Source organism: Rutidosis leptorrhynchoides, chromosome 3 (genome assembly GCF_046630445.1).
Source record: "Rutidosis leptorrhynchoides isolate AG116_Rl617_1_P2 chromosome 3, CSIRO_AGI_Rlap_v1, whole genome shotgun sequence".
Lineage (NCBI taxonomy): Eukaryota > Viridiplantae > Streptophyta > Magnoliopsida > Asterales > Asteraceae > Rutidosis > Rutidosis leptorrhynchoides.
Window position 1 is genome coordinate 536,581,241 of NC_092335.1, and position 72,089 is coordinate 536,653,329.

General features: G+C 33.5%; 3 protein-coding genes and 1 non-coding gene across 5 annotated transcripts; all 4 read right to left on the reverse strand.

Annotated features, from left to right (window-relative positions):
* Positions 1-18,523: 18,523 nt before the first annotated feature.
* LOC139903445 (small nucleolar RNA R71) lies at positions 18,524-18,630 on the reverse strand. Its single transcript, XR_011778263.1, has one exon. It is a non-coding gene; the product is annotated as a small nucleolar RNA R71 (small nucleolar RNA).
* Positions 18,631-28,843: 10,213 nt separating this feature from the next.
* Positions 28,844-30,809, reverse strand: LOC139898426 (1-aminocyclopropane-1-carboxylate oxidase 1-like). The gene is made up of 3 exons (XM_071881156.1): positions 30,522-30,809; positions 30,185-30,408; positions 28,844-29,557 (listed from the first exon to the last, which is right to left on the reverse strand). The coding sequence occupies exons 1-3, from the start codon at positions 30,621-30,623 to the stop codon at positions 28,972-28,974; spliced, it is 912 nt and encodes a 303-aa protein (XP_071737257.1). The 5' UTR covers positions 30,624-30,809; the 3' UTR covers positions 28,844-28,971.
* Positions 30,810-32,385: 1,576 nt separating this feature from the next.
* On the reverse strand, positions 32,386-33,910 carry LOC139898427 (glucosamine 6-phosphate N-acetyltransferase-like). The gene is made up of 2 exons (XM_071881158.1): positions 33,804-33,910; positions 32,386-33,065 (listed from the first exon to the last, which is right to left on the reverse strand). Exon 2 carries the CDS (start codon positions 33,031-33,033, stop codon positions 32,563-32,565), a length of 471 nt encoding a protein of 156 aa, XP_071737259.1. The 5' UTR covers positions 33,034-33,065; positions 33,804-33,910; the 3' UTR covers positions 32,386-32,562.
* Positions 33,911-35,965: 2,055 nt separating this feature from the next.
* Positions 35,966-41,791, reverse strand: LOC139898428 (pollen-specific protein SF21-like). 2 transcript variants are annotated; one of them, XM_071881160.1, is made up of 13 exons: positions 41,399-41,791; positions 40,042-40,302; positions 39,480-39,767; positions 38,715-38,814; positions 38,526-38,605; positions 38,311-38,399; positions 37,700-37,760; positions 37,520-37,606; positions 37,347-37,424; positions 37,202-37,258; positions 36,864-36,919; positions 36,438-36,573; positions 35,966-36,318 (listed from the first exon to the last, which is right to left on the reverse strand). In XM_071881160.1, the coding sequence occupies exons 3-13, from the start codon at positions 39,537-39,539 to the stop codon at positions 36,103-36,105; spliced, it is 1,020 nt and encodes a 339-aa protein (XP_071737261.1). In that variant the 5' UTR covers positions 39,540-39,767; positions 40,042-40,302; positions 41,399-41,791; the 3' UTR covers positions 35,966-36,102. The 2 variants fall into 2 exon arrangements, with proteins under 2 accessions (XP_071737261.1, XP_071737260.1); XM_071881159.1 differs by having other exon boundaries at positions 39,480-40,302.
* Between the last annotated feature and the right edge of the window lie 30,298 nt (positions 41,792-72,089).

Here is a 72,089-nt window from a genome sequence, read left to right on the forward strand (position 1 = left end):
GTTCGTTCCTCAACAATCTCTATTTGAATGATTGGTGGTTCCGGAGGAAAGTTTAGTGGTTCAGGATCTACGAACCGTTCCTGAATATTCTCTGGATTCTCAATTGTGATGTTGGGTTCAAAAAATGGATTATCGGAAATTTGAACTGAAGTACTTGGTCTACTGGATGACGATTCTAAAGAAAAATCAACGGCGGTTATATTTGTTAAACGATGTCTTGATCGAGTTACAGGTGGTGAACGTACAAAAGGTGATGAACGTCTTGCTCGGTGCATTCACTGAATATCCTATTAGTTTTTAAAAGAAAAAAAAAATTATAATAAGTTATCCAATCAATAGACTTTTCTGATTTTGCCCACGTTTCGAATAGCCAAAAGATGCAGCAGAGGGGCAGGATTCGTTTGGTCTCAATATAATTGAGGACTGTTTGGCTCCAATAACCCGGTCCACGTACAAATCCAACTATTACTACGAACCAGAAAATTTTGATGTCTATTAATTTAACCACTTAAAATAAGTTTTCGTAATTTTGAGAAATTTAGATAAGAAGTAGAAAAAATTCTAAGTCCTAAAACTAGAATGGCGAGAAATAAGAGAGAAAAAGAGTTCGTCGAAAAAGGTTGAAAAAGAAAAAATGATTGAAAAATAAAAGATGACGGAAAAATAAAAAAAAACTTATAAAAACTTAAAAATACTTAACTAACCTAACCTTATTACTACAACTAACTTAAAATTATAATCGCAAATTGAAATTACTAATTGGAATGATAATTGATACATAGTAAAAGGTCTAAAAATATTAAAGCTTACAAGGAAAAACTAAATCCCAAATGGAAATAACTTAAAAAGAAACTAAAACTTAAAAAGGCGTCGCAAAATTCTAAAGCACCTAAATCTTAGTCTAAAGAAAAAGCACTTAAGGAATTCTACGGCAAAGCCTAAAAATCTAGGAGTAAAAATAACTATAGCAAAAACTAAATTTAAAATTAAATATGAGCTAAAAAATACAAATTTTACGCTACAACGATTAAAAAGGTACAAAATATAAAAATATACAAAAAGTTGTAAAAAGTACAATTTTTATAAAAATTTTATTTTTATATTATTTATTTTTTAATAAAACTACTAATTTTACAATTTTATTAAACTAATTTATACTAAATACATTAAATTAAATAAAAAGTAAAATTAAAAATAAAACTAATAATAATAATAATAATAATTAGGTTTAAAATAATAATAATTAATAATTACCGTAATTAATGCTCGATTAGGGCTTCCTGTGCGCGTGTCAGAGTAGCTCCACGAGTCGCGGCAATTAAAGAAGAAAACCCCGCGAGTCGCGGGGATCAGAAATTCAGCTGACAGGGTTGAGTTTTTACGCGTTTTCTTTATTTTTTTTTTTTATTTTTTTTTATGTTTTCTGTTTTTTAAATAAATAAAAGATTTTAAAATAAAACTTATATTTTTATAAACTAAAATAGAAATAAAGAAACTTATAAAACTTAAATATTTAACAAAATCTTAAAAATACTTATATTTTTGTTTTTCTTTTTATATTTTTAAAACGTATTTTTACAAAAACGAATTTTAATAAAAGTAAACAAAAAATCTTTTTTTTTTTTTTTATATTAGCGTTGCGCTTCCGGCTTTTAAGATAGTTCCCCGGCAGCGGCGCCAAAAATACTTGATGTTATGCGAGGTGTATATAAAATAGTTATTAAATTTTAGCAGGAAAAACTATTAAATACGATACAATTTTACACAAGATATTTATTTATTTATAGAATGGATATACTTAAACCTTGCTACAACACTTATAGGCAGTGTACCTAATCGTACAGTAGTGTAGTTTTTAGTAAGTCCGGTTCGTTCCACAGGGAAATCTTTAAACAAAGCTCAACGCTATATTAGTTTACTTTTATAAAAATACAAATATATATATATATAAGTAATATTATTATTATAAAGGGGGGTTTTTACCGTTTAATGACCGGTTTGTCGATTTTAAAACTTTAGTCGCAGTTAAAACCTAATGTAAAATATAAAATAAATACAAGACTTAAATTAAAGCGTAAAGTAAATAACGATAATGAAATTGCGAATAATAAAAATGTGATAAAATAAAATTGCGATAATTAAAAAGTACGATAATTAAAAGTGCGATAAAATAAAATAAATAAAAGTGCGATAATTAGAAGTGCAATTAAATATAAAATAAAGGAAATTAAATATGAAATAAAAGAATTATGCTTATTTAAACTTCCGTAATCATGATGTTTGACATGTTGATTTTAGTTTTATGCCCATGGGTTAATTGTCCTTTGTCCTGGATTATTCAATATGTCCGTCTGGTTTTTGTCCATAACAGTCCATCAGTCATAAATATAAATTGCGAGTGTCCTCATCAAATTATTATTATACCCGAAGTTAAATATTCCAACTAATTGGGGATTCGAATTGTAACAAGGTTTTAATACTTTGTTTAATGAATACACCAGGTTATCGACTGCGTGTAAACCAAGGTTTTACTACTTTGTTAACAATTACACCAATTACCCTTGAATGTAATTTCACCCCTGTTTTAATTATTCTAGTGGCTATTAATCCATTCCCGTGTCCGGTTAAATGAACGATTATTCGTACATATAAATACCCCGCCCATCGTGTCCGATCGAGTGTATATGGTAATTTATAGGGACGCCCAATTGTAAATCTTTATATTAACATTAACAAACTTTCATTTAGTTAAACAAATATAAAGCCCATTAATAGCCCATAGTCTAATTTCCACAAGTGTCGTTCTTTTGTCCAAACCCCAATTATGGTACAAAGCCCAATTACCCAATTTTAGTAATTAGCCCAACATCATGATTACTTCGTTTTAAATAAGCATAATAATAACTTAGCTACGAGACATTAATGTAAAAAGGTTGAACATAACTTACAATGATTAAAAATAGCGTAGCGTTACACGGACAGAATTTCGACTTACACCCTTACAACATTCGCTAACATACCCTTATTATTAGGATTTAAAATTAAAATTAAAATTAAAATATAAATTATATATATATATTACGTATATATTGAGAGAGAGATGAAATAAGATATGAAATTTGATCAGAATTCGGTTTGCTTTATAGCCAGGGTTGAAAATTGGGGCTCCGCGACTCGCGGCAAAATCCCCTTCAAACTCCGCGAGTCGCGGAGGATGTATTTACAGCTCACACCCTTGGAGTTTCTTGCTGCCGACGGTTTTAATAATATATATATAATATATATATAATTAATATAATTAATTATATATTATATTATATTTATATACATAGTTAACTTGTAATTTTTAGTCCGTTGCGTCGAGCGTTAAGAGTTGACTCTGGTCCCGGTTCCGGATTTTCGAACGTCCTCGCGTACAATTTAATATCTTGTACTTTGCGTTTTGAATCTTGTACTCTTGTGATTTCGAGACGTTTCTTATCAATAATTGGAACCTTTTTGATTGTTTTTTGTACTTTTGAGCTTTTTGGTCGTTTGCGTCTTCAATTCGTCGAATCTGTCTTTTGTCTTCACCTTTTATTATTTAAACGAATATCTCTTGTAAATAGAACAATTGCAACTAAAAGCTTGTCTTTCTTGAGGAATAATGCTATGAAATATATGTTCGTTTTTAGCATTATCAACGATTACAATCTGTGTTCAAACCCTCCAAAATTCCTGAAGACACTTCAAATAATGAACAATCGAGATGATGATCCAACCACATGTTACCCACAGTTATGTAACTGAAAAACTTATAAAATCAAAGTCATAGTTTAACACGTATCCGTGTCAGACCCTTTGGCATTTATTAGCTAAAATGACTTTTCAATTCCTTTCCAAAGTAGTCAGTTTTGTCACAGCTCCAGCAAGTCAACTTCAACTTTTCAGTCGAAACAACCTTATTATAACCTTGATATATACGTTGCCCTTTCGCCATCGTTACCGGGGAACCTTTTACGTTCCATCACATTAGCAATAAATTTACCAACAACTTCACTGATTTTTGATTTTCCGAAAAATCATTATAATTATCAAAACCCCATCATTTACCTATCTGCATCTTGTAACGAGAATTGCCATATGAATCATTGGGAATTAGCAATCAGTATTTTAAAATCTCGCATCATGTCGACGCCAACAGTTATACATATAACATCTATCTCCTGGACTTACATACTGCGAATGTGAAGTTTCTGAAAAACACCCTAAACTGCGAACTAGTTCTCGAAATTTTGAAAAAAGCTGATGAAGAAGCAAGAACTGTAAATGACCTTAACAGTAAAAAGTTTGATGATAAAGAATAGTGGGTTGGCAAAGCTCAGAAAAAGAGAAGGTTTGGAACTGGAAAACGGATTAAGCAAAGTATGAAGGAGGCTGTGGACAAATCACAAGGATGAAATCTACCTTCAAAGAATCCAAATGATTCATTGTCTGCTGAAATCCTTAACAAATACCTAGCTCATTGCTCTAAAACCCTTGCGGACAATATTCTTCATCATCCTCTTATCTTAAATATTCTAAGATATCATCGTATCTTCCATTATAAATATCCTCCATATTTCTGAAGATATTTTCATAACCATTCTTATCTGAAATCATTTATCCCCTCGCGTTATCTGTATCACATCATAAAGGAAACTATTTTAGTTTCTAAATTCTAAAACCTTCGAGTATAAAGTATGAATGTTTTGAAGTAGTGTTGGGAGCTGAAGCATGAGTTAGTATAATTAATGACACTTGATCAACGTGATTATATTACAGTAAGTCATGCTGAGTTTCTAAATGGAACGTGATGATTCACAGATTATAACATCATCATGTGTCATGTGACACGACTCTTGTATTCTATTTAACCTCTAAAGTATCAAAAAAAAAAAATTCTTGATGATTCGGTCTTTTCTAGAGTATTCTGGTAATTTAACAAATCAAGACCGTGCCATTACCATTTCCTTCTTAGAACATTAACAATGTTCATTCCGAAATTTATATCTGCAAATTCTGGACCATTACAAGCGATGCTTAATTGCAAGAAGAAGAAACGAAAGGACAAAGCTCCAAAATAGAAATTGGAGTATAAATCGCAGCATATAGGAGGGAGTATTAACTGTGGATGACAATGATTATAGAAGATAGAAACAGGGACTTTGAAGTATAAGGGAAGATATAAAACCCAACAACAACCCAGAAATATCAAACCATATATATATCGATGCATATAGCAATATAAAGACACGGGAGAACTAAAAACACTATAAAACCAAGAGTATAGTAGAAGTAAATAGATTCTTCCGGCAGCAGATGAAAAAGAAGAATGACAGATATGAAAGTTAGGAGTATATCAAGAATCAGAACTGTACAGAGCATATTAGCGAATGCTATAAAGTATGAATTGAGGGAGAAAGAATAAAAGGTGTGAGTTGTGAAAATAAGGAAACGAAGGGGGTGGATATATAGTAAAATATCTGACAGAGCAATCAAAAGAGATTATCGCATTTAATCAAAGCGGATCCTAACTTCCTTATTTGCCGAAGAACCAAATCTTATTACGAAGATTTTCTCTAAATTCCTTGAATTCCGGAAATCAACCGTGACTATGTCATTGGTTAAAAAGAATGTGCATTTACTCATTTCATTCTTTTGTGATAACTTCACTCGTACTCTTCACAAAAATCAAATTGTTTTATCTATATTACTTGATGATAATAAAACTCTAATTTCCAACTCGTATACGTTATGAAAACATACTTATTATCAGCCATGACCATCCCATTCAAATTTCGGGACGAAATTTCTTTAACGGGTAGGTACTGTGACAACCCGGAAATTTCTAACCAAATTTAAACTTTATCTTTATATTATTCAGACACGATAAGCAAAGTTTGTTAAGTTAAATCTCACGAATTTTAAACGGTGTTCATACATTCATTATAACCTCGACCAAATTCCGACGATTCACGAACCGTTATATATAAATAGATATGTATATATATATATATATATATATATATATATATATATATATATATATATATATATATATATTATAACTTGAGAATATTAATAAAGTATTAAACGTATAATACTTTACACGAATGTATTTGTTTCAATATGTTTATTGATGGAATTAGAAGATAATATCAAATGATTGATTTATCAGATACATTGTGATATGATTACGGGCCCATATTATGAGGTCCACTGTGATTTAAGAAATCTATTCTTTTTGACAACATTCGGAAAATGGTAAATTGATTTATAAGTAAGAACGTGGAGTGTAAATAACTTAGATGTTGGATATCGACAAGTTAAGTAACTCGACATTTTTCATTAAGATGATTTCATACGTTTATTTAACCTTTGAACTTTATCCCATTCTTCACCAACAGACTGTAATTTAAAAACTTGAAACCTATTATGAATATATATGATTCTACTTTTCTAAAACGTTTTATGATATAACGATTTCCGTTATTTTAACCTTTAAACAAAATGATTCTTAAATATATATAGTTTTGGAAAACAAAATTATCATATTTATTTGATTTAGTTTCAAACGTACAAAAACGTTTTCAGTTTAAAAAGAACTTTCTTATTAAAACGTATATAACTTTTATAAATATCTAGAACCACTTTTGACAACTCATTACTTAACCAGTATGATAAAGATAACGATATTTATATTTTATTTTATTAAATATATATAACGATTTAAATTAATATTATATATATTTATACGCGTATATCTCATATTATTTTATATATTTATTTCTCAAAATTAAATCATATATTATATCAAATAATATTTCAAATTATTTCAATTATATATATGTATATTATAATATATATAAAATTTATAAATGTTAATTAATCAATAAAAGTTGTTATGTTATATGTAATTTTAGGAAAGTATAAATGTTATATTAATAATATGACTATTATTTTTTTGTATTATTATTAATAGTAACATTAATAATTGTATTATTAATAACATTATATCTAATATAAACTATATAGATATGACTTATATAAGTGACGATAATACTAATACTATTACTATTATTAATAATATTATATTATTATAACAAACAAGATCATTATTATCATCGATATTATTATTACTAATAATTAAAATTATTAAAGTTATCATTAATATTATTCTTAATACTATAAAAATTAAGATTTTTAATAACTTTCCTAAAGTTATGATTAGATATTATTATAATTTACAAATTTATCATTTTTATTAAATGTCAATAATATTGATATCACTTATAGTATTATTGCGATTAGTAATAATATAATTATTTGTATTATTATTACTATTAGAGTTTTTATTATTATTAACTATATTAGTATTATTTAATATTTATAAATATTAAGTTTATATAAATAAAAATCAGATATATAAAAATAAGTACTGATATATATAAGTGATATATATTTATTTAGTATATCAAACCGATTTTTATTTTTTTGTATTCATCCAGCGACCCTATTACACTTGTGATACATAGTTTTATACTTTTACTATACTTAAACTTTACCTTTATTTTATTTTACTTTACTTTAACTTTAATAATTCATACTTTAATAATTCACTTTAATAATTCATACTTTAATAATTCACTTTAATAATTCATACTTTAATAATTCACTTTAATAATTCAAAAATCTATTATAAATAGAATTCAATAGGTTTCATTATTTCATAGAAACTTGAAAATATTTTTCTCTAAACTCTCTCAATCGATATATATATATATATATATATATATATATATATATATATATATATATATATATATATATATATATATATATATATATATATATATATATATATATATTTACTCCGTATTATTTCAAGATATTATTAGTATACATAAAATATTACGACAGAGTGCTGTCCGAGTGATTTTGAAATTGTTTTTCGAGCGGGATAGGGCTAAGAAAATTATGGGTTATAGCTATGGAGGTTATGGGTATGGTTCGGGAGTATTGCTCATGAGTCAAACTAGTGTTTATCATCCCCGTTGCGTCTACGTACTTTTCCTGCAATATTGAATCTCAATATTGATACGTGAGCCCTCATAACTTAACTTTTATATATTATTAGTGTATCCCTGACTAGTGCTCGAGTATATAGGATTATGCATGCTTATACGTTCGTTATTGTCGTTCGATAGGTTATGTCGAATCTTGAATTAAATACATATGCTATTAAGATAAGGTATATGATAAGCATGTCATTGGAAAGCTAGCGAAAAATTGAGAACTTTTCATTTAGATATCGAATGGTTTTGATGAACGGTTTAGAAGTTATAGTCAATTGAATTTTTATAAAAAATGATTATTATTATCGTCGTTATAATCTTATTATTATTATTATTATTATTATTATTATTATTATTATTATTATTATTATTATTATTATTATTATTATCATTGTCGTTATTAATAAAAGATATTATTGTTATTTTTATTATTATTATCGTTATTATCGTTAAGGTTATAATTAGTAGTAGTATTATTATTATTATTATTATTATTATTATTATTATTATTATCATTCAAATAGTTATTAGTATTATCATTAATATTATTATTATTAGTATTATTATAATTAAAACTAATATTAGTAACATCTAATTATTATGATTACAATTATTATTATTAATATGAACGGATATAAAAGACGACTAAAAGCTATTAAATAAAGCGATTAGGAAATAATGAGTATGAGTATTATGATGAAATTAAGATATTGTAAGATATTGATTTAAAGGAAAAATATCGTTTTTATTATTTTACTATTATTATTATTAAAAGTATTATTAATATTAAAACTATCATTTTTACTAAAATTATTATTTTTAATAAAAATATCATTGTTAATATGAAACATCATTATTATTATTATCATTTTAGTACTATTATTAATAAAAATTATCATTTTATCATTTTTAGAAAATATAATTATTGTTATTTTTATTAGTAGAAGAATAATAATTATTACCAAATAATACAACTTTTACTTATTATTATTATTATCAATATTATTTTATCAAATAAATATGTGATACAAAGATATTTTACTACGTATAATATAATTACATTAATAATACCTATCATATTATTTTTATGATATTAAATGAACTTTATAAATTTTATTACTTACGATATATAAAAGTATATTTTTATTATATAAATTTTAATATAAAATTTTATTTATTAATAAAAGAACTATATTATTTACTTTAATAAAATCTGTTAAAAATATTTAAATATATAAAACGACTATATTTAAACTATATAATAATCATGTATAAATTTTGGAAGACATTTTGGTCAATATGACTTTTGTTGACTTTTGCATATTTAGTCTCGAGCATTAGGATTGTGATACACTACGACTTGACCTAAATTGTTAGACAGATATTGATGAAACATATAAATATATATAATTAATATAGGTTCGTGAATCCAAGGCCAACCTTGCACTTGTTCAATGATGTCATATGTATTTTTACTACAAAATACAGTATTGTGAGTTTCATTTGCTCCCTTTTTAAATGTTTTTGCAATATATATTTTTGGAACTGAGAATACATGCGCTGCTTTTATAAATGTTTTACGAAATAGACACAAGTAATCGAAATTACATTCTATGGTTGGATTACTATGCCGAATATTGCCCCTTCAAGTCTGGTAACCTAAGAATTAGGGAAATGGCCCTTAATTGACGCAAATCCTAAAGATAGATCTATGGGACTAACAAACCCCATTCTGGAATTTGGAATGCTTTAGTACTTCGATTAAATGGTGATTTCGATTGCCGATATATGGCATACTAGCGAGTATGCGGGGAATATTCTATATGCATTATGTTAATGTCGATTACCAGGTATTGTTGTTGTTGTTGTTGTGTGGTTACCAGGTGTTCATCATAGGAATGATTTTTATACACTTGCGAGTGTAAGATTGTTTATGAAAGATGAAATCTTGTGGTCTATTAAAATTATGGAATTGATGGATTATGATAAACTAATGAACTCACCAACCTTTTGGTTGACACTTTAAAGCATGTTTATTCTCAGGTATTAAAGAAATCTTCCGTTGTGCATTAGCTCATTTTAAGGATATTACTTGGAGTCATTCATGGCATATTTTGAAAGACATTGCATTCGAGTCATTGAGTTCATCAAGATTATTATTAAGTCAATTATAGTTGGATGTATTATGAAATGGTATGCATGCCGTCAACTTTAGATGTAAAGAGAGTTTGTCATTTAAAAACGAATGCAATGTTTGTAAAATGTATCATATAGAGGTCAAATACCTTGCGATGTAATCAACTACTGTGAATCGTTTATAATGTATATGAACGGGTCCTTTCAGTGTTGATTCAGTCCGGGTTACACAAGACATTAAAGGGTAAACCCACCTTTGTTTTTGGCAGTGATTCTAGCAGTAAGTTCGATGAAGAAGAATGGGATGATATGGATTTGAGGGCAGCAAGTACGATTCGTTTGTGTCTTGCAAAGAACGTGATTGCAAATGTGCACGGGTTATCAACTGCAGATGAGCTTTGGGTTAAACTATAGCAGTTGTACCAGGGTAAGGGCATCTCAAATCGGTTGTGTCTTAAAGAACAATTTCATACTCTGCATATGGATGGGGGTTCAAAGATTTCAGATCATCTAAGTATTCTTAATGGTATTGTTTCAGAACTTGAAGCTATTGAAGTTAAAGTGGATGATGAAGATAAAGCTTTGAGGTTGATATTATCTTTGTCATCGTCTTATGAACACATGAAACCTATTTTGATGTATGGGAAGAAAACTCTGAAGTTTGAAGACGTTACTAGCAAGCTCCTATCCGAGGAGAAAATACTGGAAGGTAACGGGGTCTCGTCATCAGAAGCTACGCTACTGTTGTGTTCGGATAGGCAGAAGAGAAACTCTAGAAAGAATCTGACATGCTGGAAGTGTAGGAAGACTGGACATGTAAGGGTTAATTGTCCAGGTGGAGCTAATTCGGCAAATGGCTCCAAAGGCACTAATGATGTCTCCGTTGTTACGGAGAGTGATGAATTCCTCTGAAGTCACGTCATCCTCATGGTGTGTCCACGCCGCCATGGAAAGGGATGTTCGTTAGCGGTTCCACAAATTGCACATGGGCATTGGTTTGGCGTTGATGCAAGGTGTGTGGTGGAAACTGATGTTGTAGCGGATGGGACTTTCGGGAAAGCCAAACAGGGAAGTTGCACCATAAAGTTTCAGCTGGTTGTTCAACAACATGTGCCGAGGTGAAATGCTTGGAATGTGATATTCTAAGTGATATACTCTTAATGGTGGAGTATGATAATTATTGTTAAGAGTTGTGATTGTCTGTTATGACAATGATTGTCGGTTTAGACAATGTTCGGTAAAGATGCAAGTTTTGTCTCTTGGGAGATAATTTCATCGTCATGAAGATGAGGATCTTGAAGTTGTCGTCGAGGAAGCATCTATATCGGTTATCCTTATAATGTTAAAGTATGGTTATCTTTTTCTATCAAAAAGGTGGAGATTTTTTGGTTTTATTTTTTGATAGAAAAAATTGATATGGTTACTTTGTGAAGGATGTTATCCCACATAGGTGGGAGGAGAAAGTTGGAGGTAGGTGACTTGGTTATAAAAGGAGGGCTAAGTCTTCATTCCAATTTGCACCAATCAATACACTTTAAGTATTTGATTATTTCTTTCTTTCTTACCCTTGTTTGAGAGTTGTATTAGTTAAATATTTTAGAGAGTGTAGTTGGCTTAAGAGAGTCGTCTATATCATTGTAACAATTTGTGATATAGTGTATTTCTCTCTTTGGGGGCCGGTGATTTTTCTCCTGTTTTGGAGTTTCCACGTTAAATCTTGTGTTGTGTATTGTTTTTATTTCTTTACTATTATTGTTGGGCTGGGTGGTGAGAACTAGTGAGATCATAATTTCCCAACACTAAGTTCTTGGGCAGTCAGCACATGTTCTGCAATCTGTGTGCTCAGACTTAAGCATGTTCCTTTGCTATCTTCTTAGCATCATTAGCAACGTGGAGCGCAACCTCCAATTCCTCGACTTTAGCCTCCAGCACTTTGACCTTCTCCGTATCTTCGTGCGCCATCTTGTTGGTGGTATGAAGAAGACCCTCCTGGATGCCCATGCGTTGGAATTGTCGATAAACATGCCGAAGAAAACAATACCTTGCTGCATGAAACACCTGCGTGCTTGGTAGTCGTGGATGCTTGCAAAGAATTGGTGCATTTCTACTGGCATGACTTGTTGTATAAAGGTGAATTGTTTGATTGCGGCACGCTTAGATACTTGCGTGTATTGGGCAAGGTCAAACAGAGAGTCGTCTATGTAGTCTATGTGATTGTGCTGAATTTTTTTTCGAAGTCTCTTGATTTTTTATCGGTTTTGAAGATTTCACCTTAATTTTTTGTCTTGTAATTTTTATTGTGTTTCATTGAAGTGATCTAGTTTTCCAACAATATGTACATGTAAAAGTCAAATCACAACTTTTTAAAATCTTAGGTTGCTAGACAACACAAATACTATGAATTGCTATTCCCAAGTTACTCATAGATTACAGTTATCCATTTGAGTGCTTGATAATGCTAAAAACGAACACATATTTCATAGCATTATCCCTCAAGAAATACAAGATTTTAGTTGCAATTGTTCTATTTACAAGTGATATTCGTTTAAATAATAAAAGGTGGATACAAAAGGCAGATTCGACGATTTGAAGACGCTAACGACCAAAAAGCTAAAAAGTACAAAGTACAATCCAAGTGGTTCAATATATTGATGAGAAACGTCTAAAAATTACAAACGTACAAGCCGCAAAACGCAAAGTACAAGATATTAAATTATACGAAAAGGCGTTCGAAAATCCGGAACCGAGACATGAACCAGCTTTCAACGCTCGACGCAACGGAGCTGAAAGTACAAGTCAACTATGCACAAGAATATAATATAATATTTAAATAATTCATAATAAGAATAATAATAAATAATAAAAAGTTGTTAATTGAGCATAGTTAAGGGGTCATAAGTGAAAATTTCAAATCAACATTTGCCTATAAAACGAGACTACGGAGAATGAAGAAAGATACACCTTTTTCAATTCTCTTTCTCTCAATATGTAATATATATATATATATATATATATATATATATATATATATATATATATATATATATTTATATTATAATTTTAATTTTAATTTAAGTTAATAATAAGTTATGGTTTAGTTGGGTTATTGTAAGAAATGTTTTATGGGTTTTAAAGTCGAAACTCTGTCCGTGTAACGCTACGCGATAAATAATCACTGTAAGCTATGTTTTTCCTTTTTAAATTAATGTCTCGTAACTAAGTTATTATTATGCTTATTTAAGCCAAAGTAATCATGATGTTGGACTAAATATTAAGATGGGGTTATTAAATTTTGTACCATAATTAGGGTATGGACAAAAGACCGACACCTGTGGACATTGGACCATGGACCATTAATAGATGGGGGGTATTGTCTAATCGAATGACAATTCTTTGGAGCCTGTCAAACCTATCTTCAAATTAGTTAATCTAATAATTATTAAATGATTATGCATGTCCTATTTAGTGGCGTTTATACGACATCTTTTACAATCATTTAATTAATCAATTGTGTTGGGTAATTTATTATTCATTCTGGCCAAGTGGGTAAATTAATAATCATGGACTAATTAAAATAGGGGTGGATTACATACAAGGGTAATTGGTGTAATTGTTAACAAAGTATTAAGACCTTGGATTACACACAGTCGATAACCTGGTGTAATTATTAACAAAGTATTAAGACCTTGTTACAGTTCGAATCCCCAATTAGTTGGAATATTTGACTTCGGGTATAAGGTTAATTTGACGATCATTTTATAATTATGACCGATGAACTATTATGGGCAAAAACCAGATAGGTATCAAATAAATCCAGGACAAAGGACAATTAACCCAGCATAATAAATTAAAATCAAAACGTCAAACATCATGATTACGGAAGTTTAAATAAGCATAATTCTTTTATTGTATTTCTCATCGTACTTTCATTTACTCGTAATTTTATTTATTGTCATTTTAATATTGTTATTTATTTTACGCACTTTAATTATCGTCATTTATCTGTACGCTTAAAATATAAAATCGACAAACCGGTCATTAAACGGTAAATCCCCCCAAAGTTACCTATAATTACTAAATCTAGTTTAACTACTTAATTAACTAATTTGACCTAGTAAGAAACCCAATAATAGTGTCCACGGATCGACCTCCCGGACTTTACCTTAGCTATATTATTACACGATAGGTATATGTAACACCCCGTTTTCCCGTACGTATCGAAAGGTACCTACTTAATCATTTGTACGTCTATAACTCGTTAGTTTATGCGTAAATGTACGAATATATGTGTATATATATATATATATATCTATGTATACTTGATAATGTGTGCATATATATATAAGTTTAAACATGGGTTTTGTTAGCATTAAGTATTGTGAGACTATTGTGGAAGGCTAGGTGAATATAGGAAGCGGGTTTGGATTGTACAAATTAAATAACATCGAAAATTGTTTAAGGTGGTCAAGCTGTTCAGATGCAGCCTTAAGCCACGCCGCAGCAAATCAAGCGAACCAGGATCGGGAAGTGGGTTAAGGAGGGCCTATTTTTCCTTTATGTGTCGCGCCGCGACGATTAAGTCCGCGCCGCGACAGTTTTGCTGAACTGGTGTCGGACTTAGCACAATTTAAGGGATTTTAAGGGGCAAAATGGTAAATTGACATGTGGATCTGATGGGAGCATTAACTCTCCACCACATATCCATTTATTTCATTTCCGTTTCTATTTTCTTTCCAATTTCTCTCCCAAAACACAAAACTCACTTAGTTTAATCTTGAGATTTGGAGTTGGAGATTTGTGAATCAAACCTAGGAGCGAGATTTAAAGTTGTTCTCCTTGTTACTAGCTACAAGAAGATAGTCTTGGTAAGTTCTAACTTTATGTTTTAAGTTTTAATTGGTTAATGGCTAGGGTTTGGGTTACTAGAGATTTGTATGACCCATTTGAGGGTAAAATGGGTGAGTTTGGGTTATGTTGTTGTAAGGAAACCCTAATAGCCACTATTTAGGGTTTTGGCCTTGTGATTTGAGGTTGTAAGTGTCAATTGGTGTTGTTAGTCACTAATGCACTTTAAGATTTATGAAAGAAATGTAAATGGGTAAGTTTGATTTGATTGTGAGTCTAAGTATTATAAAATGGGTCAAAATGTACTAGTTGACCTAATTAGATGAAATGGGTATGGATTACCCTAAGTTTTGTGTTAATTGAAGTTAATAGACTTTAATTCACTAGTCTTAGTGATTAAAGTCGAGTCTTGGCCATTTATGGGCGGTTGTGAGTAGTTGAGTCATTTAATGCAAATTGGGTCATTAAATGCTCAAATGGGAGTATTGTGGTTAATCCCACTAGTTGTGAAATTGAATGTGCACTTAATGATTTAGGTACATTGCGTTGAAGCTCGGAAGTGCTAAATCATCATCCTTGTGACAAGGTGAGTGGAATAATTATACGTTCATGTATATGGCGTGTTTATTTGTGAATGTTATGGTATGAACCATGTGCCAGTAGTGCCATAACATGTATGTGACGGATATAGGATGTGAACCACGTGCCGGTAGCATCGAGTGTGAACCACGTGCCAGTAGCACTATAAAATGAGGCGTGAACCACGTACCGGTAGCATCAAAGTGTGAACCATGTGCCGGTAGCACTATAAAAGAGTGAGACTCAAATGCGTATGGTGTGAACCACGTGCCGGTAGCACCATAGCGTTATGGTTAACCATATTGTGTTGTGATCATTTAGCATTATATATATATATATATATATATATATATATATATATGGTGTTGAGTATATGCTAATGAGATTTGGTGTCAATGTACGACTTGTTGGTATTTCGGGTATGATTGACTTGCTATGTGAGTTACATGTTCGTGCGAGGTATTTGGTATTTGTGATTGCAAATAGATGGGTTATATATATGTACGTATAACTATTGCATTCACTAAGCATTGCTTACCCTCTCGTTGTTTACCATTTTTATAGGTTCTGACTTGGACAAGGGTAAGGGCATACGGTTGGATTAGTTGTCTCCCGTTTGTGTTGACAGGGGGTGCTTTTTGGATAGCTTTTGAAGTGGCCTAACGTTTTGGGTAGTTTAGCCCCAAACCATGCTCGAATGTCATTTGGATTATAAACTATCATTGTAGTAGGTCAAACTTGTATTAAACTTAATTACTGGCCTTTGTGCCTTTGGTAAACATTTAAATTGTTGTACGTTTAAATGAAACTTGTGGAATGGTTTACATATTTAATTGGCGCGTAAATGTGTATCGTAAAAAAAAAAAAAAATTATCGTATGGAATACGGGTTGGGTTGTTTCAGTATACTTGCCTTTTGTGTTTTAGTTTAATTTAGGTGATTTCCTGTAGTAAATAAATATAAAACTGATAGCCGTTTCATACACACCCTGTAGAACACATCAAGTTTTTGGCGCCGCTGCCGGGGACACTTTTTGTGTCTTCACGGGGTATTTAAGTTTTTTTTTTTAATTTTTGATTGATTAAAGATATATTAATTTAAATATAATAATTTAATAAATATAATAATATAATAATATTGAAATAAAATATAATAATATAATAATATTGAAATAAAATATAATAATATAATAATAATTTTGAATCAAATTTGAATCGTAAAGTTTTAAAAAGTCGTATTTATTAAATACTTCAGGGGTATATTATGTAACTTATAATTAATAATTTCTATCATGTCGCTTTCATGTGAATAGTAAATTAATTAATTTCGTTTCATTTACTATTCATGAATAGTAAATGAGTTAAAAAAAGTTTTTAAAAAAAATAATAAAAAAAATTATTAATTTCGTGAAAAAAAAAATTTAAAATCCTTAAAAAGAAAATTTAAAATCGTTAAAAAAATAAAAATAAATATAAAAATAAATTTTTTTTTAAAAAAAATTTTTAAATATATATATATATATATATATATATATATATATATATATATATATATATATATATTTTTAAGATTTTGTCTATAAAATTAAAAAAAAATTATTTATTTTAAGTTTTATTACCCTTAGATTTTTAGACTCTAGTTACAACTTTTAGTATTAAGTTTAGTTTTGCAATAGTTATTTTTATACTTTTAGATTTTTAGGCTTTGCCGTAAAATCCCTTAAGTGCTTTTTCTTTAGACTAAGATTTCGGTGGCTTAAAATTTTGCGACGCCGTGTTAAAATTTTAGTATCATTTTAAGTAATTGCCGTTTTTCGTTTAGTATCCCTTTTAAGTTTTGACGCGCTACTTTCTTATTTTTATTTTTCGACCTTTTATTTTTTCGACGTTTTTCGACGCAATCTTTTTCTTTCTTATTTCTCGACGCTCTAGTTTTTAGGACATAAAATTTTCTATTTCTTCTCTAAAATTTCAAACGAAAAATTATTTTAAGCAATTAAATTGATAGACATCCAAATTTTCTGGTTCGTAGTAATAGTTGGATTTGTTAGTGGCGAGTTGTGGGCTTCCGATTTAAAGGGTACTGGCTACCTGCTGCATCTATTGGCTATTCGAAACGTGGGCAAAATCAGAAAAGTCTATTAATTTGATAACTTATATAATTTTTATTTTTATAACTAATAGGATATTCAGTGAATGCACCGAGCAAAACGTTCACCACCTTTCATACGTTCACCACCTGTAACTCGATCAAGACATCTAGCCAATATTGCCGCTGTTGATTTTTCTTTAGAATCATCATCCAGTCGAACAAATACTCCAATTCAAATTTTCGACAATCCATCTTTTGAACCCGACTTCACAATTGAGAACCCGGAGGATATTCAAGGACAATTCCAAGATCCTGAACCACTAATCATTCCTCCTGAACCACAAATAGTTAAATCAGAATCTTCTAGTGATTCGGATTCAACAAATTCAATTATGGAAGTAACGGAACATCAAAGTATGGAAGACCGAATGAGAGCCACACGCACGGGCCAAGGTCACGCCATTAATCAGCCAGATGTTAGAGCATCAGATTTTGAAATCAAAGGACAAATCCTACACATGATCACCAATCAGTGCCAATTTGGTGGTACAACAAAAGAAGATCCAAACGAACATCTTCGAACTTTTAATAGGATTTGTAATCTATTTAAAATCCGAGAAGTTGAGGATGAAACTATTTATCTTATGTTGTTCCCATGGACTTTAAAAGAAGAAGCCAAAGATTGGTTAGAATCGTTACCTGAAGGAACGATTGACTCATGGGATATTTTAGTTGAGAAATTTCTTCAAATATTCTTTCCGGCATCTAAAGCCGTGAGACTTCAAGGAGAAATTGCCACGTTCGTGCAAAAGCCAAATGAAACGTTATATGAGGCATTGACAAGATTCGGAAGGATGTTGAGAGGATGTCCTCAACACGGTTTAGATACTTTTCAAATAGTGCAAATTTTCTATAAAGGCGTCGACATCGCCACACGAAAAGACATCGACACAGCAGCTGGTGGTTCCATTATGAATAAAACCGCAACCGAAGCTCACAAGATCATTGATAACATAGCATCCCACTCTCATGAGTGGCACCGGGGAAAAGATATTTTCCATTCATCTAAAGCGGCTAGAGCCGATTCTAGCCATAACTTTGATTCTGTTTCTGCAAAAATAGATGCTTTCGAGAGACGAATGGAAAAGATGACTAAAGATATTCACGCAAAACGAATCAGTTGTGAGCAATGCGGTGGACCACACTTAACGAAAGATTGTAATGTTGAGCAAATGATGGAACAACGAGAGTATGTTTCCTACATAAACCAAAGGCCGGGAAATAATTATCAAAATAATTATCAACCGCCAAGGCAAAACTTTAATCGAAATCAAAACATTCTTTACAATCCAAATGGACCCAATAATAACTCATACAACCAACAAGGTCCAAATAACCAACCAACTCAAAATAACACTTTCAATCAACAAAGACCTTGCTTGTATAAACCACCACAACAAACCGAAGAGAAAAAGTCAAATCTGGAAGAAGTGGTATTTAAGCTAGTTGAATCTCAAACACAATTTATTGAAACTCAAACCCAAATGAATGAGAGGTTTGATCAGTCATTTAGAACTCAACAAACTTTCATTTTGAATCTAGAAAAACAAGTAGGTACTCTTGTTAGATTGATGAGTGAAAGGGAACAAGAAAAGCTACCGAGTAATAATGAAGTAAATCCTCGGAATGAAAATGTTAACATGGTATCAACAAATTCTGAAAAACCAACACCAGAAGATGGGAAAGTTTTAGATGTGAGTAACAATGAAGAAGTTACAACACCACCACCACCCGAGTATGTAAAGCCAGTGGTGGCACCATACAAAACACCCATCCCGTTTCCAAGAAAAGGAGTTGAGTATGAACAAGTGATAGGTAATAAAGTTTGTGATACCTTTGAAAGAAAAAAAAAAGAAGAAGAATAAGAAAGTGCAAGAAATAAAAACCGTAGAAGTAAACCATGTGAAGACAGTTCCACCAAAACCTCCACCTAGGGTAGGTGATCTGGGTGAATTTATTGTTCCTTGTCTACTTAGTGACTGTGTCATGTATGATGCACTAGCAGATTTAGGTGCAAGTGTGAGTGTTATGCCTCTTTCATTATATAAGAGATTAGGAGTAGGTGAGTTAAGTCCAACGGATATGAGTGTTCGACTCCTTGATCAAACCATTAAGCACCCAGTTGGAATTGCTGACAACCTACCTGTTCAAGTAGGTAATTTAACCTTTCTAGTCGAATTCATTGTCATTGACATAGAAGAGGACCCAAACATTCCTCTAATTTTAGGTCGACCATTCTTAGCGTCCACCGGGGCGTTATTTGATGTAAGAAAGGGTAGAATGGCACTTAGTAATGATGAGAAATCGATCACCTTTATGATTCGAAAGTCTAAATCTCCACCAACCAAAACCGTTGAACCAACAAAAACGATTGGTAAGAACCATGTTGTTTTACCAACTCCAACGGTAGTGCTCAACAATAATAAAACGCCTAAGTGTGGGGAAAATGAAGTAACACCTAATGATGACCTGATAACAAAGAACCCTGTTGTTGATACGAAATTAAATGATCCCGTTATTAATAGTTCAATGAAGAAACTTATTAAACGAATTCGCGATGCTAGAACCAAGGGGAACTTTAAGTTATGTAACTGGTTAGTATCCAATCTGTCGCCTAAAGAAAGGGCAAAATTAGTTGAATTTGTGGATATTACACAAGAATCCAACCAATGGCTTAAAGCAAAAGTCACAGATATGCAAGTTGATTATGGTCCAAGAAAAATTGACGATGAAGTTAATCACAATTTTGACACCACAGCTACCTAAGTGTGGGGAGATTCAAAATGTTCTAAAAAGAAAATGCTGTCTAGAGTTAGTTGTTCTGTTCTCGTGTAGTTCCGAGAATGGAATCCGATTGGTCTTTTCCACTAGCAGACACTAAAGAACTAGTTTTCTCCCCCCATTCTGAATTTTTTTGTTTTGTACGTTTTGTATGAAATTAATATGTTTTTTAAAATTTAAGTTTTGTGTGAATTTTTAAAAAACAAAAATTTACTTTATTTCATTAAGTTTAAAAAATGATTTCTAAAATTCATCGTGAGTTAAATACTAGGTCATAGAACCGAATTTGCTTTACCCGAGGGCGGGGCGACAAATCTTGTTATCATTATTTTTAATATTATTGATCTAAAGTATGCCAAAAAATATTATATTTTATAAATTTTTGAACGTGGGGTAATATACCCAACTCCAAAAATATGTATATATATGTTTGTATTTTATGTTATGTACAAAACAGGGTAAAACAGCACACTTTCAAAGACTGTCATTAAGTTCAGCAAAATGTACTAATTTTGACGACAAGACGCAAAATATCAAATGTGATATAACAACAATATGTTTGCAAACTCGATATTTTTAATCATTTTTCTACGCTAATCACCCTCATGAATTTAAATTTTACTGATTTCTTGCAAATGAGGGCATTGTAAGATCTCAAGTGTGGGGAAGGGTTGTAAATTCTCTCGGGTTTATACTTGGCTTATTTTCTAAATATTGTGAAACAACTAAAACACTTGAATTTATTTATTAAGATATAAAAAGACGCATGAAAAAAGCCAAGTGTGGGGAGAATGTACCAAGTTATTTAATTAAAAACAATCTATCACATGTTTCTGTAAAGTTATTGCAGGTGTTTTTGTTTTGGACTAAATTAACTGTTTTACCCGATGAAAGAAAAGAAGAGATGGATCTACACGATGAATCAATTCCATTATTAAAAGGAAGTAAAGTCTTCCGAAAAAGACACGCGCTTCTTGATTTAGGTCAAGAAGTTGTCGTCCAGACCAGCTGTAGGTTGACGAAAAATCTAGAAAAGTCATCTCTAAAATAAGCAGAAAATTCACGGACCTCAGTATCAAACAGGGTCGCCATGTGGTCAGACTTATCCTAACCATGAGAGGATCTGTCTCGTAAAATAGGGAGGGTGCTGTGCAAATTAGCTTGATAAGACTAATGAAACAGACCCCCAGAAAGGATAATCTCCTTAAAGATTAAAAATCAGCTTTTAAGCTTGATATTACTCAATCCTTGAGATTAACCATAAAGATTGAGAATTCAAACTCATGGAATTCGATGATATCTAAACTCGAGCTTGAACGAGAAAATATTTTGATCAAAAAAATTAAAATCGATTTGTTTTCTAAAAACCCATTTTCAATGCGTTCATTACCATTGAACGTAAAATCCTAGGAATTCACCTGGAATTCATTAGGTCACCTGAATCAAATCGGGTGTCAACCGTAAGAACGGTGGTTGCATAGCATGGTCGGAGACAGGACCTTGTGCCAGACCAGAAAAATTATAGGATGATCTTTACTATTGCTCCTACAAAGGATAGTAATAGCATCCATCACGTTTTAGACCATGAACAAATGCATGTCATTAGACATTGCCTTAACAGTTTCTTGTTCATCGCTTTCCTTTACAACCGGGTGGTAGTTTACCGAAAGGTAATATACGGGATAAGTAAACTGGACGTGTTGCTTTCCTAATACAAGGTTAGCAAGTGGGTGACACAAAACCGTAAAGTTTTGAGCTAAAATTTTAAAATCCGAAACCCACAAAACCCACAATAACATTTTACAACACCGGTGAAGGGTTATTCCGGAAAACTTATCTAGGATAAAAACTAGATTGAATTTTCAAAAGATCAAATGTTTTCATAAAGATCCAATTTCCTAACGGATCTAAATTTTTATAGTCATGTGAGACTGTAAACCACATCGTTACTATCATTGTTCATAACCGCCGTATTGAAATCACTGATGTACAAAGTGTGAAGAATAAAGAAGTGATTCAAGTATGTTTTTATTTCAAGACTATATTGCTTGAGGACAAGCAACGCTCAAGTGTGGGAATATTGATAATGCTAAAAACGAACACATATTTCATAGCATTATCCCTCAAGAAAGACAAGATTTTAGTTGCAATTGTTTAATTTACAAGTGATATTCGTTTAAATAATAAAAGGTGAAGACAAAAGGCAGATTCGACGATTTGAAGAATCAAACGACCAAAAAGCTAAAAAGTACAAAGTACAATCCAAGTGGTTCAATATATTGATGAGAAACGTCTAAAAATTACAAATGTATAAGCCGCAAAACGCAAAGTACAAGATATTAAATTATACGAAAAGGCGTTCGAAAATCCGGAACCGAGACATGAACCAACTTTCAACGCTCGACGCAACGGAGCTGAAAGTACAAGTCAACTATGCACAAGAATATAATATAATATTTTAATAATTCATAATAAGAATAATAATAAATAATAAAAAGTTATTAATTGAGCATAGTTAAGGGGTCATAAGTGAAAATTTCAAATCAACATTTGCCTATAAAACGAGACTACGGAGAATGAAGAAAGATACACCTTTTTCAATTCTCTTTCTCTCAATATGTAATATATATATATATATATATATATATATATATATATATATATATATATATATATATATATATATATATATATATATATATATATATTTATATTATAATTTTAATTTTAATTTAAGTTAATAATAAGTTATGGTTTAGTTGGGTTATTGTAAGAAATGTTTTACGGGTTTTAAAGTCGAAACTCTGTCCGTGTAACGCTACGCGATAAATAATCACTGTAAGCTATGTTTTTCCTTTTTAAATTAATATCTCGTAACTAAGTTATTATTATGCTTATTTAAGCCGAAGTAATCGTGATGTTGGACTAAATATTAAGATGGGGTTATTAAATTTTGTACCATAATTAGGGTATGGACAAAAGACCGACACCTGTGGACATTGGACCATGGACCATTAATAGATGGGGGTATTGTCTAATCGAATGACAATTCTTTGGAGCCTGTCAAACCTATCTTCAAATTAGTTAATCTAATAATTATTAAATGATTATGCATGTCCTATTTAGTGACGTTTATACGACATCTTTTACAATCATTTAATTAATCAATTGGGTTGGGTAATTTATTATTCATTCTGGCCAAGTGGGTAAATTAATAATCATGGACTAATTAAAACAGGGGTGGATTACATACAAGAGTAATTGGTGTAATTGTTAACAAAGTATTAAGACCTTGGATTACACACAGTCGATAACCTGGTGTAATTATTAACAAAGTATTAAGACCTTGTTACAGTTCGAATCCCCAATTAGTTAGAATATTTGACTTCGGGTATAAGGTTAATTTGACGATCATTTTATAATTATGACTGATGAACTATTATGGGCAAAAACCAGATAGGTATCAAATAAATCCAGGACAAAGGACAATTAACCCAGCATAATAAATTAAAATCAAAACGTCAAACATCATGATTACGGAAGTTTAAATAAGCATAATTCTTTTATTGTATTTCTCATCGTACTTTCATTTACTCGCAATTTTATTTATTGTCATTTTAATATTGTTATTTATTTTACGCACTTTAATTATCGTCATTTATCTGTACGCTTAAAATATAAAATCGACAAACCGGTCATTAAACGGTAAATCCCCCCAAAGTTACCTATAATTACTAAATCTAGTTTAACTACTTAATTAACTAATTTGACCTAGTAAGACACCCAATAATAGTGTCCACGGATCGACCTTCCGGACTTTACCTTAGCTATATTATTACACGATAGGTATACTTGTCTTTTGTGTTTTAGTTTAATTTAGGTGATTTCCTATAGTAAATAAATATAAAACTGATAGCCGTTTCATACACACCCTCTAGAACATATCAGTGCTTATGGCATGAGGTAACTGACCCCTCTAGCTTTAGTGAACATATATACCTAATTGCAATCTACATCTACATCTACATCTACATCTACACTTCTACAACTACAACTACATCTACATCTACATCTACACTATACATTAAAAGAAAAGCTTAATTGAGATATCAAAAATATTTTCCTTTGATTACAACCATTGGAATAGAAAAAAGACATTCACTACCCCTATTATCTAACCATTCATTAGAATTATTGAGCAATAAGTCAAAATTTGTCTTTAAGCTACCCTTTTTACCCTTAATCACACGGGAGAAAATCCACAAATTAAGGGTCCCAGAAAATCACCACATTTAGTTGCAACATTCAGAAAAAAAACCCCACATTTCTCTCCCAATTCGTCGACTAAATTCGAGAACAATTGAATCAGTAAATCATCAACAAATCGTTACAGTTATTCAATCGAATTCTTCATATAGTATATCAATTGAATCCATCTAATTGAACGATTTTCCGTCACCGCTGCTTGAACTGTTATTTAAATTAGGGTTTGAGGCGATGCAATTCAAATTGTTAGCACTGATGCAATCGCTATACAATTATGGTTTCAATTTTCACTGACGATTTGGGTGTATATGAAATTCCGGTTTTTGATATCAACGATTGTCGACTACATATCATCTGATTGTTTACGTCTCCTCTAAAAAATCTGTAAGTCTCAGATCCACTTAACATATTCTCAAATAGATTAATACCCTCGGATTGTTGACGATTTCACATGAAATGTTTCCATCTAATTGTTTAATTTGTAGATAGTCTGTTTTGATATGTTTTTCTATGAATATTAATCGTAAATTATGATTAATTTTTGTGAGTTCAGATGTACTTGCGTTTCTGGATGTATTATAGCAAATATCAAAGAACTGACTTATATGCTTTCCTTGAAATTAAATGGAAAGATTGGCTTTAAACAGAGCCATAAAATTGTTGAATTTGTGAAATTTACAAATTGATTTCACCATTATTTTGTAGTGAAAATTGGTGGAATCTACAAACTGATTTGAAATTGGTTGGTTAAATTTTATGAGATCATATTAATATGCTTGATCACCTTAACTATCTAACAAATTGGGCGGGTCAAAAGTTTACGCTGTTAGTAATTATTGATTTGATTACTAAGTGTTACTTTTTATCTATATTCTTCATTTGATTTACTTATGTTTTGCGCCGTTAGTTGATAAATTTATTTTTGGTAATGTTATCACGAAAGCACCATGACATCAAGCATTCACCTTAGAATTTGGGGTGCGACAAGTTATTAAAGGTAATTTGATGAATTGTAATGTGTATTTTGGTGGCTAATATGTCTTGATGTCTCGATGTTGTGCTACTTAAAAGTTGAAACCTGGTGGTTTGAAACCTGGTTTCACGCTACAATTTTTTTTTATGTGAACAAGTTTACACCATGTACACATAATAATAGTAATGTGATTAGATATTGCTGCATTGCCAACTTGATGTTTCATCTTAATTTAGTTTTGGATTTATTTGATTGAAGCCCTTTGACACGTTTAGCTATTTTATTACAAGCATGAATGATCATAGATGAATTATAACCTGAATTCGTCTATTCATAACTAAATGGGTCAACTTCTGAACTTTATTAAATTTCATCATGAGTACATTATTATAAACTAAGGTATACTATAAATGGGGAGTTGTGTTTCGTGCAGGGATTGATTTTAAGCTCACATAAATATTCCCTTCAACATTATAAGCAACCATGGAAGCTGTTAAGGGTTGATTATATATTCAAATTCAAATAACGTTTTTATATTTCTTTTTGGTCACGAAGCAAAATTCTTTAGGAAATGCCTACTAAAGTTTTTTTCTCAGTTCTTATGTCAACCGAGGCAACCAAGTCAACATTTTTTATTAGGAACATCGAGAGTCAGGAAAGAATTTACAATGTACGATCTTTGACTAAAAATACATATTTTTGATACATACTTCACACTTTCACAGTTCATTCCAAAACTCTGGTTTTTTTTTATAATCTTTTCACCTATATGATTTTGACTCTGTTTCAATACAACACCTTTGAATCTCCTTCATGAAGCAAAGGATGATTGGAAAATTTCAATTGAAGGTGTTCATCTAGATGTTACAATCGTACAGAAACAACTCGACCCATCTTTTTGTCTTGCTGTTTGATGTGGAATTTAATTGTGCGTATAATGTGGGTTATACTAACTATAGGTATTATAAGACCAATATTAATATTAATGGTGATGGTGATGGGTTGAGATGGGATTTGTGTGGAGAATAATGTTGTTTTGGCAATTTTGAGAACTGAGATGGGATTTTTGTGGGGAGTAATGTTGATTTGGCAATTGTGATTTTTGTGGGGATAATCAGATATTTGCATAATCATCTTCTGTTACTGCAATAGTTTCACTGATGTGTTGACTAACTTTAAATATATGAATGTTCACTATAATGTTCATAGAGTTAGATATAACTATAATTTGTTCATAGAGTTAGATATAACTATAATTTCAACATCAGTAGTTGCTTTTTCTAATCAAAAGTTATGTCTAAAAGTATTCCCTTTCTTTTTTTGATATAAGTATTACCTTTCTGTTCTTGTCATGCAGCTTTGACCAAGCCAAAACCAATGTTAATTTAAACCTCATCACCCTCTTATGCCAACCTCCATGCTTAGAGTGGCGATATCGACCCATTTACTTCAACGCATCAATGTGGATAGTCGAATAGGGCTTTATTGTGAATGGGTCAAAGATACTTTTAAATTATTGGTTGGGAGTAATGTTGAAAATGTCTAATAGAATAAGCTAAGGTATGTTGCCATGTCTATGATGTGTTACGGAACCTGTCCATTTTGACTCCTGTGATAGATTTTGTTTTGAGGCGGTAAAATGAGTTGGTTGACTAACATGTTCAAAAGTGGACAAATAAAGATTGGTTGTATTACAAACAAATTGAAATATATTTATAAGATTTGTACATGTCTAAGCCAAGATGTTTGAACTTATTGCTCTCTTAGATTATAGTTCTTATTAAGTTGGAAATTGGTAGTAAGGAGTTTTGGGTGGTTGATATTATATATTTGTAAAAAAGATTGAATTTTTATAACTGAATGTGTTAGTTCAATAATGGCTGCTCTGAAGTTATGTATCTATTGTAATTTCGTAGTGTACCTTGAATAACATCTTTCTTAATTAACGGACTTCAACTATGTTACTTTTTACTTAGTTGTACATCGTATAGGTTAAATACATCGGTGATCCTACATCAAAGGGTTAAAATATAACAAGTGATTGTGATATGGTTAAAATAATTCCATTGACATCTCATAACAATAATTGTTTGATAAACTCAATTAATTTTACATATTATTTGAATGTTAAGTAGAAGAATCAAAACCAATATCTACCGTTTTCTCACTGGGCATAGCTTCGTTAAATTTTCCATTATGTTCAGTAGGTATTAAATTAGTTGTGCAATCTTGAAACCATGTCAAATTTCTCATGATGATTGGAATATGACCATGATTTGGATCGATTCCCTACATTCAATTCGTGGTCAGCGATTACCGATTGGATTGCAGCGTGGAGTGTTTCAAAGGAATTAAAACAGAAGCTCCAAGCTATTACTTAGGTGCTATGGCATTTTCGGAAACAAGTTGTTTATAACGATAGCTTGACACATAAATGTTTTTTTTTATAATACAGTATTGTACTCTTTTATGTGCATTTCTCATAGAAGACCTTTAGTTTCAAATTGGAACCTATAGAAGTTAATTTTTATCTACAATTTTGTTCAACTTAATGTTTTGTCTTGATTTGTTTCTTATACACATTTTTTGTCTATTCCATTGATGTGCTCATAAATAATATATTATATTTGTGATTTTTATTTTCAAAACCCGCAAATCTTGCGGGTCTTAAGCTAGTATTAATTTGTAACAACACATTATTATTACTTATGGGTTAGGTTTAGGGTTATGATTTATGGGGTCATTTTGTTAAGGTTGGAGACTTGCCGACTCCAAATGTTACGAAACAGACTCAATTTTCTGAGTACCACCAAAAGACTATTTTCAATGGAGATAAAACAACGCCCATTTTCGTTAGTTGAACGTCCATACTGGGAAGCCATTGAAAATCATTTTGAGGAGTCTGGGAGATGTCTGAACATTATTTATTATTATCATTATTGCAAATCCAAGCAACATGTTTCCTTGAAATGTCAGTTGCACTATGACACTTAAACAGACTCAATTTCAACAGTTGCGCCAAAATATGTAATAAAACAGTTGACAACTTCTGTACTTCTACATACTTTATATAGAAACAAAAACAAAAACAAAAAACAGGGGCATTGTGGAGACCATCAGATCTTGTGAACAGATTTCGATTTTTCAATGCCCGTTAACGATATTGTTCTTCTTCATGGACTCAAATCTCGGTCCTTTATCTTCAAACTTAGTACCCGAATAAAGTTTGAGATAATCCTGAAAAGTGTATTCATTCGGGTACAACAGTTTAGGAGCTGGAGAAATAACAGCATCTCCGAAAGGATTATAAAAAGTAGCGATCGACAATCTACTTCCGTCTTTATCAGTCAAAACGCGATGAACAGCACTCTTATAGTTCCCGTTACTCAATACTTCTAGTTGATCACCCGTATTAACGAAAATGGTGTTATTTTTAGAAGGTGGGATATCGACCCATTTACCATCTTTGAAGAACTGGAGACCCGGGACTTGGTCGTCTTGGAGTAGTAGAATGATACCACCTGCGTCTGTGTGTTCACGAAGACCTCTAACAAGTTCTGGGTGAGGGCATTTTGGGTATTTTGCTACCTTTGTCCCTACCGAAGGACCTTTCGCTCCTGAGAAAGCCTCCTTGATGTATTCTTTGTTTAGACCAAGATTTTCGCACATGAGTTCGGCGAGCTTCTCGGCCACCTTTACTAATTGATCAATGTACTCATCAACCGTTTTGCTGCATATAAAAGTAATTCAATTACTCCGTACTTTTTTGATGAAATTGTGTTATGGTGTATCAAGACAAATGCAAAAGTACTATATCTGGCAAACGGGTCAGGTTAGGTCGAGACGACGAGACCCGAACGGGTTTTGGGTCGGAACAGGTCATGAGTCACACTGGTCATAATTTTTAGATGGGTCAAACGGGTTGGGTCGGGTCAGGTTGGATCCAGAAATCCAGAAGAGGGTATACATTCTTAATTCTAAGGGCTGCCCTGCAAGGAAACTGTGTACATGCCTCTCTTTCATTTATATTAAAGGAAGCTCTTTCGACCCGTTTACTCGGGAGCAGGTGGGTCGAAATTCGTCAAGTGGATATATGTGATGTGTACACCTCCTGATCTACTTTATTTAGAGAATTGTTATATATTGAAGTAATATAATCTACCATAAGCATGCTTAACTCCTTAAATAGTTATAAAAATATTGGATGAACTGGGATCAAAAGGTTTGGATGTCAAACCCAAGTAAACCTGCATATTTTATTTTCTAACCCGCCCATGTTACCACCTCTTAATTATATGTAGTTACATGACTGATTAAACAATATGCTTACACCTGATTACGGTACTCATTTACTTACCGAAGCTCCTCAGAAAGGTTAGTATACTCATTGATCTTATTATTAGGGCGATGCCACATGAAAAACGTGCTTTCCCAGTCGATATCAGTTTTTTTGTTATTATCTTCAACAGTTTTAACAATCTCCGAGTTATAGAAATTGTTCTTCATGTTGTCTTCATAATGCTGATTCACCAGTTTCTTAACTTTCTCCATTAGCTGCTTATCAACCCCATGATTTTCGATCTACATATCATATAAGAAAAAAATAATACTGTAACGCAAAATCACGCATAAAAAGATTATACTGAAAGAATTGTGATCACCATATATCATATATCATATTATCATATATATACCTGAAAGAAGCCCCATTTCTCACAAGCACAGTGGAGAAGTTGCATTGTTTTGCTCCTATCTTCACCATCTAACTTGCTAAAATCTATCAAAGGGATCTCCATTTTATTTTCTTATTGTGTTCAAGTATATTTTTTTATTTGATGTTGAATTTATGTTTGCATTAGTGAGGTATATATAGGCACCAACAGAAGGGAACAAAGTTATTTTCACCATTAGTTAAATCATAACAAGTTAAATCTGTAAGGAAAGGTAGTTGCAATGTACCATGGCCTAAAGATCAGGGCGTATTTAATTCGTAGTCAGTTCGTATCTTTCGTTATTCCCATTCGTATGCATTTGACTTTTGGGTCAACTGATATTTATTGTTACGATCTGAAAATAGTACGTACTTATTTAAATCCGGCGAAAACATGGGTTTTGTGTCTCATATGGGTCTGTTCAATTTTTTTTTATACAATATAAAACTAGAGGTTATGGGCTCAAATAATTGATATAGATAAAGATATTTGTCAACTTATTACCAAAGGTATGTAATTGACAAAATGTGTCTGACCATGATCATGGTCTATTTGGTATGTACTTTAGATCTCGATTTTGATTTGTACGTCGCTACAAATAAATCTACATTACTACTCGTAGTTGATATGTTTTAAGGTGTTGTATATTACTGTATAATGATCATGATAATGATTAATGATGATTTAATTTAATTTAAATACACAATTCGTGATGTATGACTAATTTTTTTAACGTATAAATTTAAAAAAAAAAATTTAATAATAATAATAATAAAAGAAATAACATGGAAGTGTATTCGAATCGAGTAAAGAAGATTAGATTTGAAGGAAAAATCAAACCTTTTAAATTCAAAAGATCTTACAAGTTGACTATAATGTTAGATGGAGTAGTTTTCATTCTTCAATTTTTATAAGTTAAACTATTACTACGTATTATTATGTGGACAGTAGTTTAGTTGCTTTGATATTTTCCTCTTTATGAGGTTCCTTCCATGTGACTAGTTCATTACTTATTCTTAAAATAGTAATATCATATATCAACTGTGCTGGAATTAGCCAATAGGCTAGTGGCGAATGACTCACTCTCCCTTCCCTTAAGGGAGGTGAGGGTTCGATTCCCACTAGGTGAGGATTTTCCAAATAATTGGATCAAAAACCATTCTTACCGGGCCCAAATGATCCTTTGGTCTCACGCATGCGAAGATTGAAACAATGACAATGCAGGTTCGTTTATCGGGTCTGGCATGCTGTGGGGAAATGAGTGATAGTGTTTCGCCATGCTCCAGTGGGCTACCGGGGACCGCTGGATGGGTTGACAAAGTCAACACATGGCTAACATGTCCCTGCCGATACACATGTTTTTGAAACAATATATCAACTGTGCTATTTAAGTTATATTTATATTTATTATGCCTATATTATTAGCGAGAAATTGAATTTCTTACTCATAATTGATGGTATCCTTGATTCTAAATTCATCAGTTTTGCACAAACCTGGGTGCTGGTTTGAGCATTCTTCTACTACTTTTTTCAAACCACATTTTGGATAGAATTTTCCAATGGGCTGTTTTAGATGTAATGTCTATTATTATATTATTCAATTTAGTAATCATTTGATTTCCTATTTGCACTTGTTTATAACCTGCAATAGAGATACTATTTGGTGTACTAACACTGAAGTAATTCTATAATTTTGGTTAACATGCAATTTTCACTTATGCTGTCACAACTATCTCACACTGTTAAAATGCCAACAACTTTAACAGCAGTTATAAACTGAAAAATTAGAACTTGAAGATCCCCTTAAACTTGTAGTAGTATCAACTATGAATCATTAAATTCGAACTTGAAGATCAAAAAGAAAAATTTAATTGACAAATCAACAAGCTCGATTGCAACAATATATAATTGCTTCGATCTTTATTCAGATCTTCGCTTTGACAAACAAGGGGAATAAACGATCCCAACGTTTAGTATCTATAACTAAACATGTGATTTAAACGCGAGATTATAACTGATATTGTCAAATGAAATACTTAACCATCTGAATTTCTTTCTCCTTAAATCCGCATTTCTCATAAAAAGCCTTATTATCCGCACTACAATCAAGAATCACCTTATAACAACCAGTCATACGAGCATGATCAACAAGAAAGCCAATAACTTTCTTACCTAATTGCAACCCTCGTGCACTCGAGTCAACCACAACGTCTTCAACGTGTCCGACTTTCCCACAATTCCTTATAAACTTCTTTTCGATAAACACACTTCCAGTTGCAACTATCTTAGACAAAACTAAGTCTTCAATCACACATATAACATGATCATCACCGCATGACCTTAGCTCTTCAAATCGTTTTTGAAATTCTTCATCTGATACAGAATCACAAACTGTAAGTTGTTGTAACAGTTCCATGAATCCCTTGTTTTTGTCTGTTACGTCCAACTTCCTAATTTGATATCTTTCATCACTAGAGGCTGCGTCGATTTGCATATTCCCAATACCGTTTTTATATAATCTAGTACCTAAAAATTGAATATTCATCGCACCTTGTTATAAACCGATCACTCAACAATCTTACATATCGTTATCTTGTTCGTTCACTTAGTAGCAATCAATAAAGATAATATGTTTCGATGCGATTTCATTTATTTTTACGGAACTTATTCTAGAGAGACATCTTACCAACAATCAATAATTTCATTAACTAATAATGGGTATAGCCTACCACCGAGGCATTGTATAAGCTTTGGGTTGGATCTGAGTCCTAGTTGGCGCAGGTTCGAATTCGGGGAAGGTTTTCTCAAGGATTCTGTTGTGGTGAATAAAGGTGTATCCAAAGCACACCGGGTACCTAATGCGGCGATGGTGTGTGAAGAGTTTGCTTTTCGTTCAAAAAAGCAATCCAAAGCACACCGGGTACCTAATGTTGGTGACAAATGAGAGCATTTCGTTCAAAAAAAACAATAAATAATGGGTATAGCCTAACATTTCTACTTTAATAAAATAAAAATAAAAAAGTAAATATGTAATTGCATTTGCTTTTTGTTTTTTGTGTGTAAAAACATCATAGTGTACTAACACTGTAAGATAGCATACATATCACTGTAAGGAAAGTGTTATTCGAAGATATATCTGACAGAAATTAAATATACAAGATTTATATTCGGATAGAAATTTGAAACCCTAATTTCACATTGATGGAACAATCACATGTAAATTGAAGAATAGAACAATAACAATTACGAAAAGGATAAGCGGACCTTAAATCTGGAACAGTTGGATCATAGATTTCAGAGATGAAGACGTATCTGTAGGGGAGAGGGAGTTTAGCCGAAAAGATGAAGGCGTCACCGCTTTTGGGTTTTCTTGGCCCATTAAACCGATCAGAATTAATTATCGGCCCAGTTTTTATTGGGCCACAAATGGAAAAAAGATGAAGGCGTCACCCTGGATCACATTTTGGTTGCTCATAACTAAGATAAACGTGACAAACACAAAATTTGAGCTTCAAAATGTTGTTTGTTATGGGCATGAATGATGAGATGCACATAATATGAGTGTTCAATTAGACTAATTCTCTGTCACTATGTAATATGACTATTTCTTAACTTTGCGTGATTATCGGCTCTAGTTATTGAGTCGACAACAAGCGTCGATTTATTGGCGACTTGACTGACTCTTAGAGCCTAAATTAAATTTCAAAATTTGATTTTACCATTTTCATGGCGTCTCAATTTTATTTTTAATTTTATCATATATTTTTTCAATAAATTTCCTACTTATTGGTCGGAGGTCCACTTGGAAACAATCTCTCTATCCGTCGAATAGAGAGGGATGACTTTCTCTACTTTTGAGAGTGTTTTCACTCTGGGTGGAGAAATGACTTGTCTATATTCTCGGATAGGGGAAAGATTGTCTACATCTCACCTCCCTCATACACCACTTATGTGGTATTGAGTTATGTTGTTATTGTTGTTGTTGTTGTTGTTGTTGTTGTTGTATAATCGCATATACAAATTTCTAATGAATAAGGTTTTTCAAGTTCATGTTTCGCATGAAAGGGGAGTAATTTTAGTCAGTTGTGTGTGGCTTTATCTGAACGAGAACTATTTTTAATATGTTGTACCTAGCCTAAACGGGCTATTATATGAAGGTTTCCAACCTTTTTCTCCACCTTTATTTACTACGGGAGTATATAGCAACCTACATTCTCGACCATTTTGTTCAGAATCACAGCTCACCCCTACAATCGCTTGTGCATTCTTGTTTATAACACTCATTTTCTCGATAGCCATCGCAGTGCTTTACAGGATTTTAATACTACTAACCAATGTACCGTAATCGTTTTAAGCATGTTTTTAAAACTCTAACTAAAGAGCCAAACAAGCCATCCAAGCCAAAACCAACAAGAGAACGAGAAAAATAAAAAATAAACAACTAGACGTGAACAAAAAGAAACAAAGCAAACGCGAAACAATGGGCAAGAACAAAAGAGAATCATGAAACAGAATAAAACAATCACAAGCCATCAACATTAAACTTTTTCAAGTATGCTATAATTAAAATTTCAGCATATTGCCCAACTCATATTATATGGTACATAAAGAGTATTCATTTTGACCCGCTACCCAACTCATCGTTATACCACCTCTGATGTTCAATCATGTTTTATGGCAGTTCTAGTGAACGAATTTGTATTCCAAGCAGATGACGTCAGTTTTCATAGAACAGTTACCAGGGTTTAACATTCTAGTAATCGCAACCGTTTTATCACTACAATATTACTGGTATTCTTTTCAAGGCCTTACAAACTGGCGACAACGTTATCAACAATATTCAGTATAAACTTATGGATGATACTTTTGTTCGCATGCATATTTCGTTTAGCTAAAGATTGATTTTACATGTTTAGACATTTATTATTATGTTCCTTTGAAAACCTTATTGAGCTGATAAGGTATTGCTAAGTTGCTAACAGTCCAACACACTAACTTAGAGATGGGTTTGAATGTCCGATGTGGATTAAAAGGAACTTGAACAAACGGAACCTGTCAAATGCTCCAAACGTGTCAAAAGTGACCCAACGAGTTTAGATGTTCTTAACTTAATGCAACTTTAAGTTGTCAATAACATAATATAGTTTTGCCAGAATCAACTGTAATTGGTTAACAATATGGGAAGGTCCAACATGTATTCAAAACCAAAATATTCATGATACTGAATTTGTGTCAACCCATTTAGCCAACCCGCCCAGCTTTGCACATTTTTGCCACATAATGGTCATATAACTGGGAAGCAAAAAAATTATATAATGCACTATTTGTAACAATTGGAGTGAAAAGGCATGATTATATTTCAACTTTACATAATACAGAGTTTCATATTCGAACAGACTACATACAAATAATGAGACTGCGCGCTATTCATTCAAATAACAAATTTCATTTCCTCTGTATCTGTAGTTGTATTGTCACCTTTCCAAAGAGAAAAAGAATACCCCAAAGGCACGTATTTTTTTGTTTTTATAATTAATGTTGGACGAAAGAAAGAAAGTGTTAACTAGCTAGATACCCGTGTTTTTATGGGTCTAAGCTTCACACCCATATTTTGAGGGTAAAGAAGCTTAGGGTTGATGCAGTACGGGCTGAGAGGGCTCCTCGGGCTATTTATAAACCGGGATGGTCGGAAAAATCCGTATCTCATCAGAAAACACTCAAGCGGAATCAGCATTGCATGAGGTTGTTCTTCTGTCACCATTGATCCACATGCATGAATCTTGCAGTACCAATTTATTTATGTAAAAGTATAAGTAAAATTAAAATTAATATTATACTATAAAATTAAGTTTTGTCTATAATATACTATAAAAATAAAATTAGGGTGTGTAAACATACCTCTACTAAAGAATAACATTTTGAACCCAATTTAGTAGTCATGTGGAGGGCTTCGTCGAAAAATGGAGAGCTGTCGCCAACAAAGATAATCGTTTTGCATTCTAGATTCTCTAATTCTTCAGTGATATCGCGTCTCCTGCTCAAAACGATGCACATTTAGAAATATAGGATCTTAGGCATTAAATGACAAAGACTCCTTTAAAAAAAACTCATGTAAAATGGTGCAGCCCATTAACAATGCTTCATGGGGGACTTTCGGCTCGTACAACCCATCTGATGTGTGTTCACTTTCAAGCCAATTATTTTTATTATTACAATGGTTTGATCCATTAGAAGTAAGACACAACCAAAATCGGGCCCAATTGTAAGTAAATAGGTCAAAATTGGCACCTCTACTTAGGAATATCAGTGGTGTATATTCTTTACCTATTAAATGCACGAAGATACCGCCACACGTTAAGGTTATCTCTCTCGTCCAATAACTGTCGGACAAAAACAAAGCACTCCGTTTAAACAACAAACATGTACTTTTCATAAGCAAACTTAACATATTGCTCATTTTAGCCATTTAATATTTTCAATTCTTACGGTCTCATTTATTTATATGATGTGTATAGCATGAATATATATGAGTGTGCCCAGTATGCTAAGATTGTTACTAGTTTTTAATCTCGTACTCAAACAATTATAAATCAACAGTTATCAACATTTTTCAAAAGTTAGAAAATTTCATATATGTTAAAAAAGTAATGTTCGAAACTAACCTTCCTGCATGCTGTAACCATATTGGATTCAGGTACTTCTAGATTACCGCAGACTTCCTAAATAAATCGGTAAAATCTTGTGATCATAATAATATTTTTTTTACTAGAGGGGGGGAAATTTTAAAATGCAGAAGCTGGAATATACCTTACTGAAGTATCGGTGAATTAAAAACTCCTTCAACAAGTCACACATACCATAGTAATAGAGCAATTTCGACATGAACTACAAACCAAAAGTTTTGGTTAACAATATCGATGATAAATGAACGCAATCAAGAATAGACATGAAACATAATAATAATAATAATAATAACTAACCTTATTGTAGAACCATTCATTCCAAGAAGGTTCTCTGCATAGAGGGGAAATAAGTATCAAACCGGTAACTCTTTCACTATACTTTATCTGTCACCGAAAAAAAAAACACACTTGGTCAAACATGATGAAGATAATCCCATCATATGGACTACACGTTAACAAGTAAATGAGAAATCATACTGCAAATAGTGTAAGGATGTAAGCACCCGCCATTACTCCCATACACATCACCGAGCCAAGCCTAAAAAATTTAAAATACACACCATCAAATAAGTTAACTCTGCGGGATCTTGACCGTCGTACCAATTAACATCCATTCTTCTAGAAGGTTGAATCTATCTATACATTATATATAAAAATGTGAAGCATTTTCCTTCCACTTCATCCTTATGCCATATATAATAGTGTCTTACCAATTAATTTATTTACTAAAAGATCCAATTATATTTGCTAACTGTATAAAAGAAACATAATCCATCAACAATTTTGAACACTCAACAAATACGTACACAATGTTAGCAGAAAGTTTCTAACTTGCAACTCCTAGTAAAGCAGTAGAGATACAAAATTAGGTGGGTCACGCGAGTTGGGTAATGGGTCAATACGGTAACCTAGAATCACTTTTTGTCTCAAGCTTTTTCTGAAGTGTGTATTGCATAAATAATTTGAAAATTGTACTATTTCAATTATATAATATGGTTTGGAACCTTTATGCAACAGAATACACTATGGACGATTTGATACGTTGTTTTTCTAAACAGAAGGCACGGAAAATTTGAAATTGAGATTACCTAAAATGATTAAGAACCACAAGAATTTGATCACAAAGATCCTCAACAGAAGGCACTGGATCATCTATAGGAATTGATGCAGCTCCTATCTGAAACAACGTAAACTATAAGCATCATCTATCATCTATAACCTATATATGAACGGACATGAACAGGCATAATGCATCGACTAAACTATAATCTTAAAAAAAAAAAAAAAAAAATTAACAGATCACCTCATGGCCGGGTGGGCTAATGTGATAAATGCAGAAGTTGGGGAGTAGCAAGGAAGCTGCTTCCGGAGAGATGAAAAGTCCTTAGAAACAAGACATGCCAGCCCATTATTCACACAAACAAAAGATTATTATTGTATGATAACATAATTTATAATGAAAATATATGCGATTCAAATTCATGTGGCTTACGGTTTTGAGCTAAATCGGGGTAAGTAATCAATGGTGGCTTTTCTTGATCTCCATACACGGTAACAGACACAGAACCGCAGCCAGTCCGGATGATGTGTTCCTGCGTTAACATTTTACAACACGTAGACAACACATAATCATTAGAGTTCGATGAATGCAGTAGTTGCATGTAAGATTTCATATCCAAAACACAAATAGTTCATGGTAAATGCACATAAAAGTTCAATAAATGTGAAATATAGATTGTTTGATGATCTGATATTAATCCACGAAATCGCAATACTCAGTTTCAAACCTTTGTCTAACCACCCCCATTATTTAATTTCTAAATAGGAATGAAATTTGTGCAAAAATGATTCATTTTTGCAAGCAGATCACAAAGTAAATCAATCATATTTTCATTGAAAGTATGTTATAAAACATACAATCCAGAATAAAATTTCGAATACAATACGCAATACCACAAAATGACGAGAGCTCTGGTCTAAATGGGTATGTAAATTTGGTAAATATTTCTTGAATGTGAGCAATTGAATTTGATCTATTAGGAAGCAAATAACTTTTATATACCCTTTCAAAATTCTGTAACCATCTTTATCTTTCTTAGCATTTTATTTTCATAAATTATGAAAATATCTTATTCTCAAATACATATTCAAGAAAATAATGTGATGAAAAATGTATTAACGCATGCATGTGAAACAAATATAAACATACAAGTCCAGAGACACACCAAAAAAAACAAGAAAATAAATAAATAGATACCTTTCCATTAAGATGAACAGTCGGTAAATCAACGGAAATGGAATGACCGGAAACTGCCATGGCTGGCGGCCTCTGTGTCCGACGGAACCCTTTCTTTTTTTTTTTTATTTAGTTTTTTTCTCTCTACTTTCGTCCTTGTTGTTGTGCTAGGGGGTATTAGTTTCTCTCTCCAAAACCTGCCATCTTATAAATACTATCCTTTTGTGGCTTATATTCTTCCTTCACTTCCATTTTTTTCTCTCCATAAAATTTTCAATTCGATCTCTCCCCACGAAAGAAATGAAATAGCTAATGAATGAGCATTTTTAAAAGTGTTACTTTTATTATCCAAAACAAAAATTTTAAGTCTTGAAAAGTAAATGGTTTCTTTATCTGTGTGCATTATGAATGCTGGTTTTGTGGGGATGATTGTATTATTCATAAACAAAAAAGGCATTGCAATTTAATTTAAGAAGCAGATTTATGAGAGCCATCAGGTGACAATAAATTAAAAAAAAAAAAAAAAAAAAAAAAGACATTGTATTATTCCCTCTGATTATCTTTAAAAAGCAATCAGGCAAACCTCGACATAATTGAACAAATCTTTGCCAGTGTGTTTGAAGCTCCCTTAAAGGGTATCGCCGCATTTTGTATTGCTTGGTTCTTGAGACATCGCAATGACGTCCATTTAGGGCGTACTAGACAATGATGTCAACGTCTCGGGGATTTGTCTTGTTCTGGGTCACAGTCATGGTTCCAGTCACAAATGCTCCTCGACGTATAGTCAGCAAGTCTTCAAGATATAGCACCGTTTGTTTCCAATGTGTGCTCCTGGACCTAGGCCCTGGTTTACAATGAAACAGTGCCAAGTGGGTTAATAAAATCCAGTTTTGAATTAGTTAATTCTGGTTCTGTTGGTCTGAACTAGTCAAATGGATAACATAATTAATAACTAATGGATTTGAAAGTAATTCACAGTGTATTATAAACAAATAACTTCATAAGACATTGTTATACAAAAGTTATATTACTATTGAATAGTAAGACATTTCTAATCTTATTTAGCAACTAAGTAATATAAATTAAGTACTTGATAAACAAAACAAAAAAACTAACATTAATTTTTAGGGATGAAAAGCGTTAGCCGCTTTGACACATTACACATCTCAGCCTAACTTACCCATGTTGTCACTACTAACTTTCGGCATCCACAGCAAAAAAAAATTAAAAGTTTTGCATGTAACACAACAAAGTATGTGTGACAGTTCTATCCTTGTGACTTAAATTATTTCAGGATATGTTTCATATCTAACAGCTCAAGCAGCTGAAATCAAACAGTTAGCTTTAAAAGTAACAGGCAAATGAGCCAAAAGTATTATATAGAGTATTTAACTGCATAAAAGCTCATAAACTGTTAAATTCAGATAAGTAGAGTATTATTGGAATTATATAACATATGTGCTCATCTTTAGCAAACTAACTATTTATCAAATACGTAAAATTATTAGAAGAAAACTATAAACGTATTTCAAGCCAGCCAGACATGTTACCGAATTAGCATTTTCATTTTTGACACATTAACCAACCCTGACGACCAACTCCTTATGCAGTTTTGCCACATTAAAGAAAAAGGTACATCGGTGGTACGACGAACATTTGATCTTGTCTTCTTTGTATGACAAAAAGTAGTAGAAACATTGTATGCTAAATTGATCTATTTCAAAACCTACCAACAGCACACAACTGATACATTGTATGCTAAATAAGTTTTCACGCAATTAACACAAGAACAATCACTAACGACGTTAGCTAATAGGCATTGATAAGCAAAAAGACAGTAATTCATCAAATTGAAAGCAGGAACAAGTAATACTTGGTGTAAATTATGAAATACATAAGAGTAAAGCGAGTTAATAAGATATAAAATTACGAATATGTACCAAAATGAGAGTAGAAATCGAAGTGATAATCAGCGCTGGTGTGACGATCCTCTGTGTATGCACATGGTGGAACCTTGTTGGAGGTTAGAGCTAGCAGTAGCTGCTTCTTCAATCGGTTCATATGTGTCTTTGTACTGCAAACTCAACTTTGGAGCTTCAGTCATTGAGTATTGGTTGTTTGTGTTCCGTACTGAAGGGAGCTCGTTTTTTAGGGTTTTAGAAGGGGGGAGAAGGGAAATAAGAAGTGAAAGGCCTGTTTTTAGGGTTTAAGGAGCTCCATGTGATAGTGGCCTGGCTGGCTGGCCTTTTGTTTGTAATTTGTAAAACTTGAACCAACCTTCCCTGACAATGGCATTCCACAGTTGTTTCTGCCATTGAAAATATGAGAATGAGGATGACCTGTACATTTTTTTACACAACATATATATATATATATATATATATATATATATATATATATATATATATATATATATGAAATGATTTTTACACAATACTTGATGTTATGCGAGGGGTATATGAAATAGTATTAATTTTTACAACGAAATACTATTAAATACAATACAATTTTACACAAGATATTTATTTATTTATAGAATGGATATATCTAAACCTTGCTACAACACTTATAGGCAGTGTACCTAATCGTACAGTAGTGTAGTTTTTAGTAAGTCCGGTTCGTTCCACAAGGATCTTTAAACAAGCTTAACGCTATATTTTTAAAAACTATATTTATAAAAATACAAAAATATATATAAGTAGTATTATTATTATAAAAAAGGAGTTTTTACCGTTTAATGACCGGTTTGTCGATTTTAAAACTTTAGTCGCAGTTAAAACTTAATGTAAAATATTAAAAATAAATATAACTTAATTTAAAGCGTAAAGTAAATTACGATAATGAAATTGCGATAAATAAAAGTGCGATAAAATAAAATTGCGATAATTAAAGAGTAAGATAATTAAAAATGCAATTAAATACAATGACAATAAATAAAAGTGCGATAATTAAAAGTGCAATTAAATATGAAATATATAAATTATGCTTATTTAAACTTCCGTAATCATGATGTTCGACGTGTTGATTTTAGTTTATTTCCATGGGTTAATTGTCCTTTGTCCTGGATTATTCAATATGTCCATACGGATTTGTCCATAATAGTCCATCAGTCATAATCATAAAATGCGAAAGTCTTCGTCAAATTATTCTTATTCTCGAAGTCAAATATTCCAACTAATTGGGGATTCGAATTGTATCAAGGTCTTAATACTTTGTCTAATGAATACACCAGGTTATCGACTGCGTGTAAACCAAGACTTTGTTAACAATTACACCAATTACCCTTGAATGTAATCCACCCCTGTTTCAACAAGTCTATTAACTATTAATCCAGTTCCGTGTCCGGTAAAATGAACAATTATTGGTATTTATAGATATCCCGCCCACCGTGCCCAGTCAAGCGTATGTGGTTATATATAAATACGTCAAATTATAAGTCTATATATTAAATTAACGAGGTATCGTGTAGTTAATATAAAGCCCATTAATAGCCCATAGTCTAATTTCAACAAGTCTATTAACTATTAATCCAGTTCCGTGTCCGGTAAAATGAACAATTATTGTTATTTATAGATATCCCGCCCACCGTGCCCAGTCAAGCGTATGTGGTTATATATAAATACGTCAAATTATAAGTCTATATATTAAATTAACGAGGTATCGTGTAGTTAATATAAAGCTCATTAATAGCCCATAGTCTAATTTCCACAAGTGTCGTTCTTTTATCCAAACCCCAATTATGGTACAAAGCCCAATTACCCAATTTTAATATTTAGCCCAACATCACGATTATTTCGGCATTAAATAAGCATAATAATAACTTAGCTACGAGACATTAATTTAAAAATAACATTAACCATAACTTACAGTGATTAAAAATAGCGTAGCGTTACACGGACAGAATTTCGACTTACACCCTTACAACATTTGCTAACATACCCTTATTATTAGAATTTAAAATTAAAATTAAAAATAAAATATAATATATATATATATATATATATATATATATATATATATATATATATATATCTATCTTTACGTATATGAATGAGAAGAGAAAAAGATAGATAAAATCATCACCAAACTGCGAAATTTATAGGACCTGGGCTGAAAAAGTGTGCCATGCGATCGCATGGCTTTTGTGCCTCCAGGCCATGCGATCGCATGGGGGTAGGTACCAGCTCACATTTTTTTGTTTTCAAGCTTGTCGACGTTTTAATAAATAAATATAATATATAAATAATTATAAGAATTATTTAAATATTATATTATATTTATGTGCATAGTTGACTTGTAATTTTTAGTCCGTTGCGTCGAGCGTTGAGAGTTGACTCTGGTCCCGGTTCCGGTTTTTCGAACGTCCTTGCGTACAATTTAATATCTTGTATTTTGCGTTTCGCGTCTTGTACTCTTGTAATTTGGAGACGTTTCTCATCAATAATTTGAACCACTTTGATTGTACTTTGTACTTTTGAGCTTTTTGGTCGTTTGCTTCTTCAATTCGTCGAATCTATCTTTTGTCTTCACCTTTTATTATTTAAACGAATATCACTTGTAAATAGAACAGTTGCAACTAAAAGCTTGTCTTTCTTGAGAGATAATGCTATTAAATATATGTTCGTTTTTAGCATTATCAAATATTTCCACACTTGAGCGTTGCTTGTCCTCAAGCAATATAGTCTTGAAATAAAAATACTAGAATCACTTCTTTATTCTTCACACTTTGTACATCAGTGATTTCTATACGGCGGTATAAACAATGGTAGTAACGTTGTGGTTTACAGTCCCACATGACTATAAAAATTTAGATCCTTTAAGGAAATTGGATCTTTATGAAAACATTTGATCTTTTGAAAATTAAATCTAGCTTTTACCCTAGAATAGTTTTCCGGAATAACCCTTCACAGGTGTTTGCAAATTGTTTTTGTGGGTTTGGTGGGTTTCAGATTTGAAAATTTTAGCTCAAAACTTACGATTTTGTGTCACCCACTTGCTAACCTTGTATTGGGAAAGCAACACGTCCAGTATACTTGCTCCGTATATTACCTTTCGGTAAACTACCGTCCGGTTGTAAAGGAACAAGCAATTGTTAAGGCAATGTCCCCTGACATGCTTTTAATTATGGTCTATAACGTGTCGGATGCAATTACTATCCTTGGTAGGAGCAATAGTAAAGCTCACCCTTATAATTTTTCGGTCTGACACAGGGTCCTGTCTTTGACCATACTATGCAACCACCGTTCTTACGGTTGACACCCGATTTGGTTCAGGTGACCTAATGAATTCTAGGTGAATCCCTAGGATTTTACGTTCAATGGTAATGAACGCATTGAAAATGGGTTTTCAGATAACAAATCGGTTTGTAATTTTGATCAAAATATTTTCTCGTTCAAGCTCGAGTTTAGATATCATTGAATTCCATGAGTTTGTAATTCTCAATCTTTAAGGTCAATCTCTAGGATTGAGTAATATCAGGCTCAAAAGCTGATTTTTGATCTTTTAAGGAGATTATCCTTTCTGGGGATCTGGTTCATTTGTCTTATCCAACTAATTTGCACTGCGTCCTCCCCATTTTACAAGACAGATCCTCTCATGGTTAGGATAAGTCTGACCACTTGGCGACCCTGTTTGATGCTGAGGTCCGTGGATTTCCAGCTGATTTTCGTGATGACTTTTCTAGATTTTTCGTCAATCTACAGCTGGTCTGGACGACAACTTCCTGACCTAAATCAAGAAGCGCGTTTCTTTTTCGGAAGACTTTACTTCCTTTTAATGAAGGAATTGATTCATCGTGTAGATCCATCTTTCTTCCAAATATATTATAGTAAATAGGGTAAAACTGATAAAATTGTCCAAAACAAAAGTATCTTCAGTTATTTGTACAAAAATATGTGATATATGTTCAAAATAACTTGATAAATTTTTCCCACACTTGGATTTTATTTTCCTTTTTATTGTCCTCTATTCCATTTTAAATGAATTCTAACATTTTGGGTTGTTTCTCAATTTATGTCCTTTTCGAGGTAACAATAATTTCGGTGTTAACACCTAGTTTTATCGTTCATAAATATGTATAAACATGATTTTGAAATCATTTAATTGAAAATTTTGAAAAATTTTACTAGAATTGGGTAGTTAGTATATAAGACTAGGGCTGTTCTTTATTATCAGAGAGCACTAGATTCTAATACAACTACTGCGTTACTAGTATTTCTAATGGTAACCAAGTGTTTAAATTTAAAATTTTAAAAATCCGAAAGAATTTAACCCCTTCCCACACTTAAGATCTTGCAATGCCCTCATTTGCAAGAAATCAGTAACAATTTAAATTATTGAGGGTGATTAGCGTAGAAAAATGATTAAATTTTACCAAAGTTTTCAAACATATTGGCGTTTGTTTGTTGAATGATAAATGGTGCACATCATTTGTTCATTCCGTCTTGTTGTTACATCACATTTGTTTTTCGTTTTGTCGTCAAAAGTATTAGCTTTTGCTGAACTTAATGTCAGTCTTTGAAAATGCGCTGTTTTACCCTGTTGTGTGCAATTGACAATATACATACATACAAATATAAACATGCATGGTAATTTGAAATGGGACTTAAAATCCCACTTTCAAATCAAATATGAAACATTAGTACAACAAATAAAAATATTAAACATTACAATAAAAGTATCATAATATAATGTGTTTAAACATAAATAAACAGAAATAATAAAAATTAAAAATCATATAAATTACCAACCGGAACTAAATCAATCTGGATAGGGGTTCCAGTTCATGTCGTCGTCTGGGTTCCATGGTTGGTGATAGGTGTACTGGTAGGCCTGGTTAGGGTCGTAAAGAGTATATGGTGGTCTTATCTCGGGCTGGTGTGGAGGAGAGTAAGCTGGTCGGGTCGGAACGTAGTGATCCTGAGGTGACAGCCGGCTCATAATCTGATGCTGATGATAGTCCCATCTATCATGCTGTCGTTGCCTGGAATGCTCGTAATCATTCCGGGCTTGCCACTGCTCCATCCGACGAAATCTCTCCGCGTTTGTCATGTCTACCTCATCTACACGCTGGTAGATATCAGTCATAGCCTCCCGAATGACATCCCTAATGTCATCCGCTTCCTCCATTTCCTCGTCTGATCCTCTCTCTACCTGTGGATGACTACCTTCATAGGGTATTGCCTGGTTGCGTCTACTCTTCAATGCGTTAGCACCCGCATAAACCCTCAATCCTAAAAGCTCAACCTGTTCCCTACATTCCAAAAGTGGACCCTCTTTGTAATAACCCGACTTTTTCCGTTAACTTTCCGTTAAAAAACATAACAACCGTTACTTAAAATCTACAATTTTATATGTAATTTTTTTTATAATATACTACTATTAATATTGGTTACATTTTTTTTGAAAACACTACGGTTAGTGAAAACGAAAAAAAATATATTTTAAGACAACAAAATGTATGATTATTAATTATAATAATTAGGTTATATAACAATTGAGTTTTGAAAATCATTTTAATTAAGTAGGATGATGATACTTATATTTTTATTCAACAAGTATTTATACGCGTATTATACGACCGTTTCTAGATATATAGTTTTATACACTAATAATTCAAACTAATAAATGAATTAATAATTCAAATTAATAATTCGGTTTAATAATTCAAACTAATAATTCAGTTTATTATTATAATATTTTATATTATATAATGGATATAAAAATTCGTAACCCACTTGCCAAATACTCCCATAATTTACGTAATACATGACTTATAAACATTATAATTATTCTATCATATAATTTAAATATTATAGTGATATTTAAACATAATCTTAATAATTGACTGGAATTAAATATAAAAGGTTTCGAACAATATACATAGATGTATTTTTTTAAATATGAAATTTATCAATCACAGGAACATGTTAAGGCAAAATACATTAGGTTTTAGATAACGGATAAAAATCTAATAAATATCTAATATATATATTTTAGGGATACCCGTAAATGTCATTGTTAATTACCCTTGACTATATATTATATCTATATTTCCTTACTATTAAACCTGTGACTACAAAAATTTATAACCCGTGTTTATTTAATATTACACCCATGATATATCTATACTAGTGACTATACAGTTAATACCCGTGATATCTGTTATTGAGATAGATATTTACCCGTGACTCTATCTTATCTATATTATCTATATCAGATTATTTCATCAAACAACCACGTACACAATTTTTATCTTAAGAACACCCATCTACTATTCATCATCTTCATCGATCTTCCTTTCTCAAAAATACCTTCAAGAAATCACTTGATCATAAAATCGTTTACATATTCGGACTCCTCTCGAAGAGCTCTACAAATCTATACCAATAATTTCTTGATTAGGGTAAGTTTTAAAAACTCTAATTTTTGAGTTTTCATGTTTTTGATACATATTAGGGTAGATATAGTGTCTAGTGCTCAAGTCCTTGAATATTTACAAATGAAATGGTGTTTAATTTATCATTTGAGTAGTTATAATGAAATTCCATTTTTGAACTGATATGAACTCATTCTTACATGTTAAATACAGTTAATCAAAGTTCATAATTGAATTGCTATCGAAGAGTAGTTAATTTTTCATATAGATATTGCTCTATTTCGATTTCTAGATCAAAAATTGTGATTAATTGATTTTGGTTTGAAAATTCGTATTTGATATTGCTAATCTGGAAAAGTTGAGTTTACAATCTGTTCTTGGAATGATAATATTTGAAAAGAGCTTGAAAAATTATTAACTTTTCGTTTAGATATCATATGTTTTCGATTTATAGAACTTAAGTTATGAACGATTGAAGTTATGTTTTTGTATGATTAAAGGTGAACTCTTTTGGCATGCTAAATGACATATAACTGATAATATAAGTTCATAGGGTTGTTGGACTTGAAAAACCACTGATATTCGACTCAAGAATCGGGTCGATTCGAATTTTCTTTAGACTTTTACGCTTGTGCAAAGTTTGGTACATGTTAATAAAAATGTTGTTTGATTTCTGAAAACTGCACGAACATAGTTTAACGTATTCTGTAACTGTGGCTTTTCTGGGACAAATCAGACTATATGAAAAATTGGGTAGATTCTCCACTTAAAAACGCCGCATATCCAATTGGCGGTGACTGATTTGGAGTTGCGATGATTTTTCTAAAAATCACAGAAGTTGCTGCTGTAAACCTTGTTTTAAACTTGTGTTTTTGCAAATGTTTCGGGTTATAAAAATAATGACCAATACTTGAGACTTGAAACTTTTTGTATGAACTTAATATACTTATATTAACTATTTCATATAGTGTGGGGTGTTCTAAAGTGGTAATTTTGTATATGTATAAACCATGTAATTTAAACCGTCCGTTTGGACATTTAACCTGTTTAAGCCAAAATGTGTCAAAATGGGTAACGGGCACCGAGGACACGTCTGATATATCAATTTAAGTAAGTTTGAAGTTTGTAATGTTTTAAAAATGATATTTGGCATGTTTTGATCAAAATGGGTATTTATGACCCATTTGAGTCATACGCGTCTACTTTGACCAATATGCGAAATTTTGAGGATCAAAGGTATGTAACACGTCTAAAATATTATTTTTAAACTTATGACATGATTTTTACATGCTCAAGTATTATGGTTTGGAATTTGAGTTGTCAATGAAAATTTTTTATTATTTTAGTGAAAGTGTCAAAATGACTCTCGGGCTCACTTTGTAGGCTCGTAAATTATAAATGATTAAGTTATGGCGAAAGCTATTAATTGGGTCAGAAAGTAGATATGAGATGCTTCAAAATGATATAAGATATGTATGATTTTGTCAAGTCAAAACTAGTTTAAAACGAGCCTGAAAACAGGATGTTGGTGCTGACTTTTAGTTTTGGTAAAGTGTCAAAAATTACTCTTAGGTCTACTTTGCGGACTCGTAAGTTGAAATCAGTTAAGTCTGGATAAAAACTATTAATTGGTATTGAAAGTATTTACGACATGCTTTAAAATGATATATTATATGTATGATTTTGTTAAGTCGAAACAGGTTTAAAACAAGCGTGAAAATGGGTAATCGTTGCTGATTTTGAATACTTAGCATTTTATCAGCAGTTTACATTTTATCAGCAGTTTATGTTTCGGGAGGCTGTTTTCGTGAGGCCATAACTTTCAAACCGTAACTCCGTTTTCGTCAAATAAACTGTCTATAGAAAGGTGGGATGATATAATTTCCAATGGTAATGACCTAAGGTATTATATCAAAGTTGCTGAGACCCGGAATCAGCTGTAAAATAACTAAAAAATACATATATGTAAATAATATTTTTTTCTAAGTAAAAATAGATAACCTAAGTTTGACTTATGTTTGACTATTTGACCAACTTGGGTAATATTATGAGATTGTTTATTTGTGTTGACCATGTTGACTGTGTCTGACTTGCGTTTGACTTACATTTGACTTACTTTGACTTCTGTTGACTTTTGTTGACTTTTGCTAAACTTTGCTAAATTTATGAGTCGGACTTGAGCAATAGGACTATACTTACCCTATGGACCGACCTAGCTTATTAGACACTTATTGACCAACATATGTTCTCTAGGTTGAGGTCTATGGTTACTTGCATTCCGATATTCGGTCACATCTCTGTGATTTATTTCTGAAGTTGTCAGGTGAGTTTCATATGCTCCCTTTTTAATTGCTTTTGCAATCTATATTTTTGGGCTGAGAATACATGCACTTTATTTTAAACAATGGACACAAGTACATACTTAATTCTACACTGAGTTTGAACCGAAAATCCCTTAGCTTTGGTAACTAGTAACTGCCGGTTATAAGAACTGGTGGGCGCGAGTAGTTATATATGGATCCATAGGGCTTGACATCCCCGTCTGTTCCAGGTATAGAAATCCTAGCCTGAACTATAAAACAGACGTATGCTATTTGAGTTTAGTACACGTTAGTTTGCGTGTATTGTACATGTTGGTTGCATGTATGTTAAAACAGGGGTACTTATTAGATATACGTTAAAGTTTAGTTACCAGGGTGTTCAATCTTGTAGAATATTTTGATAAACGTTTCTGGATGAAACAACTGAAATCTTGTGATCCACCTTTATATACAGATTATGCGCAATATTAAAACTATGAACTCACCAACCTTTGTGTTGACACTTTTTAGCATGTTTATTCTCAGGTCTCTAGAAGTCTTTCGCTGTTTGCTTATACGTTATACAAGCTATGTGCATGGAGTCATACATGCTTTATTAGAGAAAACTTTGCATTCATAAAATCATCACCATGTATCTTATTGTGACTGTATTGTCAACGGATGTATTAATGTAAACTATTATTTACGGTGATTGTCTATATGTAGAAATCATCCGATGTCGAAAGCCTTGGATTTAGATATTCATTTATGGTGTGTCTTTTCAAAAGAATGCAATGTTTACAAAACGTATCATATAGAGGTCAATACCTCGCAATGAAACCGATGAATAACGTACTGCGTCAATAGCAATTTTGGCGGGACGTTACACCCTTGTTCCTTATCTACACCCAAATACTCTCCAATGAGAGTAACAAAAATACCTCCTCCAATTATCCCCCCTTCCTGTATTCCTTCCACCATCTTAGACAAATAAAAACCAACACAGTAAGGGATATTAACAAAGCCTCTTGGGTCTCGAATACACTTTAGGTAAAATAAATCATGTAAGGTCAATTTTTCCTTGTTGTGACCTCTCTGTGTAATCGAGTTAGCCAAAAATCTATGAATTATACGAACTCTGTTAATATGTAAGTAGGTATGTGTTCCTGCCCGCCCAAAAACATTATAATCTGACATACGCCTCCAGACGGCGTTCGCGTTAAAATTCCTATCTACCCTTTCACCACGATAAATCAAATTCATACAATCGGGTAGTAGTAATTCAGCGGGCGTATGTATCTGCAAAGCCTTGGCCATGTCCAGCATGGACATCCTGTACATCCTACGGCCAAGTATAAATCTAAGAAAACTTCTATCATCTAATCTATCTACATCTACATTTAATGCTATAGTACTCATCAGCTCAACACACCATTCCTTATATACAGGTCTACGAATGGTGAATAGACTTTCCCAATCGGTAAAAGAAGAACTGCCATACCTTTGAATCAGTAGCAGTCTAACACGGCCAGCTAGTTGGACCCTTTCCAAAGGATCCCAATCAATTACCCTAGGCACCTCTACATCTTTCATTACTAATTTGAATTTATTACTTTGATATGCCGGGTAATCTCTCCAGCTTCTATCGAATCTCAAATTAGGATGCAATGTATGTTCAGGAATCGTTGGGTATTCTACTGGCGGATGCATCGGAACTACTATGAATTCATTAACAAACTGTAGCGGATCATAATAAGGTACATGTTGATCAGGCTGATGTTGTTGTTCCTGTTGTGGTTCTTGTTCGGGTTCTGCTCGTATTGCGGCTCATATTCTGGTTCAGGTTCCTGTTGTGGTTGTCTAGATGATGATGAAGCACCAGCAGTATCGGTTTTCTGCAAAACACATTAAACACAAAATTTGTGCATCCAAATATGCATTAGTGTTAGCAAAATAACAATTTAAATTAACCACAATAACATATTCAATCAAAATTAAACTTATACACATTTTCACATTTTTTACAATTCTACACTTTTTCAAATAAGCACATATGAAAATGTATACAAAGTTCATAAGCATTTAACTTAAATAACATGTTAAAACAACCTTTACTAGCAATTAAACAAGTCTCAAATGGCAATTATATCAAATTAATCAAGTTCATGAATTTTGTACCTAAAAAGTCCACTTTAATCTTCAAAAATCATGTTTAGGATCAAAGTTTGGATCATTTAGCTACCTAAACATGTTACACTACTTAATTTAGCAATAATTCATGACAAAAATCGGTCATAACCTGTTTATATCAAAAAATCCCAAATTGCTCAAGAACACATGTAGCGACCCGTCAAAATCGTCATTGACGGCGCCGTCTACTTAGGTCCCGTTACGTGGTCATAAGTCTTTAAAACAACGTTTGACCAAAAGATATGTCGCATTCATTTCAAATGTAAAGATTATTCAAAGTTTACAAGAATAGTTCCACCACAAGTTTACCTTACAAAGTTATAAGTACAAATGAAACTTATGCGACACAATTTAAAAGTAGCCAAAAGACACTCCATGTATGCATATATACACTCGACATCCAATGCAAGTATCAAAATAATGAGCAGAAGCATGTATCATGTATCGTTCAAGGACCTGAGAAAAACATAGAAATCTGTCAACGAAAACGTTGGTGAAATCATAGGTTTGAGTAAGTAAGTACAAGTGAACCACAAGATTTGCAACAATGAGATAATAGTAATACATTCCAAAAGTTTGTTTCACGAGCACCCAATTATCAATGCTTAACATTCCTTCCATAGAACCCCATCACAATAGTGTTAGAACATACACTGTTTCTCGAAAATACATTTCATTCGTAAACGGTAGCGAACCGTTTGAATGAGGGTTTGTCAAACCCATATGGCCATATAACATAAGTTCTCGCTTACACCCGGCAAGTGTAACTAATGATAATTGAATTGAGGATTTTTGTTCAAACTCGTATGTAGAATGTTTGTTTTCCTGTACTTGTGTTCACTTAGTTAAAAAGGAAAGTTTATGTTTTCTCATCCCAAATGTAAGTTTCAAAAGAGTAAAAGTGGGACTATGATCTCACCTTGAGTGCACGAGTAGTAAAGTACTTCAACAAGTAAACGTGTGCAAAGAACAATGCTAGTCTTGACCTAAACAATAGGTTGTATCAATAACGGTACACACGATAGGTCAAAGATGTTCAATTAGTCCTATGGCTCGTTAAGACTCGATCATAATAGCATGTGAATCAAATTGTCATGTTTCATGCAAGGTACAAGTATAAAAGCATGTTAGAACGATTTCACAAACATTTGGTTAAGTTTGGTTAAAAGTCAACTTAGGTCGGGTCAAAGTCAACGAAAAAGTCAACACGTTCGGGTCGGGTCCCGAACTATTTTTCTGAGGTTTTTAATCATATATGAGCATGTTAGAACAAGTTACATGTGAATCGGAGGTCCATAGCATAGCAAACATTTTCCGTAAAATGACCAACGAGGACAGTAGCCTGCCAGTGCATCTGGACGGCGTCCAGATTGTCTGGACGGCGTCCAGCTTTGAAGGCTGGGACGGCGTCCAAATATCTGGACGGCGTCCAGCTTTGAAAAGTGGGACGGCGTCCAAGGATCTGGACGGCGTCCAGATTGTTTTTCAAGTCTGCTGCAGAAACTCCTAAGTGCACGAACCAAAAACCAAACTAACACATTTTATGATCCGCAAACAATCAAGTCAAGTATTTTATACCGTTGGGATGGTAATTTGACGTGGAAGACAACTAAACACATTTCACCAATCAATCTACCTATTATAACAACCAAAACCGCATCTAATGCTCAACATTAATCGCATACAAGTTCATAAATGCAATTCAATGATTCGGGCAACCAATTTACATGAATGATATGCCGTTTCGAAGGTAATCAAGCATACAATCCAACTAAACACTTACCAACAATAATCCATGGCATTCAACGCATCAAAAGTCCATTTCAAGTTCATCAAACCCTAACCCAAATTCACCAAAATCATAAATCAAGTTCATGAACTTTTCTAAAGCAACCTACACATCAAATTGAAGCTAGTGATACTAGGAACACAATTAGAACATGAACTTTTAACATCTAACAACATATGATCATCCAAAATTCAAGAACAACACACCAAAATTCAAGTTCATGCTAGTTACACTAAAACAACGAGATCGAGCATATAAATCATATAATCATGTTAGACTTGAGCCATAGACACTAATTAACACTTTTATAAGTTAAAAACATAAAGAACACAAAATCTAGTGATTTTAGAAAGTTACCCAAATGTAATGAAATCGGTATGGAATCGAAGAGGAAGATACAAGGATCACGAATTTGTAATTTGTTTTGTTGCTGGCTTCCTAATTCGAATTTAGATGATGAATTCTTGTTGGGGTTCTTGAGAGAAAAAGGGAGTAGAAGAAAGATGGAGATGTTGAAATGAGAGGAGGAGGTTGAAGGTTTGACTAGTTGACCTAGTCAAATCTTTGGCCTCTTGGCAAGTTTAGTCCCTCTAATTTGAATCGGGTGCGTGAATTACCTAAACGAGATAATTTAAAACGCGTATCAACGGGAGATGTTATAAACATATAACGGAGTTTAAATTAGTATAACGGAAAAGTAAATGGAAAAAGGCGGGATGTTACATTACATACTCCTTAAAAGAAATTTCGTCCCGAAATTTAAGTAGGCGTAGTAGTCGTTGTTTCTTCCTCGAGATTTTGCGTTTCCGAATTCACGAATAGATGAGGATACTTCCCTTGCATTTGATCTTGTCTTTCCCAAGTAAACTCGGGTCCCCTTTTGGCGTTCCAACGGACTTTAACAATCGGGATTCGGCTTTGTTTCAATGTCTTGACGGAGGTGTCCACAATTTCAACCGGTTCCTCCACAAAATGAAGTTTGTCATCAATAGTAAGTTCCTCGAGAGGGATGATGATATCAGGTTCGGCAAGACACTTTTTCAAGTTAGATACATGGAAGGTAGGATGAACGGAGTTCAATTGAGGCGGAAGATCTAAACGATAAGCAACGGTTCCAATACGCTCCAAGATTTCGAAAGGACCAATATACCGCGGATTTAGCTTCCCGCGTTTCCCAAAATGGATTACACCTTTCCAAGGTGCGACTTTTAACATTACCCGGTCACCGATTTGAAATTCGAGGTCGTTGCGTCGTTTGTCGGTATAACTCTTTTGATGACTCCGGGCCGTCCTAAGCCTATCTCGGATTTGAACGATCTTCTCGGTTGTTTCATGAATAAGTTCGGGACCGGTGATTTGTTTGTCGCCTACTTCGGCCCAACAAAGAGGAGAATGACATTTTCGGCCATATAATGCTTCGAATGGTGCGGCCTTTATACTCGCGTGATAACTATTGTTGTAAGAGAACTCGGCGAGAGGTAAGTGCTTGTCCCAAGCTTTTCCTGTAACATCCCGCGTTTTTCCATTAAATTTATTTTTAACACCGTCTTTTTTTTTAAATAATACTTTTCGTTATTTAAATTCGTAGTTTCCGTTGACTAACGTTCATAATAATTCCGTCATTCAATTATAACATCTCTCGTTAACTTGCGTTTTAAAAATATTCGATCGGTTAAATCCCGCACCCGCTTTGAAACTCGAGGGACCGGAGTTGCCAAATGGGCAAACTAGTTGACTAGGTCAACTAGTCAACCCATTTTTCCACCATTCAATCCCTCCATCTCTCTCTCTTTCTTTCTTTTTTTCTCTCAAGAACACAAACATAATTCATCATCTAAATTCGGATCGGGAAGCAAACTTCAAAACAAATTACATATTCGTGATCCTCTCATCATCCTCTTCGATTTGGTACCAATTTCATCCATTTTGGGTAACATTTCTAAAACACTAAATTTCTCTAAATTCGTTTTATATACTTGAAATTGTGTTAGTTAGTGTCTATGGCTCGTGTGTAACATGAATATATGTTTTGTTTGCTCGATTTGTGGTTTGGAGTAACTAGTTTGAGTTTTTGAAATGGGTTTGCTTAATCCTTGATTTTGGATGAGTTAATGTTGTTAGATTGTTTAAGTGCATGTTTTAATTGTGTTACTAGTATCATTAGCCACATTTTGATGCGTAGGTTGATTAAGAAAACTTCAAAAACATGAATATTGATTTTGTGATGTTTGACTAGGGTTTGATAGTTCTTGACATGAACTTTTGATGCTTGAATGCCATGGAATGTTAATTGTTAGTGTTTAGTTGTAATGTATGCGTTATTACCTTCAAAACGGCATGTCGTATGTGTAAATTGGATTCCCTAATCATAAAATACGTTTTACGAACTTGAAACTTTGAAAATAAACCTTTCTTGATCAATTGACGAGTTTTCGGTTATTGTAAATGATGTTTTTGATTGATGATATATGGTTAGTTGTATTCCTCGTCAAAATACCTTTTCGACGATATATGATAGGCATTATAAGTGTTTGCGGGTCAAGAATTGGGTTGGAAAAGGTTTTGGTTCGTGCACACTTGGAAAAACTGACCAGAATTCTCTGGCCAGGTAGTGGCGCGGCGCGCCACATCCCCGCGCGGCGCGCAGAATCGCCTGGCCAGATTCTGCTCACTTTGTCACATTTCACGCGAAATGTTTGACTAGCTACCGACCTCCGATTCACATGAAACTTGTTCTAATATGCTTATATATGAATAAAAACCTCAGAAAAATAGTTCGGGACCGAACCCGAACGTGTTGACTTTTTCGTTGACTTTGACCAAGTTTGACTTTTAGTCAAACTTAACCAAACTTTTATACAATCATTCTAACATGCTTTTATACTTGTTTCTTGTATGAGACTTGACAACGTGATTCACATGCTATACTTAATCGAGTCGTAACGAGCCATAGGACTAATTGAACACATTTCACCCGACTTTGTGTCGTAACCGGTTAATTGATATAACTTACTTGTTTAGGTCAAGGCTAAGCAACTTTCATGCACACGTTTACTTGTTGAAGTACCTTTATACTTGTGCACTCGAGGTGAGATCATAGTCCCACTTTTTACTCTTTTGAACTTACTTTTGGGATGAGAAAACATAAACGATTCTTTTGAACTAAGTGAACACAAGAACGGGAAAACAAACATTCTACATACGAGTTTAGAACAAAAATCCTCAATCCGATTATCATTAGTTACATCAGATGGTGTAAGCGAGAACTTATGTTATATGGCCATATGGGTTTGACAAACCCTCATTCAAACGGTTCGCTACCGTTTACGAATGAAATATATTTTCGGGAACAGTGTTGTTCTAGCACTAATTGATGGGGTATTCAACGGACGGAACGTTAAGCTTTGATAATTGGGTGCTCGTGAATATTAACTTTTAGAATGTACTACTATTATTTCAACTTTGCAAATCTTGTGGTTCGACTTACTTTACTTTTACTCACTTACTCAAACCTATGATTTCACCAACGTTTTTGCGTTGACAGATTCTTCTATGTTTTCTCAGGTTTTCACATGGCTATTTGTTACACGCTTCCGCACTCTTTGATTACTTGATTGGAGTCAACCATGCATGCATACGCTAGGGATAGCACTTTTGGATTCAAACTTTTGTCTACTTACTTACGCTATTTATAGCAACTGTGGTTTCAAACTAATTATGTCGCAAGTTATTTCATTAATACTTTATAACTTTGTAAACTTGAACTTATTGTCGATCCGTTGTTAAACTAAACTTTGTACCTTTCAAATGAACGCGACATAATTTTGGTCAAACGAGTCTCATATAGGGACTACGACCACGCAACGGGACCTAAGTTAACGGCGCCGTCAATAACGGTTTTGGTCGGGTCGTTACAGATGGTATCAGAGCCAGGTTGTAGGGAACTAGGACGTGCATTAGTGTGTCTAACAGAGTCGTTAGGACGCATTAGTGAGTCTAGACTACAACCGGATAGTTAGCCATTGCATTCTGACATACATTTGCTATAGATAGCACTTACTTGACTACTTGTGCATTATACTTGAATCATTCTTAGGAAAACTTTTTAATGGTACTCAACCTTCGTCATACGAACTCGTATTCCGCCACTTTTTGGTGACACACGTAAATTCATGATTCATACACGTATGGATGACGACGACTTCATTAGTCACACTTGTTCGGGAACTCTGTCTCCCGGATTGTTATTTGCCACCGTTTCAACTTACTATCGGTTTTCCCACTGGTGTTTCTTACTATCTACTTTTTTGGTGTCACTACCATCACTACTCTAGGTGAGTATCGTCATCAACATTTATCGCTACGGTTGCGTATTACTTGTTATCATGACTCGTTACTCTTTTCATACCTGAATACATTTTTGTCTGACTCGAACCGCATTGACGTGAACAATCATTTATACACTTCCCTCGGGGAACGCTTCCTTAGATTTGCAGAAATTCTTTCGATTTAATATGAGTCACGTTTGAGACGTCGTTACATTTTGTTCATTTTAGGTCTTCACGATGACAAGAACTTGAATCTATGGAGTGATGTGGGAATGGAGGTATGAGTTAGCGTAATATAACGACACTCGATCAACGTGGTTATATTACGGTAAGACATACCAAAGTTCTAGTGACGCGTGATGGTGGTTAGACTCGATCAACCTAAACACCACCATGTGCCATGTACATGACTTCATCTTTTCAGGTTTGGACATCCGAAAACTCCGAGAATATTTATAACAACCATACCGGGGACACACCTTCAATTATTGTCAAATTATATTTATGCTTCCGAATGAATTACCGATTCCATTCGACTTCAACCGTATGTCACACGGGTATACTAGCTCGTCCTCGCACAGTCTTATTGACTAACTACAATTTACTCGTTATGCGCACATCGGGGCGAAAACTTCTCTTGCATCACCCTCGTACTTCCGGTTCAGGAGGTCCTTATTCTAAATTCTCAACGGAGAGCGACTCTTCACGTCATACAAGTATTCGCCGCGAGGGTGGATAGTCCTAACAATCGTTTTCAAAACCCGATAAGAACTTGCCCCGACGAACGTTTTTGGAAACCGATAAATCTTCCGCGACGCGAATTTTCTTGAGAAACTTGTCCTAGCTAACGTTTTCAATTCCTAGCAAACTTGTTCACTATGCCTTAGGGAAATGTACCCCGTTTCGGATTGAGATCCTCGTTTCACTTCTAGATTTTGGAGTACCTTACAAAAAGCCTCGGGACCGCGTTTAGACATGAGTACCGCGTACCATCCACAACCCGACGGACCGAACAAACATGCGATTTAAACCTTGGAAACCATAATACAAGTTTGTATTACCAACTTCAAATTTACTTGAGAAAAGTATTTTCCTTTAACCGAATCCTCGTACTACAATGATTTTCATTCGAGTTTTAACGTCACTCCTTTTGAAACCACATGTGACCGGAAACGTCATTCTCCTTTGTCGAACCAAGTAAACGATGATCAATTCACCGGGGCCGAGGTTATTCATGAGCAACCGAGAAAATTTATTCATATTCAGGTAAAACCCTACGCGACTCGTAATCACCAAGAGCTACGCCGATGTTAGACGTAAACATTTCAAATTCCACGTGGGAAACCGCGTCACGTTAAGAGTCGCACCTTGGAAAGGTGCAATCCGTTTCGGGAAAACGTAGGAAGCTAAATCCGCGATATTTTGATCCTTTAAATCCTTGGGGTGTTTTGGACCCGTCGCTAGCCGTTTAGACTTTTCCGACTCATTTTGGGTCTCCGTTTATCCTACATTCGATGTATCAACTTAAAGACGTGTTTTGCGAAACGAGAACTTGTTATCTCCTTTGATGAACTCACTATCGACGATAACCCTCACTTCCTAGGAGGACCGGTTGAAACCATAAATCGTGAAGCCAAACCTTAAAACAACATATGATCCCGACCGTCAAAAATTCGTTGAAATACCCTAGAACGTACTTCTCCCTCATTCGTAGAATTGGCAACACAAAATCTCGAGTAAGATTCAACAACTACTACTTCCAACTAAATTTCGGGACGAAATTTCTTTTGAGGTGTGGATAATGTAACATCCCGCGTTTTTCCGTTAAATTTATTTTTAACACCGTCTTTTTTTTTAAATAATACTTTTCGTTATTTAAATTCGTAGTTTCCGTTGACTAACGTTCATAATAATTCCGTCATTCAATTATAACATCTCTCGTTAACTTGCGTTTTAAAAATATTCGATCGGTTAAATCCCGCACCCGCTTTGAAACTCGAGGGACCGGAGTTGCCAAATGGGCAAACTAGTTGACTAGGTCAACTAGTCAACCCATTTTTCCACCATTCAATCCCTCCATCTCTCTCTATTTCTTTCTTTTTTTCTCTCAAGAACACAAACATAATTCATCATCTAAATTCGGATCGGGAAGCAAACTTCAAAACAAATTACATATTCGTGATCCTCTCATCATCCTCTTCGATTTGGTACCAATTTCATCCATTTTGGGTAACATTTCTAAAACACTAAATTTCTCTAAATTCGTTTTATATACTTGAAATTGTGTTAGTTAGTGTCTATGGCTCGTGTGTAACATGAATATATGTTTTGTTTGCTCGATTTGTGGTTTGGAGTAACTAGTTTGAGTTTTTGAAATGGGTTTGCTTAATCCTTGATTTTGGATGAGTTAATGTTGTTAGATTGTTTAAGTGCATGTTTTAATTGTGTTACTAGTATCATTAGCCACATTTTGATGCGTAGGTTGATTAAGAAAACTTCAAAAACATGAATATTGATTTTGTGATGTTTGACTAGGGTTTGATAGTTCTTGACATGAACTTTTGATGCTTGAATGCCATGGAATGTTAATTGTTAGTGTTTAGTTGTAATGTATGCGTTATTACCTTCAAAACGGCATGTCGTATGTGTAAATTGGATTCCCTAATCATAAAATACGTTTTACGAACTTGAAACTTTGAAAATAAACCTTTCTTGATCAATTGACGAGTTTTCGGTTATTGTAAATGATGTTTTTGATTGATGATATATGGTTAGTTGTATTCCTCGTCAAAATACCTTTTCGACGATATATGATAGGCATTATAAGTGTTTGCGGGTCAAGAATTGGGTTGGAAAAGGTTTTGGTTCGTGCACACTTGGAAAAACTGACCAGAATTCTCTGGCCAGGTAGTGGCGCGGCGCGCCACATCCCCGCGCGGCGCGCAGAATCGCCTGGCCAGATTCTGCTCACTTTGTCACATTTCACGCGAAATGTTTGACTAGCTACCGACCTCCGATTCACATGAAACTTGTTCTAATATGCTTATATATGAATAAAAACCTCAGAAAAATAGTTCGGGACCGAACCCGAACGTGTTGACTTTTTCGTTGACTTTGACCAAGTTTGACTTTTAGTCAAACTTAACCAAACTTTTATACAATCATTCTAACATGCTTTTATACTTGTTTCTTGTATGAGACTTGACAACGTGATTCACATGCTATACTTAATCGAGTCGTAACGAGCCATAGGACTAATTGAACACATTTCACCCGACTTTGTGTCGTAACCGGTTAATTGATATAACTTACTTGTTTAGGTCAAGGCTAAGCAACTTTCATGCACACGTTTACTTGTTGAAGTACCTTTATACTTGTGCACTCGAGGTGAGATCATAGTCCCACTTTTTACTCTTTTGAACTTACTTTTGGGATGAGAAAACATAAACGATTCTTTTGAACTAAGTGAACACAAGAACGGGAAAACAAACATTCTACATACGAGTTTAGAACAAAAATCCTCAATCCGATTATCATTAGTTACATCAGATGGTGTAAGCGAGAACTTATGTTATATGGCCATATGGGTTTGACAAACCCTCATTCAAACGGTTCGCTACCGTTTACGAATGAAATATATTTTCGGGAACAGTGTTGTTCTAGCACTAATTGATGGGGTATTCAACGGACGGAACGTTAAGCTTTGATAATTGGGTGCTCGTGAATATTAACTTTTAGAATGTACTACTATTATTTCAACTTTGCAAATCTTGTGGTTCGACTTACTTTACTTTTACTCACTTACTCAAACCTATGATTTCACCAACGTTTTTGCGTTGACAGATTCTTCTATGTTTTCTCAGGTTTTCACATGGCTATTTGTTACACGCTTCCGCACTCTTTGATTACTTGATTGGAGTCAACCATGCATGCATACGCTAGGGATAGCACTTTTGGATTCAAACTTTTGTCTACTTACTTACGCTATTTATAGCAACTGTGGTTTCAAACTAATTATGTCGCAAGTTATTTCATTAATACTTTATAACTTTGTAAACTTGAACTTATTGTCGATCCGTTGTTAAACTAAACTTTGTACCTTTCAAATGAACGCGACATAATTTTGGTCAAACGAGTCTCATATAGGGACTACGACCACGCAACGGGACCTAAGTTAACGGCGCCGTCAATAACGGTTTTGGTCGGGTCGTTACATTTCCGAAATCAACCACGCAAGCTCGTAACATGTCCTCTAAGGTTTGAATTGTACGTTCGCTTTGTCCATCGGTTTGAGGATGATATGCGGTGCTCATGTCTAAACGCGTTCCCAACGCTTCTTGCAATGTACGCCAAAATCTAGAAATGAAACGGCCATCTCGATCGGAGATAATCGATAAAGGTACACCGTGTCGGGCTACGATCTCCTTAATGTAAAGTTGTGCAAGTTTCTCCATTTTGTCCCTTTCTTTCATGGCAAGGAAGTGTGCGGATTTGGTGAGACGGTCAACAATAACCCAAATGGTATCATAACCGCCCGTCGTCTTTGGTAGCTTGGTGATAAAATCCATCGTTATCCTTTCCCACTTCCATTGCGGGATCTCGGGTTGTTGAAGTAGTCCAGATGGTCTTTGGTTTTCGGCTTTGACTTTGGAACATGTCAAACACTTGGAAACATAAGTAGCTACGTCCCTTTTGATGTTCGGCCACCAATATTGTTCTTTAAGGTCGTGGTACATCTTATTGGCACCGGGGTGAATCGAGTATCGTGACTTATGGGCTTCATCTAAAATAAGGCTTCGTAGGTCCCCATAACTAGGCACCCAAATCCTTCCGGCGTAATATCGGAGTCCGGTCTCCCTAATTTCGAATCGAGAGACGAGAATGTTCAAGAGCTCGTGTGAAAGGTTTTCATCCTTGAGAGCCTCATCTTGGGCTACCCGAATTTGGCTATTAAGGTTTGTGTGGATGGTGATGTTTAAGGCTCGGACACGAAGAGACACCGCTCTTTCTTTTCGACTTAAGGCATCGGCTACTACATTTGCCTTCCCGGGATGGTAACGAAGCTCGCAATCGTAATCGTTTAAGGTTCCAATCCACCTTCGTTGTCTCATGTTTAGTTGCTTTTGATCGAAGATGTGTTGAAGGCTTTTGTGATCGGTGAAGATAGTACTCTTGGTTCCATAAAGATAGTGTCTCCACATTTTAAGTGCAAAGACAACGGCTCCGAGTTCGAGATCATGAGTCGTGTAATTCTTCCGTTCATGAATTTTTAGTTGTCGAGACGCATAAGCAATGACTTTCTTCCGTTGCATCAATACACACCCAAAACCATGTTTCGAGGCATCACAATATACAACAAAATCATCATTGCCTTCGGGAAGTGACAAGATAGGAGCGGTGGTTAGCTTTGTTTTCAAGATTTGAAATGCGGATTCTTGTTCGGTCGCCCAAATGAATTTCTTTCCCTTGTGAGTTAATGCGGTTAGAGGACGTGCAACCAAAGAGAAGTTTTCGATGAATCTACGATAGTACCCGGCGAGACCCAAGAATTGACGAATGTGAGTAGGAGTAGTAGGAGTCTCCCATTTACTAATGGCTTCGATTTTCGTGGGATCGACTTTAATACCTTGATCACTTACAACATGACCAAGAAATTGAACTTCCTTTAACCAAAATTCACACTTGGAGAATTTGGCATAAAGTCGTTCTTGTCTCAAGAGTTCAAGCACAAGTCGGAGATGTTGTTCGTGCTCTTCTTCGTTTTTAGAATAGATCAATATGTCATCGATGAACATAATAACGAATTTATCGAGATACGGTTTGCACACGCGGTTCATAAGATCCATGAACACCGCCGGTGCGTTAGTGAGACCAAATGGCATTACAAGAAATTCATAACTACCATAACGAGTTCGGAAAGCGGTTTTGGAGACATCTTCCCCCTTAACCCTCAATTGATGATAACCCGAGCGGAGATCGATTTTTGAATATACACAAGACCCTTGTAATTGATCAAAGAGGTCATCGATCCGAGGAAGAGGATATCGGTTCTTAACCGTCAATTTGTTTAGTTCACGATAGTCAATGCACATTCGTAGGGATCCGTCTTTCTTTTTAACAAACAAAATCGAAGCGCCCCAAGGTGAATGGCTAGGTTGGATAAAACCACGATCAAGTAGTTCTTGGATTTGACTTTGCAATCCTTGCATTTCGGATGGAGCGAGTCTATATGGTGCACGTGTGATATTGCTCTAAACATACATATTATTCGACGCAATATCACTTATATTTCATAGGTTTTTATCATCTACAAAGACATTCAATGCGCATTTCACGAGAAAAACGACAAAAGTGGATAAGAGCTTGCTATTTGAAGATTCGACGATAAAACAATAGTTTTAACCAGATTTATATCAAGAAACGTTTATCCGAATGAAAGTACAAGATAGATGAAGAAAAGAGTTCAAATGTAAAGTGCCAAGTCAGTACACGTCAATACGAGGTCATCAGAGAACAAACGAAAAAGAAAAATAAAGAAAACTGCTTTTACTCTTACACGGATAGTGTAGGTCTACACGAATCGTGTAGAATATTTGTTCTTACACGAATAGTGTAGCCATACACGAATCGTGTAATGTTAGGCCGAATTTAATCATTCATCAGATAAGGGGCGGCTACTTTTGGAGTTTTAAAACCTTTCTTTTGGCTAGTGCTTCAGCAAATGGATCTTTTTGACTCACCTACTACTTCTAATACATGTTAAATAGAGAGTACGTTCAGAGACAGAAGGAGGATATACAAGATTACAACACATATATTACAACACAGAGAATACACAAGTTTACATAATAATTACTATAGTTAAAATATATTGTCAATTTTATTACGCTGTAAAAATAGTTTCAATTATTAAGGGAGTATTGTTCGTGATAAAGGGTGTTATTGTACGCGTGAAAGGGGTGTTATTATTGTAATTTTTCTACCATTTGAAGTTAATGCAAGTGAAGATATTTTAGTAAGTTTACTCTGTTAAAATTAGCGTTGTTATTATGTTTGCATATTTATATTTTTATGTCTACCTTAGTGTAATGGATAGCTAAATTTCCCTAGTGTTTGCTTAAATGTAGAGCCCCTAGTAAAATGGATTGTCACCATTAGTAAAAGTTAAAAATGTAACTTTAGTATTTTTAATATTGAGCCTAGTTAAAAGAACCATTTTTATGTAATTAGGTATTTAACCCTTGCCACTTAATTTATTAAATTTAAATAACGAAAGTTGTTTTTATTTACATAAATTAAGCTTCAACATTAAAAATGATCTAGACGAATTTATGGATAAGTTATTAACACCAATTTAAAAATAAACTTCGGTGGATTGGGTGATATCAATATATTATATGAAGGTGAAATTATAAAAAGGGAAACCGTTATAATTTGGGTATTGGCGAAGGTCAAAACTAGGCTAGGTCTCAATTTAAATGCTTAGGGAATAGTAGCTTTCTAAAAAGAATCCAATGAAAATTAGATTTTATTTAGTTAAGTTGTAACTTTATATTTATTCGAGAGAAAAATGTAAAGTTTGATACTAGAACATTTTAAATAGGGCGTAAAACTTAAAACAATCCATGGACCTAGGGGTGACACAATTAAGTAAACACTCCCATTTATCTTATTTATATTTGTTATAAAAGTATTATTATTATTATTTACGATTTACCATTTTAAAATATTAGAAATATACATAAAAACAATTACTTTTCGTAACAGTTAAGTGTCACATATTTTTACACATACACGAATCGTGTATGGTCACACGAATCGTGTAAGGCTCTGACGCGGCTACAGTACAGCTAGGGTTAAATTTAGGGTTTTTGTTATTTAATTATATATATTTAGGTTATTAGTTATTTTAATTAAGTTAATTAGTTTTACTTATTATAAAATACCTTAATAAATGTTTTAATCTTAAAATTAGTATTAATTATTATAAGTTTATAAATTGTAACTAGTTTATAATTAGTAAATTAATTAAATTCCTTTTAATTTGTATTAGTTTTATTAAAAATGTCATTTAGTTAATTTAAATAAGTTTATATAATAATTACTTAAAACAAAATTCTAAACATATAGTTTTATTAAAAATTACTATTTTACTAATTACCATCTAGTAATATAATTGTCGCATCATAATTAGTATAATTTCAATTAGATTCCCTTTTTAAGTTAATTTTTGTAATCTTGTAATTTCATTTAGTAATTTAGTTTAAGTTATTTTCTTTTACTGTTACTATAAATGCCTAATCCAAAACCTCCTTTAATTAAGTTTGACATCAAAGACTATTAAAAACCATTAAACACTCCATCTCCCTGTGGAAAGAATCGGATTTACCAACAAACTAAACTACACGGATAGGACTAGTTGCCTATATATATGTGTGAAATCAACCTAAAATCAATAAAATACCACATATACAATAAATCAATTCGTGTAACAAAACAACTCAAATCCGTTCATAAATAAAGGTTACGTTTCCGCACATCAACTTTTTGGCGCCGCTGCTGGGGAGTTGGCAGTTAAATAAATAGATAATTTTTCTGATTCGTAGTAGTAGTTGGATTTGTACGTGGACCGGGTTGTTGGATCACCAATTTTATTGGTCAATAGAAGGATCCTGCCCCTCTGCTGCATCTTTTGGCTATTCAAAACGTGGGCAAAATCAGAAGGAAAATCTGTTGTTTAAGGGTTTTTATCATTGTTTTTATGTTATTCGATCCTCTCGAGGAAATTCATTTCCAAGAAAGTTCAAAGTTTTTGAATAAATCCTTTAATTCTTTGTACAATTTCCCAAATTGTATGATCCGTTCAATCCTAAACTCGTTAAACTTAATCCGGAACCTCAAAGAATTAATAAAGGACAAAAACAACAAAAAGAAATAGGAAGTACTAGTAATTTTAAAACACCGAAAAACACTAAAAAAAGAGAAACAAATAGGTAACCCTAGATAAACCTTTAGTGAAGTGATCTCATAATAGAAATTAATGTATGAACTTACGTTCCTCCAACGCTGAATTAACTCCTTCACATCCTGAACCCGAAAGAAAACTCCACGAACGCTTAAGAGCTCAAGACGTAGATACTCTTGCTAAAAATTTAGAGTCACTTTTCTTAGAATCCGACTCTGAACCAATAATTCAACCAATCATAGAGCCGATTATTAAAGAAGAAGAAGAAATGGCTGATACAAATCAAACGATGGAAGCATTAATGAAGGCCACAAGAAAAGGTCAAGGCCACGCAATCATCCAACCCACGATGAGTGATGGCTTTGAAATAAAAGGTCAATTTTTACACATGGTAACTAATACATGTCAATTCGGTGGAGCCCCAAATGAGGATGCTAACGAGCATCTTCGTAAGTTTGTAAGCATTTGCAAGCTTTTCAAAATCAAAGATGTCACCGATGAAGTTGCATGTTTAAAAATCCTTCCATGGTCATTAAAAGATGATGCAAGAGATTGGCTAGACTCATTACCAGAAGGTTATATTGAAAACTGGAATGATATGATGGATAAATTTTTGTCAGAATTCTTTCCTGCTTCAAAAGCAGCAAAATTACAAAGTGACATAAATCACTTTAAACAAAAGCCTAATGAAACTCTTTATGAAGCTTGGACCCGATTCAATAAAATGCTTCGAATATGTCCTCAACACGGGTTGAATACATTCCAAAAGGTCCAAATATTCTATAAAGGAGTCAATGTGACAACTAGAAAAGATATAGATGTTGCAGCTGGAGGTTCGATCATGAAGAAAACACCTGAAGACGCTCACACAATCATTGCTGATTTAGCTTCCCATTCTCATAATTGGCATCAAGAAATAGAATTTTCTAGATCATCAAATGTTGCTAGTATTGAAAGCAATGATGAAATTGCTTCTTTAAAAGTTCAAATAGCAAATCAAGCAAGGCAAATCGAGAAAGTAACCAAGGAAATGCATGCTATCAGAGTAGGATGTGAACTGTGCCAAGGTCCCCATCTTACTAGAGATTGTGATCAAAGTACAATGGAAGAACAAGCAAATTTCTTAGGATACTTACGAAAAGGTGAAATGAACTTCAGTGATTTTCCAGCTATAGAAGCAAACAACCGAAAATATCCTCCTATAAACAGCTATCAAGTAGGAGGACCTTCAGGATCAAATAATAATAACTATCAAAATAATAATAACTATCAAGGAGGAAATCCAGGTTACCAAAATAACCGGAATTTCCCAAATCAAAATCAAAGAAATCCGCCACCAGGTTATAATAACCGAAATCAACCTCAACGAAATTTTCAAAATAATTTCCAACACACACAACCACTAGCATTCAATCAACCACAACCATTAGCAATTATGCAACCTCAACCTGAGAGGAAATCTGGTTTAGAAGATCTCTTAAGAGATTTTATGGTTAAGCACGAGCAAAATGCAGAGCTCCAAACTCAGCAAATCCGAAATCAACAAGCTACAATACAAAACTTAGAAAGAGATGTTGGAAGGATCTCACAGTTACTATCAGAGAGACCACCAGGTACTCTCCCCTCAAATACTCAAGTAAATCCCAACAACCCCCAAACAAGGAACGAGCATGTAAATGCTATAACTACTAGAAGTGGTTTAACTACTAAACCGGAGACTACAAAATCCCCGGAAGTTCCTTTATCTCCTTCTATTTTACAAATACCGGTTGATGAAAATGAGCAAGATGACAAAGAACAAGAGAAAGATGATCCACCTGAGGTCATGCCAAAGAAAAGTGAAGAACCACCAGTAAAGGCGCATAAGGAACCTATTCCTTACCCGAAAGCATTAAAGAAAGACAGACTCGCAAGGCGGTATGAGAAATTTGCGGACATGATTAAGAAAATTAGCATTAACATGCCACTCGCGGAGGTTCTTAGGGATATGCCCAATTACGGGAAGTTTTTAAAGGATCTCATATCCTCGAAGGGTAAATACCACGACGTTTCTGCCACATTCCTCCATGAGGAATGTTCGGCCATCTTAAAGAAACAAAATGTACCTCCAAAATTAGGAGACCCTGGTAGTTTTATCATACCATGTATGATGGGTGATTCGGTAGTGTACGATGCACTAGCCGACCTAGGTGCAAGTGTTAACTTGATGCCTTACTCGTTATATTTAAAACTTGACTTAGGAGACTTAAAACCAACCCGGATGGGTATTCGATTAGCAAACCAATCATTTGATACTCCCATAGGTATAGCCGAGGATATACTTGTAAAAGTTGGCTCACTTATCTTTCCCGTCGACTTTGTTATTCTAGAAATGCAAGAGGACACAAAAGTTCCTATCATTTTAGGACGTCCTTTCCTAAATACTGCAGATGCTATCATCAATGTCCAAAAAGAACAATTAAGTCTAGGTGTGGGAAACGAGAGAATAATTTGTCACATTAATAAAGCCATGAAAAGACCCACTTCCACCGATGACTCTTGTTTTCAAATTGATGTTATAGACCTTTGTGTCGAGAATGAATTGAAGGAGCTACTTGAAATTGATATCCCGGGTTTAGCCCCGGTAAGTGAGAATGAATACTTCAATATTGATAAAGATTTTGATGAGTTAATGAAGGTGGTCACGGATGACGAGATCATAATAGAAGAAATTCCCATGGAAGAGGAATCGTTTGAGGAAATCAAAAATGAAGATAGATTTCGTATAAAAAATTCCTTAGAAGAACCACCCGTACTAGAGCTTAAAGAGCTACCCAAACACTTGGAGTATGCTTATCTCAAAGGTACATCTAAATTACCAGTAATTATTGCTTCACGTCTTTCAGATAATGAGAAGAATAAGCTAATTTCTGTATTAAAAACCCATAAAAAGGCTATAGCCTGGAAAACAACCGACATTCCGGGAATAAACCCGTCTTATTGTACACATAAAATTCTCCTTGAGAATGACTACAAACCCGTAGTACAAAGACAATGCAGGCTAAATCCCAACATGAAAGAGGTTGTTAAAAAGGAGGTCGTCAAGCTTCTTGACGCCGGGTTAATCTACCCCATCTCCGATAGTCCATAGGTTAGTCCAGTACAAGTAGTACCCAAAAAGGGGGGTACAACCGTTATATTAAATGAAAAGGACGAACTCGTCCCAACTAGAACAGTTACCGGCTGGAGAGTCTGTATTGATTACAGACGTCTAAATGATGCCACTAGAAAGGATCATTTCCCGTTACCTTTTATTGATCAAATGCTTGAACGATTAGCGGGAAAAGAATATTATTGCTTTTTAGACGGTTTCTCCGGTTACTTCCAAATTCCAATTGATCCCAACGACCAAGAAAAGACCACATTCACTTGTCCTTTCGGTACCTTTGCCTATCGCCGCATGCCGTTTGGTTTATGCAATGCACCCGGAACCTTTCAAAGGTGCATGATGGCAATCTTTGATGATATGGTAGAGGATTGTATGGAAGTCTTCATGGATGACTTTTCCGTGTTTGGAGACTCCTTTGAATCGTGTCTTTTCAATCTAGAACGTATGCTTATCCGATGTGAGAAAGCAAACTTGGTCCTAAATTGGGAAAAATGCCACTTCATGGTGAAGGAGGGCATTGTACTTGGTCACAAAATATCTCGTGCGGGAATAGAGGTAGATAAAGCTAAAATTGAAGTTATCTCTAAGCTACCTAAACCATCAAATGTTAAAGCAATTAGAAGCTTTCTTGGTCACGCAGGATTCTATAGGCGATTTATCAAAGATTTTTCTAAAATCGCCCGCCCATTGACCAAGCTTCTTGAAAAGGATGCTCCATTTGACTTTGACACTAATTGCGAGAATGCATTCTCGATTCTTAAGTCAAAACTCACACAAGCTCCCATTATGGTATCTCCAGATTGGAGTATGCCATTTGAGCTAATGTGCGACGCAAGCGACTATGCTTTAGGTGCTGTTTTAGGACAACGTCCCGATAATCATTTTCTTCCGATTTATTATGCAAGTAAAACTCTAACGGGAGCCCAAATTAATTATACCACCACGGAAAAAGAACTCCTAGCGGTTGTTTATGCATTTGATAAATTTCAGTCATATTTGGTGTTGTCCAAGACCATTGTTTACACGGACCATTCGGCACTTAGGTATTTATTCTCGAAACTAGATGCAAAACATCGTCTCATACGTTGGGTTCTTTTACTTCAAGAATTTGACATTGAGATACGTGACAAGAAAGGAGCTGAGAATCTAGCTGCCGATCATTTATCCCGACTTGAAAACCCCGAATTAGATAAACTTGATGACACAATCATCAAGGACACATTTCCTGACGAATCTCTAATGAGGGTTGAAAAAGAATCTGAAATCCCATGGTTTGCCCATTTTGCAAACTATCTTGCTTCAGGCATTCTACAAAAAGGACTTACTTATCAGCAAAAGAAGAAATTTTTTGCGGATTTAAAATCTTATTTCTGGGAATACCCAGACCTATTTCGTGTTGGTGCGGATCAAATAATTCGCCGTTGTGTGTACGGACAAGAAGCTCAACAAATTCTTGAGCATTGCCATCAAGGGCCAACCGGCGGTCATTTCGGACCAAACCACACTGCAAGAAAAATCCTTGAATCGGGCTTTT

Bases quoted from the DNA above. Each gene is read 5' to 3' on its own strand.
- LOC139898426 (XM_071881156.1), bottom strand. From the start codon at position 30,623: ATGGAGATCCCTTTGATAGATTTTAGCAAGTTAGATGGTGAAGATAGG. The intron at 30,409-30,521 runs GTATATATATGA...TATGATATGTAG, and splicing joins AGAAATGGGGCTTCTTTCAG to ATCGAAAATCATGGGGTTGA. The intron at 29,558-30,184 runs GTAAGTAAATGA...TTTTATATGCAG, and splicing joins AACCTTTCTGAGGAGCTTCG to CAAAACGGTTGATGAGTACA.
- LOC139898427 (XM_071881158.1), bottom strand. From the start codon at position 33,033: ATGCAAATCGACGCAGCCTCTAGTGATGAAAGATATCAAATTAGGAAG.
- LOC139898428 (XM_071881160.1), bottom strand. From the start codon at position 39,539: ATGGCAGTTTCCGGTCATTCCATTTCCGTTGATTTACCGACTGTTCAT. The intron at 37,425-37,519 runs GTTAGTTATTAT...TTTGGTTTGTAG, and splicing joins ATGAATGGTTCTACAATAAG to TTCATGTCGAAATTGCTCTA. The intron at 36,920-37,201 runs GTTAGTTTCGAA...TTTGTCCGACAG, and splicing joins TGGTTACAGCATGCAGGAAG to TTATTGGACGAGAGAGATAA.